Source organism: Delphinus delphis, chromosome 12 (genome assembly GCF_949987515.2).
Source record: "Delphinus delphis chromosome 12, mDelDel1.2, whole genome shotgun sequence".
NCBI classification, from domain to species: domain Eukaryota; kingdom Metazoa; phylum Chordata; class Mammalia; order Artiodactyla; family Delphinidae; genus Delphinus; species Delphinus delphis.
In genome coordinates this window covers 64,779,426-64,840,451 of record NC_082694.2, presented here as the reverse complement: position 1 = coordinate 64,840,451, position 61,026 = coordinate 64,779,426, and the positions used below count along the sequence as shown (strand labels likewise).

Below are 61,026 nucleotides of genomic sequence, written 5' to 3'. Positions count from 1 at the left end.
AATAAATGAATTTGGTACAGATTAAAATGAAAAACCTCACCATGATGAAAAAGTTGTGAGAAAGCATTTACCATTAGAACTATTGGATAGTGCTGCAGTGAACATTGGGGTGATATATGTATACGTATAACTGATTTACCTTGCCGTACAGCAGAAACCAACACGACATTGCAAATCAGTTACACTCCAATAAAAATTTTTTAAAAATAAAGTGTTTGGAATAGTAAAAAACAAAAACAAACAAACAAAAAACCTATTGGATAGTTTGGGCTTATATTCTTAGTCATCTAGGATCACATTCTTGCAAGAGTTAAACAGCAGCCCAGACCTTGAACATGGTACCTTTTATTTAATGTTCCTTAAGCAAATCAATATCCCCCAAATTTGTATATTATTTCAGATTTTCCTGAGGTTTTAGGACAATGTATGTGTTTTATCTCACATAAGTCCCAAATTATTTAGAACTGAGTACTAATAGCAAAACCTTTCAAAGTGTGTGGCAATGTACCAGGAAACAGGAAATTCCCAGAAGCCATCTTTCAAACCCAGGATCTAGCCTCCCATGATGTCAGGGGACCAATATTTTAAAACAATCACTCTCTGTGAAAGTCCTAGCTTATCTGTGGTTCTGCCATTTAACACGGGCCACCATGTTTATAACTGAATTCTCAGAACCACAGAAAAATATTTGATGGGCATTCCATATATCAATATAACTGATCAGAGAAAGGCATGAATTGATTTTCTGCTCACTATCACCCGTATTTGGAAACACACTCTACAATCACGCAGATTTGATTTCTAGTATACTTACTTGTTCTGAATAAAAGCTTTCCAGCTTTCTATATCTCAATAGACAATATTAGTTCCAAATGGAGAAGTCAAAGATGACTCCAATACTGTCCTCTTCTTTCTGTAAAACGGCTACTCATTCTGTAAAACTAACAAAACAGAAACAATCAAGACAGCAACCATTGTCACTTTTGTATTTTTTTTCCACACCAAAAAGGACGCACTATACATAATGTTTGACATGTTTTTTTTTCATTTAGTATATTTTGAGACATTTCTATATCAGTTAAGTAGTAAACTGCCTCATTTTAAAAATCAATTTCATTGACGTAAAATTTACATGCAATAAAATACAAGGAGCTTTGACAAATGTACACACCCAAGTCAGTAATACCCCAGTCAAGATTTAGAATATGCCCATCACTGCAGAAAGTTCCCTTGTGCCCCTTTATAATTCATTCCTCCTAGTCTCCATCAAAGCAACCACTGATCGGATTTCTTTAACTATAAATTACTTTTGCCTGTTCTAGAAATTCATGTAAATGGACAAATGTAGGGGGTACTCTTGTGTCTGGCTCCTTTCACTTAGTATCATGCTATTGAGATTCTCCTTGCTGTTTTCAGGAATTGGTAGTTCAGTCGTTTTTAATGGCTAAGCAGTATTCCATTGTAGGAACAGATCAATTTACCTATTAATTCTGTTGATGGACCTTTGGTTTGTGTCCAGTTTTTGGCTATCATGAATGAAGCTTCTATCAACATTCCTTTGTGGACATACGTTTTCATTTCTATTGGGTGAGAATCTAGAAGTGGAATTTCTAGGTCATATGGTGAGTGTATGTTAATTTTATAGATGGTGCCAAACTGTTTTTTAAAGTGGTCATACCATTTTACATGCTTACCAGCAGATAAAATCAACAGTTCCAGTGGTTCCAAATCCTCAGCAGCACTTGGCATTATCCGTCTTTTTAATTTTAGCCATTCTAATGAATGGGTAGTGTTATCTCATTTTGTAATATTAATTTTCATTTCTTGATGACTAATGATGTTGAGCATCTTTTCATGTACTTTATTGTTCATTCATAAACTTTTTGTGAAGTATCTGTACAAATCTTTTGCCCATTTTACAAATTGGGTTGTCTTTTTATTATTGACTTTCAAGAGTTCTTCATAGATTCTGAATACAATTTTTTTGTCAAATACATGTATTATAAATATTTTTTACTCATCTGTGGTTGTTTTGATTGTGCCTAGGATTTAATTTACAGAGATAACTGAGTGACAAAATGAAGACGTCAATGCCAATGAAAAATGTTTTATTACTTATGATTCGCAAGAGAAGGAGGGCCTGCTGTGCCACACAGGACCACATGGGGCCTCATGGGGAAGCACCAGAGTTGATCAGGAGGCAGAAGGAGCAAAGGAGAAAGCTTAGCCCAGAGCCTCTATAACAGTTTTCACAGGAAGAAACAGGTGATGCAGGGTAGGCAAGTTCAGCAAGTTTAGGATTGGATAGTTTGAATAATTTCAGTAGACTCTGGACTATAAGGGTGGCCTGGGAGTGATTTAGGGCAGGGGAAATATTGGCTTGATGTGTGAGAGTTTGATAAAGTTGGTGGTTGAAGATACGGTCTTTGGATTCATTTGTTTGCATATGAAAGGCACACTCACAGGCAAGTTTTTTGCTATCCCTAGGAATTAGCTAGCCCTGGTATGGGCAGCCTCTTTTGGCCAGCAAAGCCCCCAAGATATCAAAGCATCATAAAATATAGAAAATAAAAAACATGATTAATACAATGGTTTGCCTTTTGTTCTTTGTGTCTTTTGAAAAGCAAAACATTTTTATTTTTATGAAGCTCAACTTATTAATTTTTTCTTCTTTATGCTATTTGATTCATGCTATTTGTTCATGCTATTTGTGTCCTCTTGACAAAATCATTGTTACCCTGAGCCACAAAGATTTTCATCTAAGTTTTCTTTTAGAGGTTTTATAATTTTAGCTTTTACATTTAGGTCATTGATCCATTTTGAGATAATTTTTTGTTTATGATATGAGATAAGGAGTTGAGGTTCACTCTTTTTCCACAGGGATGTACAGTTTTTCCATCATGATTGGTTGAAAATATCTTTTACCCACTGAACTTGTGAGCATATTTCTGGACTCTATTCTGTTCCACTGATTTATGCCTGTCCTTATGCCAATATCACACTGTCTTGATTACCGTATCCTTATAATAAGCCTTGAAATCGGGTAGTGTAAATCCTTCAGTTTTGTTCTTTTTGAGAATTGTTTGCATTCCTATATAAATTTTATTTTATTTTTATTTAACTTAATTTAATTTTATTTATTTTTGGCCACACCACACAGCTTGTGGGATTTCAGTTCCCTGACCAGGGATTGAACCCAGGCCCTCAGCAGTGAAAGCACAGAGTTCTAACCACTGGACCGCCAGGACATTCCCTTTATTTAATTTTATTTATTTATTTTTTAGCATGACGTATTAGGGCAGTTTATTACACAGCAAAAGCAACCAGGACAATGAGCAACAGGAAGTGGTGGCAAACATTAATATTGATGCAGCTTCTAAATCACAGAAACCCTAGAATTGAACCTCCTGCTTTCTGAGGTATGAATGCCACGGAGTGTCACAGTTCAACCCTTCTGCCTACATTTAGAGTTCTCTCTCCTCAGAGCCTGGTGTGTTTCAATTCTCTGCTAGGTTTCCTGTCTAACTTCTAGATCAAGAAAGTTTGAATGAACTTTAGATAAACACTTAAAATTATTTCCTGGAAGTTCACCAGACCGAACATGTGAATCCTCCCCAGTCTGCACAATTGAAAACACGTTATATAATTTCTGCTTCTCAGGGCAGTAGGGCTGTGCAAGACGCAGAACACTGGGACTGCTGCCTGTCCTCTGGAATCACATTTTATTTATTTTTTAAATATTTTAATTTTATTGGAGTATAGTTGATTTACAATGTTGTATTAGTTTCAGGTGTACAGCTAAGTGATTTAGTTATACATGTACATATGTTCATTCTTTTTTAGATTCTTTTCTCTTATAGCTTATCACAGAATACTAAGTAGAGCTCCCTGTGCTGCTATACAGTGGGTCCTTGTTGGTTATCTGTCTTATACATAGTAGTGTGTGTGTGTACATCCCGTGCTCCTGGTTTATCCTTCTCCTACAATGTTTCCCCTTTGGTAACCATAAGTTTGTTTCTGATATCTGTAAGTCAGTTTCTGTTTTGTAAATAAGTTCATCTGTATCTTTTTTTTAAAAATTAGAGAACGGACATGTGGACACGGCAGGGAAAGGGGAGGGTGGGACGAATTGGGAGATTAGGATTGACATATATACACTACCATGTGTAAAATAGATAGCTAGCAGGAACATTCTATAAAGCACAGGAAGCTCAACTCGGTGCTCTGTGACTTCCTAGATGGGTGTGATGGGGGTGGGGAGGGAGGTCCACGAGGGAGGGGATATAGGTATACATATAGCTGATTCACTTCATTGTACAGCAGAAACTAACACAACATTGTAAAGCAATTATACTCCAATAAAAAAAATTAGATTCCATATATGAGTGATATCATACGATGTTTGTCTTTCTCTGTCTGACTTACTTCATTTACTATGATAATCTCTAGATCCATCCATGTTGCTGTAAATGGCATTATTTCATTCTTTTTTATGGTAGGGTAATATTCCATTGTATATAAGTACCACATCTTCTTTATCCATTCCTCTGTCGATGGACATTTACATATAAATTTTAAAATTAGTTTATTAAATTCTGTTTTTAAAAGAAGATTTTTTGACTTCTGCTTTCTGGCTGGGCACGTAAGGAAGTCATTACTCCATCCTAATGTCAAGTTAAAAGCTGAATAAACTGAACATGAACAACTCTTCTTAGAGCTATCAGAGAATTGAGGTCACAGAGCAAACTGCTACTGCAAAATTGAAGACGCAGTCAGGCAGACACAGAATTGCAAACTTACTGGAGCAGAAACCCAGGAGGAGCAGACACTCATGAGCAGAAACCTCAGAGGATCTCATAACCAGGTAGGAAACCCTAAACTGTAATTGATGAATTTCTAGAGGATCAGTGTGGACAAGTCTGTGAGTTAAAAACTCCAAGAGCGTCCAGTTTAGCAAAGTCCCCATGCTTTTGTGAGTTTTACCTCCAGGAGCCCTACCAGGTTCTCATAGTGTAGATCAGAGAAAAATCTCTTGCTTCCAGTAAAGGGAGGGGAAAAGTAGCCATTTTGAATTATGCCCAGAGCATTCTATTCTTTTTTTTTTTTTAATTTTTATTTATTTATTTATGGCTGTGTTGGGCCTTCCCTGCTGCATGCGGGCTTTCTCTAGCTGTGGCGAGCAGAAGCTACTGTTCATTGCCAGGGCATGTGGGATCTTCCCAGGCCAGGGCTTAGAACCTGTGTCCCCTGCATTGGCAGGCAGACTCCCAACCACCATGCCACCAGGGAAGCCCCCAGAGCATTCTATTCTTCCTAAAAAATCCTGCCCTCAACATCAATTATTTTACCAGAGCCTCATCTACTGAGATATTAACAGAGCTTAGCTGACCTGGGGGAAGGGAAATACCCAGCTCCAGCCTCCTCTAGGAGGAGGAATATTTTATTTATTTATTTTACTACAGAGACTTTTAAGAGCCATTACAATCAATACCAAAGAAACAAGAGCATGGACACTATTTCAAGTTCTGGAACATAATGTGAAATAGAATATTTATGAATTTCTGCTAAACCTAGCATCATGTTTAAGGCTTTCAATAAGTCTTTTTTTCTGTTGCTTCATGTGAAAAAAACTTTTTTTAACATCTTTATTGGAGTATAATTGCTTTACAATGGTGTGTTAGTTTCTGCTTTATAACAAAGTGAATCAGTTATACATATACATATGTTCCCATATCTCTTCCCTCTTGCGTCTCCCTCCCTCCCACCCTCCCTATCCCACCCATCCAGGTGGTCACAAACCACCTAGCTGATCTCCCTGTGCTATGCAGTTGCTTCCCACTAGTTATCTATTTTACGTTTGGTAGTGTATATATATGTCCATGCCACTCTCACTTTGTCACAGCTTACCCTTCCCCCTCCCCATATCCTCAAGTCCATTCTCTAGTAGGTCTGTGTCTCTATTCCCGTCTTACCCCTAGATTCTTCATGACCTTTTTTTTTTCTTAGATTCCATATATATGTGTTAGCATAAGGTATTTGTTTTTCTCTTTCTGACTTACTTCACTCTGTATGACAGACTCTAGGTCCATCCACCTCGCTACAAATAACTCAATTTCATTTCTTTTTATGGCTGAATAGTATTCCATTCAACCTAAGTGAAAAAAAAGTGAAAAAAACTTTTTGAAATTAAAATTTTTAAGAAGTGTTCTTCATTTAACTATGATCAAAGATATATTAACAATTCTGGCAAGACTCCATTGAACACAAATACACAAAATGATCAATTTGCTAAAGTCATTGACAAAGGTACAGAAGGTAAGGCTTGAGAAGGGATTTTATTATTCATTACTATCCTGGACTGATATGTCGATATAGGTTTTTCCTTTTTTTGTACCTCAATATTTACTCTAGTTTGTATGTTTGTATGTTTTTACTGCCATGATTACATACACAAAATTCAATAAAAGAAAATTGTCACTACTAAAACAACAACAGGATTAAAAAATGGGCAAAGAACTTGAATAGACATTTCTCCAAAGAAGATATACAAATGGCCAAAAAGCATATGAAAAGATGCTCAACATCACTAATCACTAGGGAAATGCAAATCAAAACCACAATGAGATATCACTTGAACCTATTAGAATGGCTACTGTTAAAAACAAAAACAGAAAATAACAAGTGTTGGTAAGGATATGGAGAAATTGGAAACCTTGTGCACTTTGGTAGAAAGTAAAATGGTGCAGCTGTTATGGAAAACAGTATGGTGGTTCTTCAGAAAATTAAAAATAGAATCACTGTATGATCCAGCAATTCCACTGGGTATATATCCAAAATCATGAAAGCAAGGTCTCATTGTAAGTTGTACACCCATATTCACAGCAATATTATATTATGATAGCCAAGAGACAGAAGCAACCCATGTGTTAATTGATGGATGGATGGATAAACAAAATGTGGTATAAACACAAAATGGAATATTACTGAGCCTTAAAAAGGAAGGAAATCCTCCAGCAATCCCACTCCTGAGCATATATCCAGAGAAAACGCTAATTTGAAAAGATACATGCACCCCAGTGTTCATAGCAGCACTATTTACAATAGCCAAGACATGGAAGTGAACTAAACATCCATTGACAGATGAATGGATAAAGAAGATGTGGTACATATATAAAATGGAATATTACTCAGACATAAAAAAGAATGAAATAATGCCATTTGCAGCAACATGGATGGACCTAAAGATTATCCTGTTGCAAGGAAAGGAAGGCAATCCTGTCACAAGCGGCAGTATGAATGAAACTTGAGGACATGATGCTAAGTGAAATAAACTAGTCATAAAAAGATGAAAACTGTATGCTTTAACTTAAATGAAATATCTAGAGTAGCCAAATTCATAGAAACAGAAAGTAGAATGGTAGTTGCCAAGGGCTGTGGGGAGGGGAAAATGGGTAATTGTTGCTTAACAGATACAGTTTCAATTTTGCAATACACAAAAGTTCTGGAGATTGTACAACAGTGTGAATATACATAACCGCTACTGAACTGTACACTTAAAAATGATTAAGATGGGGGAGTTTCCTGGTGGTCCAGTGGTTAAGACTCCACGCTTCCACAGCAGAGGGCACGTGTTTAGGGAACTAAGATCCTGCAAGCCATGTGGCAGAGCCAAAAAAATAAACAAATAAGTAAAATAAAATCCAATGTCTAATTTTAAAAAAATGGTTAAGATGGTAAATTTCATGTTACATGTGTTTTACCACATTAAATTAATTGTCACTGTCTGAGTTTCCTTTTTTGCCATTACTATCATTAATCTTATTGTGTGACTATTATTGAAAATTAGTTTATATGGAGGAGGGAGGTGTACAAAATGATTTGTTTAAATGTCAAATATGCTAGGTACACCCAGCTGAGATACAAATAGTCATGTTCTTAGGGCCAAACTTTTCATCACTGGACAAATAAATGAGATTAAAATGGAACTTAGATGGCTAATGGATGGGGCACCAAAGAACTGGGCCCCATTGTCTCTGTGTGAGGAGCCAGAGGATCTGAGGCTTTCAGAGATGAGAGAAGCAAGAAAAGCTGTCAAAGGAAGAAAGAGTTTCTTTGAGGGCAGTTTTTCAAACTAGTGAGCTCATTAGCAGGTCATGATATCAACTGAAGTGTGTTACAATTAGAATAATTTTAAAAATGAAATAGAATTAAAACTATCAGAATGTACTGTATTTTTTCAGGAAAGTTTCGTTACAGTTACTTGTATATCCTGGCACTGGGTAGTGATGTCTTACTTCTTATTGTGAGTTGAAGTCAGTAAAAGTTTGAAGTTCAGTGTTGTAGGAGGAATCCCATGGAGGGATTTAATTCTGCCTGTAAGAGGTGACTTTTGAATTGTTCTTAAAGGAAACCAAAGTTCACCAGGCAGTAAAGGGGAAAGGCTATTTCTTGGCAGAGGAAGCAGCATAGGAAAGGAGCCATGGGGGAAAGAGCCTGAAAACACAGATTGAGACAACTCATGAGTGTGAGCAAGGGCCTATTTTCACTCCAGGACTGAGTTCAAATTCCAGCTCTAGCCCTGACAGCCTGGGAGTCCTCAATCAAGGGATAGTGACCGGCACACAGAAAGGATAGCAGCTACTACAGTTTCTTCCCTCCCTTCCTAGACACCTCCCAGAAAAAAGGGTGGGTCTGGGAGGAATCAGTCCTCCACTGACTAGGTTAGAGTTTAAGTGAGAACAGAAAAAAGAGGAAGAAGATAGAGGAAGGGGCCAAGAAGCTTTTTATATTCACATGTAAAGAGAATAAACTAGTCCCAGAGTTAGCCATCCAGTCACTTCGTCCACTAAAATGATTAACTAAAACTTTACGTGGATCATCAGGCAGCAATCTCAGCTGATTCTGAAGATGCTAAAAATTCATATTCAGTTTGGATACTGAATAGTCTTCCTACCCACAGAGAAGTCTGTGACTAGATCAGGAAACCTACTCAGAGATAGTCAACTAGTTATTTGTTGATCTCAAGAAGAAAATCTGCCTGTAGTATGAAGCTCGGGTCATCTATTGTTACCCACTGACATAAAGAATAAGGCTCTGACCAGTTTGCTCCTCTGGACCCTGGCTATTGCTCTGAACACCCCCCAGGTCCCACCCTTAAGCAAGATGTCTAGAGAATAACTGAATTACATGGAAGAAGTCCTTTTCCTATATTTGTGCTTTGGGAAATAATATTTAGAACTAATTCTAAAAATGGATATTTTCTTCAAAATGGTTACATGAGCTCCTTAGAGAACTGAATTTACTCAGGACCCATAAACCCATGTCTATGGAGCCATTCCTACAACTTATGGATGAAATGAGAGAAAAGTTATATATAATGGGAGCAGAGAGGCAGCACACAGAAGTGGAAAATGTGTGTGAGCTTTGGCATTGCAGTCCTGAATTCAAATCCTCACTGTGCAGCTTATTAGATGGGTACCTTTACCTATCTGAGTCTTGATTTCTTTATCTGAAACACTGACATGGATAATATCCACCTCCTAGGACTGTTATGAAGATTAAACAGGAGAGCAGTTGGGACAGCGATGGTCAGTGGGCGTTATCTGTCTCCCTTTCTAGTAAAAAGGCTCTAGTCTAGAATGCTCTTAGATCTCCAATAGACTCCAGCAATCTCACATATTATTGTTACTGTTAATGTTATTGGCTGAATTGTGTTCCCCCCAAAGTCCATATTTTGAAGCCCTAACCCCCAATAGCTCAGAATGTGACTGTACCTAAAGATGGGGGCCTTTAAAGATATAATTAAGTTACATGAGGCCTTTAGGATGGGCCCTAATCCAATCTGCTTGGTGTCCTTATAAGAAGAGTAGATTTGGACACACGGAGAGAGACCCCAGAGATGCACGCCCTGAGGAGAGATCATGGGAGGACACAGTGGGCAGGCGGCCGTCTTCAAGCTAAGGAGAGCGGCCTCAGGAGAAGCCAAACCTGCCAACACTCTGACCTTGGACTTCTGGCCTCCAGAACTGTGAGGAAATAACTTTCTGTTGTTTAAGCCAACCGGTCTGTGGTATTTTGTTATGGCAGCCCGAGCAGACTAACACAATTAGTATTATAGAAGGGCGCTGAACTGTTAAGAGAACAGTGACAGGAGACGAGGTTCTATCCTAATTCTGTAGACAATTAGCTGCGTGACCTACAGCAAGTCACTTGACTTCTCTCTATATTTTCCACCTCTCTCCTCCAGGGTTGTAAGGATTAACTGAGATAAAGTCTGTAAAGACCCTATCAATAATAGGTGTCCTGTAAGCAGCGGGTCCCTTCACTGCTCTGTCCAGATATCAGGTTTCTTGTAATTCAGGGGAGTGCATGGACTGAGCAGTGCCCCTAGGGCTTTTCAGCTCTGACCTCCTGCAACTCTAATAGCAGTCTCACTAACAACAGTAGGTTTCATTTCTGTAAAGCCAAAAAGTATTTTCAAAGTCCTTTCCCTCACAGTAAACACAAATGCATCCCTCTGACTTAACATGCATTTAAACATCAATTCTGAAGAACCCCATGAAACTCCAGCAGACCAGACTCACTACCCCTAAAAGTCTCCCTGCAGGCAAGTCCAGCCAGCCAAGCAAAACTGCATTCTTCAGTGTTAAGGCTTTCATACCCACCAGACACAAACTTTAAATGAATGTAAATCCAAATTTCAACATTAGGTTCCAAAACCCACTTAAAACCCCATTCTCTCTCCCCACTGTACCTGGATGAACAATCCGGTTGCCCTCTTCTTGGTGGATCAAAAGACACTTTTAAAATAAGTTTCTTTTCATTTGCTTTCTGTTTCACAGCAAAGCCTGGTGTTCCTGTAGATCTGAAGTCTCATTCTGTGGCAGGGGATTGTAAGAAAACGGCAAACACTGACAAGTTCCTCTTTTCTTTTTTTTTTTTCAAAGCATCGTAAGAATGGTTTGGACACAGCTCAAACTGTGTTCAAAAGGGATCAAAAAGGGAAGATGAGTGTAAGTACAAGTAGCTGGAGAAAGAAGTGAAATGAGCTTAAAGATGCAAAAGCTGGAAATTCACAACAAGAAAGGAATTACTCATTTGTTCCCTGTTTATTCACAACATATGAATCCTACTGCTGTTAGTTTATTATTCTATAGCTTAAAATGAAAACAAAGTGTTTTGAACACTTAGTGTGCGTTAATTTTTGTCATTAACTGAGAGAGAAAGAGAAAGAAATGAAATAAACTGGTTTGGTTAGTTAAAGTTTATTGCAAAGCAGCCAAAGTCATGCTTATCATCTGTACCTCGGGTCCCAGGAGACTTCTAGCAAATGCATACTCTTAGTCACCAGGGTCCTCAGCAAGGTGAGCACAGAGCAAATGGACCACCACTATCAGCCCACCCAACTGATAGTGCTCAGGGCATCCTCCAACTATGAAGAGCCACAGGCTCCCACATGCACACACACATTCAGAGCTTGTGGTCACAAACTCCAGGAAGCTAGTTCACACTCAGCTCCCAGAATGGAGAAATCTCCCAGGACTTCTCTTGAGAATGACATTCTTGCATACATTTTCCCCATCTTTGCACAATCTATCATGAGATTTTTATGTTACAAAACTTCTTATTTCAAAAAGAGCATTCCGACATTAACTTACCTGACATAGAAGGATACCTAAGTTTTACCCTAAATAAATTTCTACATTCTGGGTTTTCTATGGGAGTAACAACAGTGTTTCCCAACTTGTGAGGTGGGCGTCTCTGAAGTGAGATTAAGGGCTGTGCCATCAGCTGGATTTCTGAAATTTTAGTGAAACTTATATGTAAATGTGTGTTCACAGAGAAAAAACTGTAAAGACAGGCACCAACAATATAAATACTACTTATCTTTGGGGAGTAATTTCAAATTTTTTTCTTTTGTTTATCCATATATTCTGATTTTCTATAACGAACACCTATTACTTTTGTAGTAACAAATGATGTAAAACAGGATAGAAAGGGGAAGTGTAGAAATGTGGTTGTAGTTTCCACCCAAATATATCAAGTCTTAATCCCTGGAACCTGTAAATGTTGTATCTTTATAGACTTGATTGAACTAAGGGTCTTGAGATGAGGAGATAATCCTGGATTATCTGGGTAAGCACTAAATGCAGTCAAAAGTGTCCACATAAAAGAGAGGCAGAAGGAGATTTGAAAGAGATAGAAAAGGAGAAGACAATGTGACCATGGAGGCAGATATTGGAGTGGCTGTGAGTCAAGGAACAGGGGCAGCCACCTGAAGCTAGAAGAGGCAAAGGATGGATTCTCCTCTTGAGCCTCCAGAGGGAGCATGGTCCTGCTTACAACTTGATTTCAGCCCAGTGATGCTGATTTTGGACATCTGGTCTCCAGAGTGTGAGAGAATAAATTTCTGTTGTTTTAAGCCATCCAGTGTGTGGTATTTTGTTACAGCACCCGCAGGAGACTAATGCTGTAGAATATCATGGTAAAAGGAGCAAAATTATATCCACATTCATTCATGCACATCCTCCATGTGGCCCCATCACTTTCCTTTGCAAATGGATTTGCAGTCAGTTGTTTTCAATGAATTTAGAATGGATAACGTACTAAAAATCTTGGCATCTTGAAGAAGTTCCAAGAGCTATGTCCCTTGCCTTTTGCTTTTCCTCCTAGTCTCTTCCCACCCTTTACTCTCCTGGGAGTGTGGCAAAGTGGAAATGCCTAGGGCTCTGGAGCCAAAAGACCTGAGTTCAAGTGTGGGTTTCAAGTGTGGGTTTCATCTTGTTTCTAAAACAAGTCACTTAAGCTTCTTAGCAGGAAAGTGGTGGCTTAAGCCTATTAGCAGTAAAACAATCCCCAGCTTGCTCCAGGATTGTTTGAACATCATCTGAGCTATTGTATCTGAAAGTACCACCTGAGTGCTATTTGGTGACTTTAAACATTTATAGATGCTCATGCTTTTCACTCTCAATTTAATGGGGAGGGAGGGGAAAAGTGACAATACTTTGCTCCCTGGGGGCCTGTAACTCCTAACTCTAATAATTGTTCTAGAATTTTGCTAGTCTTCTGCCCAAAAAGTCAGTGGCAGGGGAAGCTATTGGGCCAATTCATTTTTGGCAACTTCCTAGTATGCCTTAATAAAGGAGGGCCAAACCTTCTTGAGTAACTAACTCCTTTAGGAAGTAGGGGTATATCATGTCTATTATTCTCAGCTTTATATATATATATATAAAAAATATATATTTTTTAAAACTCTATATAATTCCCCATCCTCACTCCTTACAATTGGCCTGTCTAATAATTCAGATACACTAATATAAGAGAGGCTTTAGTAAGAGAAACTGAATGTGGGAGGACAGATTGTTGATTTTCAAGGTGACTGAAATCCTATCCTAAAATTAACATTTGAAATAGCTGGAGATATTTGTCAAGAAGAAAAAAAAACTTTAAGGAGTTTCGATAGCTGTGTTCAGATGTCTGCAGGGGCGTGGCATAGGGAAGAAGGAGCAGGTTTCAGATGCTTATGACAAATAAATGTTATTTACAAGGAATCAATATTTCATTCAAAATGCCAAAGACTGCCAAAGATAAAATGCACTGCTTTAGGGTAACTGGTCATGCTTTTTGCTCTCCTTGAATTTTAAAACACCCTTCCAATAATTGGGGTTTCCCAAATTATGAAACCCACATTCCCAAAGCAAAAGCCAAAAACCCTTTTTCACAGCGTCCCTTGAAGTTAGTGCGTACTTGCCCCCAGGGTTCTGCCAATTGGAAACCAATATGAGACTGCACTTGGAGCCAACATGGTGCCAATGTGAAAGCCATCCTGGTGAAATAGCGAAGAGATATCCAGCTTGTGGAAGCAGTAGCACAGTTGCTCCAGCTCTGGTGTCCTGCAGAGCCTGTGTCCAATGGCAGAGACAGTAGGGTTGCCAAGTGAGCAATCCAGCCCTGAAATCACCTGCTCTTGCTTGCACAACCTTCCAATCCTGGTTCTCTGGACCCTCCTGAAGATTCTGTGAGTTACCTGACATCCTCGATAAAGTTCTTTTCTGCTTAAACCCACTGAAATGGGCTCTGTTGTACTTTTTCACATTGACTATTGTCTTAGCAGCTAATTGGCATGAATTCTTTAGGAGGTTAGTATTTGCTTTATGTGGGAAGTTGAATTAGTTCTGATCTCTATCAAATTTAAGATTCTCTGAATAAGAGTGGTAAGGGGATGACAAGTAGGAATCTGGGTAAGTAAATTTGATTAGTGTCCTATAAAAAATTTGTGATTACTTCTCCACCACAGGTGATTTAAAAATTTGAGCAAGAGTATACAGAAGACAGTTAGGCCAAGGCTTAACTAATATTCCACCATTAGTCATATAATAATTCCTTTAGGTAAAGCACAAACCAATCAGTCCATTTTTACAATGGAAATATTTTGGAATGAGTCTATGATGATTCTACTGCCTTTGATTTAGTGTATGAATTTCAAACTCAGGTGTGAAAAGATGCAAACTTTATTTCTCTATAAATCAAGCTGCTGTCTGATACAATCTCCATTTAAGTTGATGGGAGAATTCTAATCTACTCATTTTGAGGTCAGTTTCTCCAGTTCAGTGAGCCCTCAGTCTATCCAGATCTATAGTTTAGTCATATTCCAACTTAAAACTCCTGTTGACTTTTTCTTTTCCCTCTCTCCTTCCTAGGATGTAGTCTAAGTTCTGCCTCTAACAGCAATAAGGGGGATCAGAATCCTCTCCTCAGCTCAGTTCCTATGATGGAACTTGTCGCTGGTATACTCATCCTGAGTGTTACACTTGGCTTGGATGGTGTGTAATTTCTGTTTCCCAGTGTGGATCCCATCTGGTTGCCCGCTGCCAGGAGACTGCTAAGATATGGCTCCTTCCTCCTCTTGCTCCAAGTCAGCAGTTTACATCTCAGCCTTTGAATGCATGTTTTCCACCCCTGCCTTACACACTGTCTGTCTCTCTGCTTCTCCCATCTCCTCACAGAAGACTGGGAATTTCAGACTTCCTGAATGCTACAGGAAAGCCTCCGGAAACTAGGGAGTAGGGTCATCCCCGTCCCAACCACGGATGCTCTAGATATCTGGGTCAATGGACTCAGGACTATTGACTGAGAAAGGTCTTGAGAGAAAAAATGATCAGGCTTGCTGGTTAGTATCTAAAATAATTCATCCGCCACATTTTATTGAGGATGGACCTGGATTAAGCTATTTATGTTTGAAAAGTGAACATACCATTTTCTAGTTTTTAAAAAGCTGATTCTGGGGCTTCCCTGGTGGCGCAGTGGTTGAGAGTCCGCCTGTCGATGCAGGGGACACAGGTTCGTGCCCTGGTCCGGGAAGATCCCATATGCCGCGGAGCGGCTGGGCCCGTGAGCCATGGCAGCTGAGCCTGCGCGTCCGGAGCCTGTGCTCCGCAGCGGGAGAGGCCACAACAGTGAGAGGCCCGCGTACCGCAAAAAAAAAAAAAAAAAAAAAAAAGCTGATTCTGCAAAAGCATTTTTGTATGTAATTAATGAGATAATTACCTCTTGGCTCAATGAAGAAAATACAGCAAGCGCTGAATGGGATATATTTCTATACCATTTGAAACTAATTAAACTGCTTTTATCTTTATAAAATATTTTTAATTAAAAAAGTAATACATATTAATTTCAGAAAATTTGGAAAACATAGAAAAGCTTAATATAGAAAAGCACAGAAGCCACCAACGATAATAATCACTTGTGACACTTTGAGATGTTATACTTTCAGTTATATTTTTTATATTTCTGTATCTATATAATATTGGGAGCATATGCAAATTGAGATCACGAGCAGATCAAAGTGAAAGTGAAAAAACAGATTTTTTTCACTTCATAAAGAATTTTGAGATTGTTTTCCCCCATATCATGAAATAACTCTAAAAGATGATTCTCAGTGTATCATTTCATTAAATGGCTATCCCAAAATTTATTTACTCATTCTCATGGACATTTAAATTGTATCCAGTTTTGGACTTCCCTGGTGGCGCAGTGGTTAAGAATCCGCCTGCCAATGCAGGTTCGAGCCCTGGTCCAGGAAGATCCCACATGCTGCAGAGCAACTAAGCCTGTGCGCCACAGCTACTGAGCCTGCACTCTAGAGCCCGCGAGCCACAACTACTGAAGCGCAGGCGCCTAGAGCCCGTGCTCTGCAACAAGGGAAGCCACCCCAATGAGAAGCCTGCACACCGCAACAAAGAGTAGCCCCCACTTGCCGCAACTAGAGAAAGCCCGCGCGCAGCAACGAAGACCCAACGCAGCCAAAAATAAATAAATTTATGTAAAAAAAAAATACCAGTCTCTGCTTCCCAAACCAAAACATCCACTACTGTGGACAGTTTAAGTAATTATTGTAACAAGAATATCTGATATGTCACTCCTTTGCTCTAATTCCTTTAATGGTTTCCCCCAACACTTCCATAAAAATATTTTTTAATCCTTCGAATAGCATGCAAGATTGTTCATGATTTCTTCTTTACCTATTCATGCAGTCTCATCTGTAGCCATTCTCTCCCACGTAAACTAAGGTCCAAGCAAACTAAATGACTTCCAGTTTCCCAAGTCCATTAAATGATCTTTGGAATGTTATGACCCAGGCTGTCAGCCCCCCACACCTCTTTGGCTGAAATTTTTTACTCATCTTTTAAGTACCAAGTTAATTGTTACCTCCTGTGAGAATTTTTTCAATATTCCCTTTTACACATTAATGGCCATGACTTTCCATTGCTCTACCGCTGATCTATCATTTATTTCCCCAAGGCTGTCCTCATAATATACCCTCAAACTCTCCCTCTCCAAATTGGAAGTCACAATAATGTAGCTTGGATATTAAAATTAAGTATATCTATTTTAAAACTTCAAAAATTAGATGGATTTGTAAGTTTATCAGCAGACAGGACCTTGTAGTGAAAACAGCATTGGGGACTTCCCTGGTGACGCAGTGGTTAAGAATCCTCCTGCCAATGCAGGGGACACGGGTTCGAACCCTGGTCCAGGAAGATCCCACATGCCGCGGAGAAACGAAGCCCGTGAGCCACAACTACTGAGCCCATGTGCCGCAACTACTGAGCCTGCGTGCCTAGAGCCCGTGCTCCGCAACAAGAGAAGCCACCCAATGAGAAGTCCCCGCACCACAACGAAGAGCAGTCCTGTCTCGCTGCAACTAGAGAAAGCCCGCACTCAGCAACGAAGACCAAACACAGACAAAAATAAATAAATAAATAAGTTTATAAAAAGAAAGAAAGAAAGAAAAGGGCATTGGACTAGAATTCAGAAGATTTAGGTACTTCTGTTCCTTCTTCACCTTTTCTGGCCTCAATTACCTCCCTCATAAAGGAATGTGGCTTGACTACAGCCCTAGTCTTTGGGTGGCAATTTACAGTTTATCTTCTTTTTTATTAGTCCAATCCAGCCCCCTTCATTTCCCAGATGAGGAAACTGAGTCTCAGAGATGATATATAATTTAAGTTAAGGTACTATACAATTAATTAATGACTAAGGTAAACGGAATCTTGGGATCTTGGACCGGTGCGGACCAATGCTGACCTCTAAAAACACTCTCTGTTCTAAAATTCTTTAACCCGCCCAGTTAACAAAAGCAGAGGAAATAAAGAAAGGCCACAAGAGAATAGACTTAACGGAAACAAAAATCAGCGGGAAGCTCGAGCTTTCCACGAATTACAGGTGAACTTCCTGTCCTGGGTAAACTTCCGGAATCAACAACAGGGAGAGCCAATCAGAACCTTCCTCCGGGAGCCAATGGGCGAGTACATTACAAAGAGCCAATCGCAGCGACGCTGTCACTGTTATGGTCCTGTCAGGGCGCCGGCGTTGTGGTTTCTGGGCGGCAGCCACCGAGAGGACTTTGGTGGGGGACCGTCAGGGGCAGCCCCCCGGCCAGCTGCGCTCGTCTCCGGCCTCGTTCCCAGCCTACATATCTCGGCTCGCGGGTCGCGCCGTCGGGCGCGCGTGCTGGTCGGTGCCGCGGCCGCCTTGGGGCCTGGGCCCAGCCACAGCCTCCTCCTCCGCCGCGGGCTCGGTGGGGCCGCGAGATGCAGCCGCCGGGCCCTCCCCCTGCGTATTCCCCCACTAACGGGGACTTCACCTTTGTCTCCTCAGCAGACGCGGAAGGTGAGACTGAGACCCGTGAGTCGCCCTGGGGGACGCCGGGCGGACGCGGCAGTGTCTTTCTGGGGCCGAGGCGGTTGTGGCCCGGTGGGGACGGGCAAGAAGCTGACCCATGGGGGACTCGAGCCCTCTGCTCCCGCCGGGCCTTCCCAGAGGCCCGAGTGGCCGAGGGTGGGGTGTGGGGAACTTTCCAAGTGACTCGGTCAGCTTCTGGTTTTCGCTACACCGTCTGGTGGCAGGTTTTTCTGGCGAACTTACCCACCTCGAGGGCACCCACGGGACCCCAAGATTTTATTTCTAAAGTGACTTGGCATTGCTCAGAAAGGGATGGTTAGATTGGCCGGGCTAGGTGTCAAAGAATGAGAACGAGGAACGAGAGCTTGTTGCTTTGTTATTTATCAGCACATAACTTTTTGCTGAGATTAAATTAGGCGCTGCTAATACTAACTTCCCTCGAGGAGTTTGTGGGTTTTATGGAACCTGGTATCTTGCCAACGTTACCGTTTTCCTCCTATTTTATGGTGTTTGACCTCAATATTCAGAGAAGTAGACCCAGATATATTTGGGAACACCCAGCTGGATTACAAGAAGTTTCAGTTGCTTTCCAGATTTCCTTATGTACTGTTTTGAGGAAGCATTTGTGCTGGAGAGATTTTTCTACAGCATGGGAGAATTTGTTTTCCTCTGTACTTTACCAGACTCTTTGTAACTGAAATCTTTCTCTGCTACTTTTGTTAGACTTTGTATACCAGTATACCAGTAATTTTCCAGTGACCAGACTTAAGTGCTGGATATGGAAAAATAAGTTATACTTAACTATAGAAATTTCATTCTAGAGAAGGACCTAGTGTGTTTCCTGAGAAATCGAGTTTTGTAATGCATCAGTTAATATAGCTTGCTTTCCCTTTTTCTGTTTTGCTTTCCTCGTATTGGTTTTTGAATGGCGTTGTTTAAAAACAAAAATAGTACTGTAGTTTTGGTTATATTAAAATGCAAAATACAATTTTTATCATAGAGAACATAGCTGATACATTTAAATGTAATATGGAAATTTGGTGAAATATAGCAACCCAAAATATTTTAGTTTGTTTCATCTACATTTGGTAGCCTAGTGCTTGGGGAGGAATAACCAACCATAGTTTTCCAGACTTTAAGGAAAAATTGTCTGTATACACAAAAAATTGAGTATCACAACCTGATGTTTGTTCAGACTTATATATCTGTGTTTGTAGTTCTAATACCCCCACTTCCTCCAGGAATTACCTTTCTTAAATATGCCTAAGAAATCTGACAATAATATAACAAGCTAATCCATTGACTCCATATATTAAACCAAGAAACCTGGAATAAGTAAAATCCGTAAGATTTATTCAGACTTCTCCGTATAGCCTCCAAGATTGTATAGACTCCCTGTATATCCAGGGATATACAGACAAGGATAGATATTTGTATAATAATACCCTCAAGTTTATAACATTATACAGTTTAAATTTACAGTATTTTAAGCAAACAGCTTGTTTGATCTTTCTAAGAATCCTGCTGAGCTTTTTTATTCCTGTTTTTTTTTTTAACATCTTTATTGGGGTATAATTGCTTTACAATGGTGTGTTAGTTTCTGCTTTATAACAAAGTGAATCAGTTATACATACACATATGTTCCCATATCTCTTCCCTCTTGCGTCTCCCTCCCTCCCACCCTCCTTATCCCACCCCTCCAGGCGGTCACAAAGCACGGAGCTTATATCCCTGTGCTATGCGGCTGCTTCCCACTAGCTATCTACCTTACGTTTGGTAGTGTATATATGTCCATGCCTCTCTCTCGCTTTGTCACAGCTCACCCTTCCCCCTCCCCATATCCTCAAGTCCGTTCTCCAGTAGGTCTGTGTCTCTATTCCTGTCTTACCCCTAGGTTCTTCATGACATTTTTTTTCCTTAAATTCCATATATATGTGTTATCATACGGTATTTGTCTTTCTCTTTCTGACTTACTTCACTCTGTATGACAGACTCTAGGTCTAGTGAACCTGAGGCTTAGAGAAGTTCAGTAACCTCCACATGAAGGATCTGGAATTAAGAGCTAGCGTTCTGTTTCCTAAGATTTCTTTATACTAAACCATGATGAGTCTGACATATATTTTTGTAAACTGAAAAGTGTATCTGAAGTATAGAGTCCTGGATTTGCATCCTGTTTTTACCAATTACTATCTTTGTGATGTTGGGCAGGTTACTTAATCTCTCTTAACCTCAGTTTTCGTCTACATAAAATGAGAATAATAATACCCAAGTGCTCAAACATTTTGCAAATGCAAAGCACTTAGTACACCTAGAAGAGTTAAGTGCTCAGTATTTGTTAGCAGTGTTGCTGCTGCTTTGGATTTCATTATTAATTGGTGCCGCGGTTATTTTTTTACTGTTCTCTAACATAAACATTTGACTCTGCAACACCAAGTTTCTTCTCTAGTTTCTAAGCGTGTCACGTAAATTCTTGCTTTTCCCCTCTTACGGTGTTTATCTAACCATGGATGTTTTTAGCTTGTAGAGGTTTTATTGTATACCTTGCTTCTAGATTCTGTCCAAGTCTCTTTCTCAGTGATACTTATCATTACTAATTTGTACATGTCCTTTGTTTTAAAATGTGCCTTGGTGTTTGTCTCCAAACCTATGTGTATCAAGGTCCTCATGCTTAGAATGCTTTTCTCCTTCTTACCCCAAGATGAAACTTTTTTTTTTTTTTTTTTTTTTTTTGCGGTATGCGGGCCTCTCACTGTTGTGGCCCTCTCCCGTTGCGGAGCACAGGCTCTGGACGCGCAGGCTCAGCAGCCATGGCTCACGGGCCCAGCCGCTCTGCGGCATGTGGGATCCTCCCGGACCGGGGAACGAACCCGTGTCCCCTGCATTGGCAGGCGGACTCTCAACCACTGTGCCACCAGGGAAACCCCCAAGATGAAACTTAAGGCTGAATTCAAATACTCCTTTCTTGCTGAAACTTTGCTTAACTGTTCCTCAGAAACAGAAATGTCCCTAATTTTTTCTATATCCCAGCACTTAGCACAGAACCCAGAATATTAACATCACAAAGTAATTGTTTGTTGAAGGAATAAATGATTTCTGCTTTCTTTTATCTCCTATGACATTGATACTTGGGACTATAAAACCTAGCACATTTTGGATGGTATAACTAAAAAGTTACTGGTTTAGAGCCAGAAGACTTCAGTTAAAGTTCTGACTCTTACAGAAGCTATGTGATATTGGCCAAATTACATAGCTTCTATAAACTCACATTTTCATCCATAAAACGAAAATCACACTTATAAGAATATTGTGAAAATTACTTAAGGTAACGTGTATAAAAGCAAGGTCCATAAGTACAAGTTCAAAGAACGTAGACTAAAAAAAAAAAAAAGAACGTAGACTATGTGAATAAGCTAGTAAATGAATAAATAAATGAATAATGAAATACAGACTTTATATTCAGTTCTGTGGTGTAAAACTACATCCAAAAGCAGTAATGAAATGCATGTGTATAAATGCAAGAATGTACCACCGCAATGAGAAGCCCGCGCACCACAACGAAGAGTAGTCCCTACTCACCACAACTAGAGAAAGCCCGCACATAGAAATGAAGACCAAACGCAGCCAAAAAAAAAAAAAAAGTAATGATACCATTAAGTATAATATAGACGTCTTTAAGACAGTCCTTTGACTTTATTTTGTGTCACACAAATAAGTAGTTCTTTGCCTGCTTTATTTCCACAGACCAGCAGCATTGGCATTACTGGGCTCTAGTAATGCAGAATCTGCCTTAATCATAATTTACATTTTGACAAGATCATCCTTAAGTGATTCATAAGCACATTAAAGCTTGAGAGGCACTGATTTAGAATATTATGAAAGATCAACAAAAAGAGGAAATTTTTTATAGCTAGAAGATGAGGGACAATTTAATATTGGTCATATTTTGCCAAAATTTGAAAGATAGGTAATGTTTTGTATATGTAGGATGGAGTATGTCCATATGCAAGGGACTGTATATGAGGAAGTCCCTAACCAAGAAATGGCTTAATAAGAATGGGATTTTAAAGAATTCATCATACATAATAAATGCTATAAAAAGGAGGTTCAGGAACTTCCCCAGTGGCTCAGTGGTTAAGAATCCGCCTGCCAACGCAGGGGACATGGGTTTGAGCCCTGGTCCGGGAAGATCCCACAAGCTGTGGAGCAACTAAGCTCGTGTGCCACAACTACTGAGCCTGCTCTCTAGAGCCCATGAGCCACAACTGCTGAGCCCACGTGCCACAACTACTGAAGCCCACGCACCTAGAGCCCGTGCTCTGCAACAAGAGAAGCCACTGCAATGAGAGGCCCGTGCACCACAGTGAAGAGTAGCCCCCACTCGCCACAACTGGAGAAAGCCCGCGCACAGCAACGAAGACCCGGTGCAGCCAAAAATAAATAAATAAATTAATTAATTGAAAAAAAAAGAGCTTCAAAGGTGGAAGTGGTTAACTGCAGGAAGGGATCAAGGAAGTCTTCAGAGACAGATGAGGTACATTTTGAAGGAAAAGGAGTTCTTCAGGTTGAAAAAAGGGAAGAGCATTCACTTATAAATTATGCAAATGCAATAATTGGTCGAAGCAGTCCCTGTATTTTATACTTCTCAATCTTCACAGACCTAAAACAATGCTGATTTAGACCATGAGCCCCTTGGGGTTAGAAGCTGTGTTTTACTGTCTACCAGTATCATACCCACTGCCTAGCACAGAGCCTGGTATATAGCAGGAACTTAATAAATGTTCGATGACTACATGATACTTTTTGATTAAGATAAAGGTGTTGTGCTGCTAGAACTGAAGCCAACACTAATTCAACAGAAGTCCAACAAGTGGTTGGAAAGGGCGTGAACAGAGACAACTAACCAAGAAAGATGATCTAAGCCACCCAATAGCCATTTTCCCGTCCTCATATTTTTCTCCCTCTAATGATCATTTTATGTATATCAAAACATTCATCTTTCCTCCAAATCTTAAAGGAAACCTTTCTTCCTTTCCAAGGATAAGTCTCTACTAGTGCTTTTATTCGCATATCTTCTTGCCTCTTTTGGAACCTTTCTTTGTTTTTCTCTCTAGCATTTTTTATTTCTCCTCTGTTTCTTCCATCACGATCATCACTCACAGGTCCCCTCCTAATTGACAGAATTTTTAATTAAATCTACTACTTCCCTTTTTCCTTACTTTCACAGCTAAACTATCTCTTATTTCCTGTTTCCTCAGCATCCAGCAATTCCTACCATTCTGCTGGAACTTGACTTGCTTCCTATCATCTACAGAAGGACCTTCAGGAGTGTTTCCCAAAGGGGAAAGGTTGCATGACAAAAATTGGGTAAATAATGTGTTAAGCTAAGTTAAACCAGTTTCCTTAATGCAGAATTCCCAGAGCCTTTAATATGACAATATTAGTTCTGAAACTCCAAATGGAGGTTGTAGTATGCAGGGTTTTCCAAACTTAGTGAATATCAAAAGCTTTTTGTAGAGGGCATCTCATAGGATCCAGATTCCACAGAACATGCATAAAGAAACACTTACCTATAAAGACAAGTTTAAAAATATTAGGGTTTTTTTGCCTGATATTTATTCTCTTAACACTTTGTCCCCAACCTATCTTATACAACTTTTGAACTCTGTGCCTTTTATAAGCCTTGGGCTTCCATGCCTTTGTCCCTGCCCTTTCTTTTCCTTGGAATGATTTCTTTATTATTTTTAAAAATTTTATTTCTTTTTTATTGAAGAATAGTTGATTTATAATGTTGTGCTAGTCTCTGCTGTACAGCAGAGTGACTCAGTTATACACATGTAGACATTCTTTTTAATATTCTTTTCCATTATGGTTTATTACAGGTTATTGAATACAGTTCCCTGTGCTAGTAGGATATTGTTGTTTATCCATACTATATATAATAGTTTACATCTGCTAATCCCAAACTCCCAGTCCTTTTCTCCCTCACCCCTCTCCCCCTTGGCAACCAGTCTGTTCTCTGTGTCTGAGAGTCTGTTTCTGTTTTGTAGATAGGTTCATTTGTGCCATATTTTAGATTCCACATATAAGTGATATCATATGGTATTTGTCTTTCTCTTTCTGACTTACTTCACTTAGTATGATAATCTCTAGTTGTATCCATGTTGCTACAAATGGCATGATTTCATTCTTTTTTATGGCTGAGTAGTATTCCATTGTATATATGTACCTCATCTTCTTTATCCATTCATCTATCCATGGACATTTAGGTTGTTTCCATGTTTTGGCTGTTGTGAATAGTGCTGCTATGAACATAGGGGTGCATGTATCTTTTTTTTTTTTTTAAGATTTTTTAATGTGGACTATTTTTAAAGTCTTTATTGAATTTGTTACAATATTGTTTCGGTTTTATGTTTTGTTTTTTTGGCCCCAAGGCATGTGGGATCTTAGCTCCTTGACCAGGGATCGAACCTGCACCCTCTGCATTGCAAGGCGAAGTCTTAACCACTGGACTGCCAGGGAAGTCCCAGAATGTATCTTTTTGAATTACAGTTTTGTGCGGATATATACCCAGGAGTGGGATTGCTGGATCATATGGTAATTCTATTTTTAGTTTTCTGAGGAACCTCCACACTGTTCCATAGTGGCTGCACCAACTTACATACCCACCAGCAGTGTAGGAGGGTTCCCTTTTCTCCACACTCTCTCCAGCATTTGTTATTTGTAGACTTTTTAATGATGGCCATTCTGACTGGTGTGAGGTGGTACCTCACTGTAGTTTTGATTTGCATTTCTCTAATAATTAGTGATGTTGAGCATCTTTTCATGTGCTTACTGGCCATCTGTGTGTCTTCTTTGGAAAAGTGTCTATTAAGGTCTTCTGCCCATTTTTCAGTTGGGTTGTTGTTTTTTTGATAGTGAGCCTCATGAGCTGTTTGTATATTTTGGAGATTAAGGCCTTGTTAGTCGCATCATTTGCAGATATTTTCTCCCATCTTTGGAATGATTTCTTATTCCTTCTCTGCTCATCCACTTATCTCTCATGGCCAGATTCCAGTTCTACTTCCACATAGCCTTCCTGACCACCTCTTTGATAGCTTAGGTCTCTTTACTCCTATGGCACCTATGATCTGTTGGCAATAGGCATTGTCATTTACCTACACAAGAGTGTGTTTTACAGTACTAGTAGGGTTTTGTATCATATTCAGCACTCCAAAAAGAAACCCTGTACCCATTTTCAGTCACTCTCTATTCCCTCCCTGCCTTCCAGTCCCTGGCAACCGCTAATCTACTTTCTGTATCTGTCGACTTGCTTATTCTGGATATTTCATGTAAATGGGGTAATACAATATGTGACCTTCTGTGACTGGTTTCTTTCACTCAGCATAATGCTTTCAAGGTTCATTCATGTTACAGCATGAATCAGTAACTCATTCCTTTTCTGGCTGAATAAAATTCCATTGCTTGGATATACTGTCAGTTGGATTTTGAACTCCTTGAAGTATCTCACTTCTTTATATCACTCTCAGGGCATTATAGAAATAAGTAATCCTTAAATATTTATTGGTGGATTAATTAACCAATGTTGAAAGTGAGAAAGGTACTAAAGTGAAAATGACTTATTGTTTGTGATATAGTTCCTTTTGCCAAAGGCCAGAAACTTGTCTCTAGTCTCTCTCTCACTTTCTCATATTCAGTTGGTCATCAAATTATTTCAGAATAGTTCCAGAATAGCTATGTAATTAATCTGTCCTTCCCTTTCTACTGACATTGCCTTAGTTCAAGTCCTTTCCATTTCTCATCTATACTTTTTGCTGACCATACTCCCTCCTCAAATCTCTCCCCCACTTAAATCAGCCCTCCACAGTGCAGCTAAGATTATGTTTACACAATGCAAATCTGATTTTGTATATTTACTTTATTAAAAACCTCTGATGTCTCTTCTTGATATAAGCTCTGTGGAGCTATTTGCCCTTATATTAATTAATTCATCCAACCAGCACACATTTATTGGTTGCCTACTATGGGCCAGGCACTGTTATAGGTACTGGAGATACGTGTTCAAAACAAAACTACAACAAACACACCTTAGTTCCTCCCATCAGCGAACTTACAGACATTATCCAAATAATCATACAAATACATTATTATAAACAGTGATAAATGTTATGAAGGAAAAGTCCAGGGGACTATGAAAGGAACCTAATCTAGTCAGGGAGATCATGGAAAATTTCTTTAAATAGGTATATCTAGGGGACTTCCCTGGTGGTGCAGTGGTTGAGAGTCCGCCTGCCAATGCAAGGGGCACGGGTTCGAGCCCTTGTCCAGGAAGATCCCCCATGCCGCAGAGCAGCTAAGCCTGTGCACCACAACTACTGAGCCCGCATGCCACAACTACTGAAGCCTGCTTGCCTAGAGCCCGTGCTCAGCAACAAGAGAAGCCACCGCAGTGAGAAGCCCTTGCACCACAAGGAAGAGTAGCCCCTGCTCGCCATAACCAGAGAAAGCCCACACGCAGCAACGAAGACCCAGTGCAGCCAAAAATAATAAATAAAATAAATAAATTTATATATTAAAAACAAAGTATATCTAGGAACTGAAGAATGGGTGGCATTTAATTATCTGAAGTTAGGGGAGACAGCCTGGTACAAAGTCCCTGAGGTACAAGGGATCCTGGTTCATTCAAAGAACTGAGAGGCTTAATATGGCTAGAACATAGGGTCACGGTGGGTAGGGAGGCAGAAAATTGTTCTGGAGAAGTAGATAGGGCATGTAGAGATTGTTAGATTTGAGCTGAAAAAGTAGTGGGAGGCCACTGAAGGATTTTAAACGGGAGAGTGAAAGATTTGCATTTTAAAAATATTCTTCTGCCTATAGGTGAGAATGGATTGGAAAGAGAATGACTAGGGAGAGGAGTTAGTAGACCATTATAGTCATACAGACAGGAGATGTTAGTTTGCACGAGCATGGTGCAGGTGGTAGAAATGGAGAAAAGTGGGCAGGTTCAAAATATATTTAGAGGTAAAAGCGATAGAATTTAGTTGTGGTTGAATGGTGTGGGGAGCATGTGAATGAAGGAAATTGTCAAGGATAATTAAACTTCTGGTTTACAGTGCTGGATGGGATTAGTGGTACTATTCACTGAAATAAGAAACTGGAGGAAGACCTTAACTATCAAGAATTCAGTTTTGGAATATTGAGTTTTAAATGCTTTTGAAATAACTACAATGTTAAACTGACACTTGATTGTATAAGTCTACAGAAGAGGACTGGGCTCAATATATTGCTTTTTGAGCTCAGCCTTCCTCAGTGTTTTTACCTCTTTTTATGGTCTGAATGTTTGTGTCCCCCAAAATTCATATGTTGAAATCCTAATGCCCAGTGGGGAAGTGGAGCCTTTGGGAGGTACTTAGGTCATGAGGATGGGGCCCTCATAAATGGGATTAGTGCTCTTATAAAAAAGATTTCACAGATCTCCCTACCCGTTTCTGCCGTGTGAGGGCACAAGGAGAAGTCAGCTAGCCAGAAGAGAGCCCTTTCCTGACCATGCTGACACTCTGACTTTAGACTTCCAACCTCCAGAACTGTGAGAAACAAATTTCTATTGTTTATAAGCCACCCAGTCTATGGTATTTTGTTATATAGAAGCCTAAACAGACTAAGACACTCCTATATAAAAATGATAGTATATACAACTCATAATACTTTATTGTGATCAGTAATTTATAGAGATAATAATGCAATAATTTTTGTGTTAATAGGCTTTTTTGAGTAAACAATAATTTTCTGTTACTCTGTTAAGGTGTCCATTTAGCCTACTTTGTGTGACATTCTCCCTCCCCAGGAAAGATGTCACTTCTAATATAATTTAGTAGTGTTGATAGAGGAATCTTTAGTTTTTCCTCTTTAAAAGTTTCCTACTTGATTTTTAAAAAATTATATCCAGATAGATATTATCACAAGTATCTTCTATACAATGTGCTCAAGAAGTACAATATATGATATATAATGGGTGCGAGAATAGCTTTTCTTCTGTGTTTGAAAATTGAAAATGACTTTTTAGTCAACCTTTCTTGGGAAGAAAACAAGGTAGTTAAGCAAGATTTATCTTTTAAAAAAATTAATCTATTTCTTTTCATAAATTTTAAACTTGTAAGGCATTACACAAATCCATAAATGTGGTAAAATTGCATAGAACTATACACACATACACACAAATAAGTGCACTTAAAACTGGTAAAATCTGAATAAGGTCTATCAACTGTATCAGTGTCAGTGTCCTGGTTTTGATAGTACGTATGATGGTATGGTACCATTGGGGGAAACAGGGTGAAGGGTGCATATAACCTCTCTGCAACTTCCTGTGAATCTATAATTATTTCAAAATAAAACTTAAAAGACTCATAAGGCAAATAAAAGAAATTTCTGTTAGATAACTGATTTATGCCAAAATGGGATTTGATTTTTCTAAAGGTAGGCTCAGGAGATGTAATTGATTTTAATTAATATTATGTGCAATATGAAAATTAACTGGCAATATTGAATAGTAAAGCTACTGAAATCGTAAACCAAAATGATATGAATAAAAATATAACCTAGGGGCTTCCCTGGTGGTGCAGTGGTTAAGAATCCGCCTGCCAATGCCTGGGACACAGGTTCGAGCCCTGATCTGGGAAGATCCCACATGCCGCGGAGCAACTAAGCCCGTGAGCCACAACTGCTGAGCCCGTGTGCCTAGAGCCCGTGCCCTGCAACAAGAGAAGCCACCGCAGTGAGAAGCCTGTGCACCGCAACTAGAGAAGGCGCTTCCGCGCGCAGCAATGAAGACCCAACACCGCCAAAAATAAATAAAAAATTAAAAAGTATATGTGTGTGTATATATATATATATGTATATATATATATATATAAAACCTAGGACACAATTTTATACAAGGCTTTAAAAGTTTTTCTCATGGAGTAACATAATCAACTCCAATATAGGTCTAGCAATTATAAAATCATTATATACTTGTGTTGGTTTCTTGAGCTCTTTCATTGGCCTATATACGCATTAAAATGTTTTTATAACTAAAATGGAACAGTGGAATTTGTCCCTTTAGTATGAAACATGTGCTTGTTTTATTTTGTTGCACAATAGTCAATTCTGGTTTAGATTTAAGCACACATGGATTTCATTTCATTTTCATTCAGATAAAATGGAATTATTTTTGTCCTTGCTCTTGGTTGCTTGTTAAGTAAGAAAACGCTTATTCATGTTATGTAAGAAGTTGGCAAGTACCAACAAAATGTTCATGTTCATTGCAGATTACTCTTCTTTCATAGAAATCTAGAACTTTTGTAGGGGCAGATCAGTAAATCTCACCCTGAGTATACTCTCATACTACACTGACTGAATTCTTCAAAGTGAAGTTCTCAGGCTGAGGAGAAGATTCAGAGAAAAGATCCCTCACCCAGTAATACACTTGAGTTGAAAGGGAGGGAAGATTACTGTTAAGTTTTGTTCTGCAGTTTTTCCAGGTGGCTTTTAATAAAACTTGAAACTTACTGATATTCTTTCCTCTCTCTGAACCCAAACAGTAGTGGAAACATTTTTAAGATTTTTCAAAGATTATTTCCTCTTAAAACCATTTACATTTATTATTATCTTTATGTTATTTTTTACTTAGAAAATGACAAGAATATTATAGTGTAGTAAGAAAGGATTAATTTAAGATCAGTGTTTTATAATTCTGGACACCTGTCCTAGAGTTGACGATCAAGCAAGCTGGTTCTTACCGTGGTTTAAGGTAAGACAGCTGTGCTCCTGGAGAGACACCCCCCCGCCTTTATTTTTTTTTTAATATTTCTCATTGTTTTCCGACATTATTTTTTACCTGTTAGCTTGATCACATGTTAGGCTAACTACTGAGTTTTTTTACTTTTCTGTTGCTTTTTTTTTTGGCTGTACGCGGGCCTCTCACTGTTGTGGCCTCTCCCGTTGTGGAGCACAAGCTCCGGACGCGCAGGCTCAGCGGCCATGGCTCACCAGGGAAGCCCTTCTGTTGCTTTATTTATTTTATTTTTTTTGCGGTACACGGGCCTCTCACTGCTGCGGCCTCTCGCTTTGCGGAGCACAGGCTCCGGACGCACAGGCCCAGCGGCCATGGCTCACGGGCGCAGCCGTTCCGCAGCACGTGGGATCCTCCCGGACCGGGGCACGAACCCGCGTCCCCTGCATGGGCAGGCGGACTCTCAACCACTGTGCCACCAGGGAAGCCCAGCTGCTTTATTTTTAACACATGTAATTGTGTCTTGGGGGAACTGGATGGTTTGTCAGACTGCTGTTTCTAGCATTCTCCTACCATATGTCCATGATATTTTCCTTCTTTGCATAGAATGGAAAACACTACAAAATTATAAGCTAAAGGTGTCTTTTTGAGGTTCTGCATCCCTGCTATGAAAAACTCCTAAACATATACAATTCTTTCTCACAGCACTCCTTAGCACTATAATTTATATATCCTTTTTTGGTTTAGATTAAGGACTTTAACTGCAGTCTTTTCTAGAGGCCAGGAAACAGTTGTTAAGGTCCTTTCCTGCCTTATAATTCCAAAACCTTTAATGTCACTGCTCTACTAATGACTTCCTGATCTAAGTTTTCCTCTTGTTAAATCAAGAAAGGCACTCTTTGTACCTGTTGGAAGTAGAATTTTAGTTAAGTTTCAACTCCTTCATTTTCAACTTAGAGTATGACAAAGAAGCAGAAAGTAATTTTGAGAGAATATTTTAATCACAAGATTCTATGGCAATTAGCATCTATAGGGACTATTTTTAAGCTTTAAGTAGGGAAGGACAGTGAATTCAAAAGTACTTGCATTTTATCTCTAGATGAATTAACTAAACTATAAAAGCTTTTTAGAATCATGTAATGTTAAACCTGGAAAGAACTTTGAATAGGAAACTGGAGACCAGAAGGCATTAATGATTTGCTGTATTAATTAGTAGCTTAGCTAGGACTTAGCTTCAGAATGCAAACTTTATTATAATTAATTGCAGGAGTTCTCAGAACCAGATCGTTATGTGACTCATAATTGATCCACTCACTGATTGAAGTTTAAGCCAGAATTTTTTAATGGCAGTTCTCAAAAGCTAACCTAGAATTTAGGGTAATGTGCAAATTAAGCTCTTCGTTCTACTGTATAGGATCTCCAGGAAAGGAGAGTCTGTGTTGAGTGTTCTGGTTTGCTGTTGCCGAAATTGTTTTCTAAAGTATCACTCCAGTCTTTTGACTTCTAGTTAACAACATTGATGGTTGTTTACTAGTGCATGTTGTCTGGTCCTACAAATGTGTTTTTTTATTAATTCCTGTATGACCTCAAGCAAGTCCTTTACTAGTCCCAATTTTTTTTTGACCAGAAATTTTGACATATGTACTACTGTGATTATCTGTAACCTCTAAGGCACTGGTACAGACTGTGAGTGGAATTTATTTTGTAACGTGGATAATAGAGTCTCTTCACTGCTTTTTTTTTTATCTATGTAAATTTATTTATTTATTTATTTATTTTTGGCTGCGTTGGGTCTTCGTTGCTGCACGCGGGCTTTCTCTAGTTGCGGCAAGCGGGGGCTACTCTTTGTTGTGGTGTGCAGGCTTCTTATTGTGGTGCCTTCTCTTGTTGCAGAGCATGGGCTCTAGGCATGCGGGCTTCAGTAGTTGTGGCATGCGGGCTCAGTAGTTGTGGTGCACGGGCTCTAGAGCTCAGGCTCAGTAGTTGTGGCGCACGGGCTTAGTTGCTCCACAGCATGTGGGATCTTCCTGGACCAGGACTCGAACCCGTGTCCCCTGCATTGGCAGGCAGATTCTTAACCACTGCACCACCAGGGAAGCCCTTCACTGCTTTTTAGAATTGACCTAAAAAAACCCAACAACCTTTATTTTGCCAAAACTAAAGATAAATGATGTAATTATATAAAGAAAAAAGTTAGCTGAAATAATAGGAAACTCTTACTAGTCAGATTTATCCAAAACTAAGCATTAATATATGAGGCACTTAGCATAGATATTTAGTTTTAAAAGAAATAATGTATGAATAAATATATGAAAAAGTAAGGGAAGTTATCTGCAGTTTTCCTTTAGCAAATAATTATGTCTAATGGTTTGTATATATAAATATGTAATGCCTTTAAAGAGAGTTTATACATCACTTTGTTCTGAAGCACATAATGTACATAATAATGAAGGGACTCCGAGATGATATCCTGTTGGGAGTTCCTGGGGGTCCAGTGGTTAGGACTCCGTGCTTTTGCTGCCGGGCCTGGGTTCAGTCCCTGGTCGGGGAACTAAGATCCCGCAAGCCTCGCAGTGCAGCCAAAACCAAACCAAACCCAACCAAACAAACAAAAAAAACAAAGTGATATCCTGTAATATATTTTGTATATATCTTCCATTTAAATTTTAAAGTTACAGTTTTAAGTCTAGGTTCTGGTACAAGGCTAGCTAGTTAGATGTGAAACCTTTCATGTGAATTCACCTCTCTTGTTTTCGTTTTCTTGTTGTAAAAGTAAAAAGTGGTTTTTAGATATCATTACTGAAAAAAAATTCAACTGAGTAACTTTTAAAGATTTTATTGGCTTATTCAGTGATACATGAAATGGGCAGCATTCCAATTTGCAGGTAGAAAGGAGCTCTGAGGAGCTGTACAAAACGAAAGACTTTAGGCAGAAGGAAGTGGGACAAGGAAGTTATACTAGCTAAAAGTGGATTAGTTATGGCAAGGTCACTTTCCTTTAGGAGATTGCAGGGGTCTTTCAGGCACATTACTTCACTAGTGCTGACCAGGTGATTCCTGATTCACTAGTTTAAGGTTCTGTTTCTGGGAGAGGCCAAAACTGTAATTAAGTCTTGGTTTGGTGACATGATACTTAGCATAAGTGACTCCATTTTGGGCCTGCTGTCTTGTTTTTATCACTGTCAACTATAAAATACAAAGATTATATACAGTAGCAGATGTTCATATGTAGAGATCTTCAAGTGATAATTATTTAATTGGATATATGCTCGTGTTGGTTAGGATTCACACATTTTACCTTGGTTTATAGTTTTGTCCTCTTTTCTCCTTAGATCTCAGTGGTTCAATAGCATCCCCAGATGTCAAGTTAAACCTTGGTGGAGATTTTATCAAAGAGTCTACAGCTACTACATTTCTGAGACAAAGAGGATATGGCTGGCTTTTGGAAGTTGAAGATGATGACCCTGAAGATAACAAGCCACTCTTGTATGTAAAAATAACATGTATTTTTTGGTTTTTTAGAGCTAGTCTGTGGGATGATTGTATTTTTTCGTATTGTTTAAGATAGGTATAGAAAATCTTAACCTTTTTGGTCAAAAGTTTTAGCTATTTTCAGTTTTACTGTTATAGTTGACCCTTGAACAACACAGGTTTGAACTGTGTAGGTCTACTTGTACATAGATTATTTTTAATACATACATTGGGAATTTTTTTGAGTTTGCAACAATGTGAAAAAACTCGCAGACGAACCATGCAGCCTAGAAGTATCGAAAAAATTAAGAAAAAGGTATGTCATGAATGCAGAAAGTATATGTAGATGTACATGTAACATATAAAATATATGTTAATCAACTGTTTATGTGATTGGGAAGGCTTCTGGTCAACAGTAGGCTTTTAGTTAAGTTTTGGGGGAGTCAAAATTATATGTGGATCTTTGAGGGTGGTACCCATAACCCCAACGTTGTTCCAGGTCAACTGTAACTAGTAAAACTGAAATAATGAGAGAATATTTTTAACCTACTGAATGGCAAAAGTTAAAAGAATCATAATCCTATATCACACACAAATATACTCCAAACTGTTAGGACTTACCTGGGTCTATAGATATCTGAAGTGAACATACAATGTAAGTAAAAAAGCAAGGTGCTTGGGTGCGTGCTGTGGAAGTTCAGTTTAAGATTTCCAAAAAGATTACCCCTCCAAACTCTCTCCTATATAGAAATTCTAGAGCTACCACTGGGAGGACTATAGGGATACTTTCACTTTCTTCATAGTACTTGAAAATTTTTAAGTGATTATGTATCACTTGGGGAAAAAAGGTGAAGAATTTAACAATTTTGGAAAGAAGAACCTATAGCTTTGTAAAATCAAGGTATTACCAAGTTATTCTCTGTAGTAATTATTGGTAGATCAAGTGCTAAAACATCCTGTTTCTTAACTGTTAATATACCGAACTTCATCAAATCTAAGATGGTATGGATTATAAGATGCAGTTATTTCACGTTTATTGATAAAACAGAAAAAGTACCTAAGACAGCATAAAGCTAGGACATCAAAGGGCTATCTTATCTCCTTAGTGTAAGGATAAATGAGAAATAACCTACCATACAAAGAGAGACAGCAAGGAAGTTTGCTTGTCTGTTTGGCACTGGGTGGGGTGTTGGAAGAAAAAGTGTCTGTGAGAATATAGGATTGCAGTCTGATTTATCAGTACGGTCCCAAAAAGTCTCAAGCAGAGAATTTTATTTAAAGTCCCAAGTTGATAGTGCCTCCGGGAGACTGGCAAAAGGAAAGGCAGATCTTGGAAGCACTTGGCTTCACTCCAGACTGACAGCAGTTGTAAGACACCAGCTATTGTGAGATGCATCCCAACTTTAGAGATGTTGAAATGATAAAAATGTTCATCATGGAACCAGTGAAATGTGGTACTTCAAATGCAAATGTTTTGTTGATCTGTGGTGACTGTAATGTTATATTTAAACTTTTCTTAAATTCTGCTGCAACTGTCTCAGTATTCAGAAGTGTGTGCTTTTTAAGAATTCTTATTTTAAAATTATAGGGAAGAATTGGATATCGACCTAAAGGATATTTACTACAAAATTCGATGTGTTTTGATGCCAATGCCATCACTTGGTTTTAATAGGCAAGTGGTGAGAGACAATCCTGACTTTTGGGGTCCTCTGGCTGTTGTTCTTTTCTTTTCCATGATATCATTATATGGACAGTTTAGGGTAAGTATATCTTACTTTTCACAAATTCTAAATAGTTTAAGAGTTTTAAAATTGAAAATAGCCAAATATTAACTGTAGTACTTCATGTTTGAGAAATGCTTTAGCTTTACCCATTATTTCTCACTTGTTTATCCCTACAAGCTGTTCTTAATTAAATAAGTGGGGAGTGCCTTGGATTAATGATTTCCAAACTCTTCTACATCATCATTCTCATAAAAAGTATTAGTATTTGTATGGCAAGTGGGTAAAATGGTTGGGACTGCTCCCAGCTGCCCATACCCTTTCTGATTTCTCCCAAGGATAAAGAGTTTGAAACACAATACTCATGTTCTTATCTTTTATTCATTTTTAGTTCTGTTTTTTAAAGTAAGCTTCTTAATAAATGATGACAAGAATTCCATCCGTTTTTGTTTTTATATAATACTTTGTCCTATTCTCAGAGGCTTTATCTCTATCATCAAAATATGGCACATGCATATCATTCCCTCATCCCTAGTTTAAGGCTTTAGGGGAGTAAAATATAACTCTTTACCACAGAGTGATTTGGAAATGAATTAGTTTCCTTTTGTACTATAACATATTTCCACAAGTTTAGTGGCTTAAAACAATGCAGATTTATTCTTTGACAGTTCTGAAAGTCAGAAACCCAAATTGAGTCTTAAAGGGCTAAAATCAAAATGTCAGCAGGGCTGGTTCTTCTGGAGGCTCCAGGACAGTCTGTTGCTTGCCTCTTCCCATGTCTGGAGGCTGCCAACATTCCTTGACTTCTGGCTGCATCACTGCAGTCTGTTTCCATTTGTCACATTGCCTTCTCTACTGTAGTCAAATATCCCTCTGCCTCCTTTTTTAAAGGACAGTTGTGATTACATTTAGTGCTCACCAGATAATCCAGAGTGTTCTCTCCATAGCAAGACCCTTAATGTTATATAATACTGGTCCTATTAGTATTTACCTTGGATCAGTAGTTCATATCAAGTATTCTGTTGCAAGTATAAGGACCATTGAAGAAGTTGAATGGGGGTCTGGTCTCCTACCCACCACCAACCCTTCATGTAGAACATCTCTATATGAATTTTATCTATTTTATATAATCTTTCATTTGAACAAAGTGTTCTAAGGCTAAAAACAGAAGATTCTTATCTCCATAGAATGCTTCTTTGTCATTACTTAATCATTCATTTATTTTTGTCAGTATGGACTCATGGATATTTATTTTATTTTCTGGACTATAATACAATACTGTCATTTATTTTATTGCTCAGATTGTTGCAGTTTTAGCCATTGGGAGCGCCTTCAGGTTAGCTTCTGTATCCTTTTGCCATATCCCCATCTTTTTTGAGTACTTCCTTTCTTTCTGACTCCACAGAGTGTTCTGGGCTCACCTTGTATTGTCCCTGTCCCAGCCCAGAATCAGTCATTTTTCTAGGGAGTCCTAGTGCCTTTTGGGGAATATTTAGAAACCAGGATCTGGGCAATAAGTGTGCTTATGTTGCTACTGGGTGTCATTATTTCTAGACCCCCCCAAGCAGACAGAACTTGGAAATATATGCATATATCATTACTATGTCAAGTCTCAGGAGTTAAAATTGTGTGAAGTATCGTCCACATTCTATTACTTGGATAAATGTGTAATTAATGTAAATTTTAGAGACCTCTTGAGAAGACTGGTAACTTGTTTCACAGATGAATTTACCTTCCAAAATGCTATAAAGCAGGGGTTGGGAGTCAACAGTTTGGTCTTTCTTTGCAGTTCTTTTATTATATATCATAAAATACTAAGGTTTCCTTAGGCAATTGATCATTGCTAAATTTTCAGTTTGGATGTAAAATTACATTACACATTTATATTCTTATTAAGTTTTACCTGGGAACCCAAACTCTCTATGACCTGAAGTTGGGTATACCAAAATCTATGGTAGAGGATTGAGTTCGTGGGAAATTATCAGCTTATTTGGTACACAGATAATAACTGCATGAATTTTTTTTCTCTTAAGGTGGTCTCATGGATTATAACCATTTGGATATTTGGTTCATTAACAATTTTCTTACTGGCCAGAGTTCTTGGTGGAGAAGTAAGTGGTTAATTTTGAAAATAGCCTTTGTTTTTTATGGTAAGCTTTATTTTTGATACTGCAGGTAGTATCAGTAGCTATGTTCATTGTAACTGCTTTTTGTCCCAGAATTGCTTTTAAGTTATGCTACTTCTTTTAAGGTGATGTAAATATTAGTATAAATGTTATGAGAAATAAAGAGGAAAGAAAATCCAATTTCACTCATAAATAATGTATAGCTTTTTAGGGAAGCATGCAATTTATTCTCTGTTACAGCAGTTCTCAAACTTTTTGATCTCAGGTCCCCAAAGAGATTTCTTTCTGTAGGTTGTATTTATTGATGTTTACCGTGTTAGAAATTAAAATAAAAATTTTAAATATATATTTATTCATTTAAAACTAAAAGTAAACCAAATACATTTTGACATAAAAAATACATTTTAATGAAAACTATTTTTCAAAACAAAGTGAGAAAAAGGTATTGTTTTACATATTTGCAAGTAGCTTTAATGTCTGGGTTAGTGGAAATTGTATTCTAATATCTGCTTTCTGCATTCAATTGTTACGCTATATTTTGGTTAAAGTAAAAAATAAGGCCTCACACAGGTATATAATTTTAAAAGGAAGAGTATTTTAATACATGTTTTGGATGATTATGATTATTCTACTCTGATACTACATCAACACTCAACAAGTAATATTTTCTTAAAGGTTCATTGTAGTGAGGAATCTCAAACCATATCAGTGAACTTTTTATACACTGTATCATTGAAATTCACTTTGGATGGATCTTTTTACCCATGCACGATCTACTAAGAAAACATTAGTTCCCTGAGCTTTGTAGATCTTCCAAATGTTGACTCGTTTTATTGTACAATGTCAGAAAATCACATTCATTAATATCACCACCTATTTCATCAGAAAAATCTGTATTGGAAAACTATCAAGATAAGAGTGTTGGATACAAGTTTTCCAAAATTCTACTTTTTGCTTGAGAGAAATTTTGTAATTTGGAAGAAATACTGTCAGTTTTCCTTGAAATAAGAGGCTCACTTCATTCATTTTCATTCATGTTGCCTGTCAGTACCTAACTCTGAATAATCATAGTTTGTCTTTCAGTTGTTCTTTCAAGTAAAAGTGGTATTCTATGGATAAAGCATCTAATTCAACTCTTCACTCACACAGTTGTACAAATGCTCTTCCTTGGGATAACCATTGAATCAAGATACAGAAGAAATGCTTTCTGTGTACTTCTCATTTTGTTACACAGAATATTAAAAAGACATATTCAAAGGTTGAGGCTTAATAAAATTAATCATTTTAACTGCTTCATTAAGGACATTCTTAAGTGAAACTGGCTTTTTTTCTTCTTTTCCTGTGAGTGTGGGGTAGTAAAGAACACAGTAACTACTAGTATGTTTCATGCCACCTTATTTGTGCTAAAGCAGCATGTTTTACCCATTGCTTTTGTTCTATTAGTACCAATATCAACCCAATTAAAAAGGCAAATAATATTTTATTACTATTATAAAAAATAGTTTTGTGGGTTTTTTTTTTTTTTTTTTTTTTTGAGGAACGCGGGCCTCTCACTGTTGTGGCCTCTCCCGTTGCGGAGCACAGGCTCCGGACGCGCAGGCTCAGCGGCCATGGCTCACGGGCCCAGCCGCTACACGGCATGTGGCATCTTCTGAGGCCGGGGCACGAACCCATGTCCCCTGCATTGGCAGGCGGACTCTCAACCACTGCACCACCAGGGAAGCCCTGGGTTTTTTTTTTTAAGTTTTATTTATTTTATTTTTTTTCCGTGCCTTGTGGCATGTGGGATCTTAGTTCCCCGACCAGGGATTGAACCTGTGCCCCATGCAGTGGAAGCGTGGAGTCTTAACCACTGGACCGCCAGGGAAGTCCCCTATTACAAAAAATAGTTTTGACGTTCCAGTCTTTAAGAAGAGTCTCTGGGACCCCCAGAGGTCCATGGGTCACACCTTGAGAATCACTGCTCCATTAAATTAGACTTTATGAATTACTATAAACCTAGGAATTCCAGCACTCTGGAATTCAACTCTCTGTGAAGAGGGTAAAGCACAAGGGATGCCAGGCAGAGTTACTATATCATGTGGGTGCTGACTCATATCAGGCTTGCTCTATGAACACTGAATGCTAAATGCAGAACTCTTGAGCCTTTTTCTCATACTTGGTGGAAAGGTCTCCACCAAGCTCTTGTTCTTCTGCTTTCCAGTTTCCAAAATTAAGTTGCTCTTGTCCTGTCTTCTAATCTCCTGTTTATGCTTCTTATAAAAAGGAGTTTCCTTTTTTCCTTCCCTTTTAATGGAGTTTCAGGAAGGAATGGTATTAGATATATGCACTCAATCCATCATCTTAACTTAAAACTCTTGAATAAATGTAGAATAACATTTATCTATGTAATTTTATCACTCTGCTTATGAAAATTTAAAATAATTCTAACAGCGACATTTGTTTGCATATTATTTCTTACATTCTAGACAAAACCTCATATAATTTTTAGGTGAAAAAAGGTGTCACTAAATGTTTTGGTAATTTAGGACTGTTGATAGAGAAGTTAAAAGACCTAGATCTTAATTTGAACTCTTACCAGCTAGCTTTGCTTTCCTGAACAAAGCTCTTTGTCTCTCTGGAATCACTTTCTTCATAATGGGGACAGTAATACCACATAGGGTTGTTAGTGCCTTTGATCTTCACAATATGTGAAGCTCTATCACGGAGTGTGGCACACAGTAGCCACTAAAAAATATTTCTCTCTTCAGTCCTCCTACCTTCTCTCCCTTCCCTTCTAGTCTGCATTTGTCACATCTAGCTTCTCTAGACTTGAATTTTTCATCAAAATAAGATGGTTGTGGTTCCTTTAAATAATCCTTCTACAACAAGGGAAATAGTGACTAAGAGATATACTCAAGGTAATTGGATATATAAGTCTGAAGCTCAAAAGAGAGAGGGCAGGAAATGTAGATTTGGGTATTATCAGAATTGATAATTGAAATCACGGTGGGTTGTTGACCTTGTCCACGAATATGAGACTATATGATAATTTGAAATATAATGGGTATGATACTTTTTTCTTAATTCTCACCTTTATGTAAGTACAACAAAGTATATATGATGTTTAATAGTGGTTAAAATAAGTATCTTGATTTCTGTGATATTTATTTAACATTTTGAAAATTCACAGGTTGCATATGGCCAAGTTCTTGGAGTTATAGGATATTCATTACTTCCTCTCATTGTAATAGCCCCTATACTTTTGGTGGTTGGATCATTTGAAGTGGTGTCTACACTTATAAAAGTAAGTAGTGTGTTATAAAAAGTAGTTTACTGTTTCCCAGTAAAAAAAAAAAAGTATACAGTTGTCCCTCCGTATCCATGGGAGATTCGTTCTAGGACCCCCCCGCAGACAAGAAAATCTGCAGATGCTTAAGTTCCCTGTACAAAATGGTGTAGTATTTACATGTAATCTGTGCATATCCTTCCATCTACTTTAAATCATCTCTAGATTACTTACAATACCTAATACAATGTAAATGCTATATAAATAGTTGTCTGTAGTGCAGCAAATTCAAGTTTGGCTTTCTGGAACTTTCTGGTATTTTTTCTTCCCCCCAAATATTTTCGATCCACAGTTGGTTGAATCCGTGGATGCAGAACCCACAGGTAATAAGAGCTGACTGTACTAGTTCTCTGGCTAAGAATCTTGTAATCTATAACTGTTTATCAAACAGTTCGTAGTGTTTTGGAACAGGGACCTTACTCACTAATTATACCAGTTGTATTTCTTTTATTTTCCCCTTTTAATTGCCATAAATTATAATGTATGTCTATGGCAGAATAAAGAACAAAGAGCAAATCAGACCTTGGGGTATTACACTCAGAGAATTTTTTAATTTAATGTTAAAATTTTCTTCTAGTTCATCTGACTTAGATTTTGTGGGAGGTATTTATTTAAAATTCCACTGGCTCAAAAGGACACCTGTACCCCAATGTTCATTGCAGCACTATTTACAGTAGCCAGAACATGGAAACAACCTAAATGTCCAACGACAGATGAATGGATAAAGATGTGGTACATATGTACAATGGAATATTACTCAGCCATAAAAAAGGAACGAAATTGGGTCATTCGTAGAGATCTGGATGGACCTAGAGTCTGTCATACAGAGTGGAGTAAGCCAGAAAGAGGAAAAAAGTATCATATATTAACGCATATATGTGGAATCTAGTAAAATGGTACAGATGAACCTATTTGCAGGGCAGGAATAGAGACGTAGATGTAGAAAATGGACATGTGGATACAGGTGTGGAAGGGGATGGTGGGACAAATTGGGGGATTAGGATTGACATATGTACACTACCATGCGTAAAATAGATAGCGGGAATATTCTATAAAGCACAGGAAGCTCAGCTTGATGCTCTGTGATGACGTAGATGGGTGGGATTGGGAAGGGGGGTGGGAGGGAAGTCCAAGAGGGAGGGGATATAGGTATACATATAGCTGATTCACTTCATTGTACAGCAGAAACTAACACAACATTGTAAAGCAATTATACTCCAATAAAAAAAAAACCTCGCTAAAAATAAATAAAATAATATTCCACTGGGACTGGACATTTATTTAATAATTGTCACTCATATTTGAATAGTAAGTTCTTTACCAAATATGATATATATGGTTCTAATAAATTGGCTTTTCTGTGTTGCAGAGATCAGGACTTCTTTGTGCTGTGTTAAGCTTATATTAACATATGTACCCACTTTAAACATTTACTGATAATATTAAATATTAATGAGTAGTGATTGAACTTAAATTTTGGCATTTATTAATTTTGAACAACTTTTGGAAATAAATGACCACTCTAACACATGTATGTATATAACATAGTGAATATAATTTTTTTTCTTTATGGAAAATAGAACTTCGACTTAAATTTTTAAGTAGAGTAACTTTTATGAGTTTTGGTTTTACTTAAAGTTTATTACTAATTCCAATATAAAATTATTCCTTTTAGAATTGAGTAACTACAGGCTAACACTGACATTATATAAGCCTTGGGTATTGAGAAGAGTTGGATTTTGGAACCAGTCAGTTCTGAATTCAGATTCTGGTTCTGCCACTTGCTGTTTGCCTTGGGGAGATATCTTTTAGTACCCTCCTGTGCAAATTGGGAGTCTTAACTACTTTTTAGGGTTTGTTATGGATTTTAAAGTATAAATAATGTCTAGTATAGTGCTTAACAGAGTAGGCAAAGTGGTAGCTGTTATTATTATAAATGTTAATCGAATATTTTGAGAACATCTCTGTATGTTTGAACTGTTTGAACACTTTAGAGACCAAGGAGAAGAGCTTTCTTTCCTCTAATCCTAAATATTTTTTTAATTGTCATTATTAGCACTTAGTTTAAAAGTCTTACAGTACAAGAGCTAGCCCCATGCTGGCATTTAATTATCTAGCCTTAGTGAACATACAACTTTACTGAATCATTCAGGATCACTGCTTGTGTGTTGTTTTACTTGGGTTAAAGCATGTTTGAATGCTTCTGAGACTACTGCCCAAATTGCTAAAACTGTCCTCTGGTTATTTTTAGTCATTGAGTTCAACTGAAAATTGGTCTTAATGTTCTTTATGCAATATGTGAATGTTTTATTATAAAGCGGAAGAATCTTTTTTATATCATTAAAAGTTTAGGATACAATTCTTTTTAAACTTTAGATTTTCTTCCCCACATTTCTTTCCCTAATCACTTAATCTTCTGTGTGTAGCAATCTGTTTTACATGTTTCTTGTTTTAGTCCAAAGTTTGCTGAGAAATAATGTTGCAAAACTCTCATCACTTAACTCTAGCATTAGAATACAGTTTAATCTACAAGCACTCATTTTTTAACATTAAATCTCTGTAACTCTTACCAATCTTTAACCATTTATTTACAAAAAAATTTAATCATGCCATACAAATGCAATTTGATTATAATTTTACTTCATTTATTTCCCTATACTTTTTTGTAGGTTTAAAATATCTTGCAGGTTTTTTTGTATGTTTTTAGTTTAAAAAGCACAATGTAAAATCGGACCATCTCAAATACATTTTCAGTCAGTCTGCCAGTATTTATTTTTTACCTCTGTACCAGTGGTTCTCAACTGATGGCGATTTTGCCCCCCTAGGACATTTGGCAATGTCTGGAGACATTTTTGGGTATCACAAATGGGGAGGGCTGGGATGGCACTAGTATATAGTGACTAGAAGCCAGGGATACTGCTAAACATCCTACAGTGCACAGGACAACTTCCCACAACTATTTTGATTAGTGCATGGTTGAGAAACCCTGGTCTGTGCCAGGTCTGTTTCTGTCATAGTTTCCCTGATTTCTACCGTTATAGTTCTTCCTTTCATTTTATTCTGTAAAATGCCTTCAGTGACTATATTGATAAGTATTATATAAATTTCTAGTTGAAATAATTTAAAATTAAGCACATGCATAATCAGAAAACTCTCTTCCATTATGGTTTACCATGGGATATTGAATATAGTTCCCTGTGCTATACATTAGGACATCAACTATACTTCAATTTTTAAAAAAAGCAAAAAAAATTTTTTTACTATGAAAAATTTTCAAACAATAAAAAAAAAAGAAAACTCAACCAAAATGTTATGGTTTTCCTCCTTTCCATGTAACACTATACTTCTACCTTGTCCTGGGAAAATGATTTGATACTTAATAAATGTTGTGTAAAATTTTCACTTAATATGTTTTTCTACTTCTTGGGGGAAAAAAAGGAAAAATTTCTATTTTGTGAAGATCAATTAGTTTTCTTTCAGGAAACAAATATCTTTCAGCTGCCTATCCCTATAATAGTTTTTCGGAAAGTTGCCGTATCTTAAGTCACCAGGGACACTTGTTAAAAAGTCTGATAATTAGACCCTTCTTCCCTTTAAAGATTCTGATTCAGGAGAACTAGAATGAATCCCAGGATTCTGTTTTTTAATAGGCACCCAAGGTGATTCCTATGATTAGACAAGTTTGATAACAAAAGACTTCATTTGCAGAAGTCAGGGAGCAGAGCAAGGATGAATATTCCTAACAAGTTTTAAACATTCTCAATAAGTGTTACTGCTTCTACAATTGGTTGTTAGGGTTGTTTTAAAAAAATACTGTAAATGTTATTTTTATGATACCCAAAATGTTAATTAACTTGCTAATATGCTGCCTTTTGTCTTTTTTGTTTGTTTTTTTAAAGCTCTTTGGTGTGTTTTGGGCTGCCTACAGTGCTGCTTCATTGTTAGTGGGTGAAGAATTCAAGACCAAAAAGCCTCTCCTGATTTATCCAATCTTTTTATTATACATTTATTTTTTGTCCTTATATACTGGGGTGTGATCTAAGTCATATATGAGTAGAAAAAGACAATGTTACCTTTCTGTGTAGGCTGGGAATTCTTGCTTGAGGGGATTGAAAAAAACGTATTGCTGGTAAAATTTTACATGTTCCAGATGTAAAGGCAGTCTAAGGTCTTTTTAAAACAATATTTTTTTTTGTATTTAATTAAGCAATTGCAGTTACCTGAATATTTTTGGTCAGAATTCTGAATTCTGTTTGATTCATCATATTCCAGTGAATAAAATATAAAAGCATTGTGTTTTTAAGATTGTGTCAATATTCTCCTAAAAACTTGTGCCAAAAGCACCTGGAATGGTAATTATATTTCACTTGAAGGGTAAATATGACAGCATCCTGATAATCCAAAAGTGCAATTTTTTTCTTTAAAGGGTTTTCTCCTGCATTGCAGATCCTATAGATATATATTTATATTTATATATATATTTATGAAGTAATTCTTATTATTCACAAAATGTATTTCTGAATAACCTAAAAATTAAGATATTTTAAATCTGATGCTTAAACTTTATTTAATTTGGCCATTAATCTTTTTATTTATAAATTTAATTTTGCTTTTAAATTATATATAATTAAAAAAATCTCATACATGCTTCAGTCAGTATGTCCTTGTTAAGAATTCTTAATAATAACAATTGAAACTAATAACAGTTGCTGATGTAGATTTGGTTGATTTGGGTGTGCTTTTAAAAACCACTTTTGAATGTCTAAACATTTGATTTAAAGTTTCTGTTTATCTTTCTGACCAAAAAAGCAAGAGATATGATGGATATGGCATTCATTAAAATTGTCAATATGTAGAAAAACAGTAATATTTATAGCATCAGTAAATATTTTTAAGTGGTACTCCGAAGTCATAAAAGTTGCTGGAAAGAGACCATTAGAGTCTTGTGGTCCTGAACAATGTTATATGAAGTAGAAGAAAATAAAATGCTTCCCAGCTGTGTGTTTTGTTTTTATAACACCTTGTCCTGTATTACTTGATATTTTAACAAGTATCAGGTACTCTTTAACAAGAATACAATAATATTTACAAAGGGAAGTATTAAATTTTAACTAGAGAAATTTTTTTGGCAAATAATTTCATAGACTGTAGATGTACGTTTAATCTTAGTTTGTACAGTAGATAAAATAATTTATATCGATAAAATAGCAAATGCCTAATAACCATTAGCATATTATTATATTATCCTTTCTGGTCTCAGCTGGAAGAGTTAACTGCTGTCTTCAATATGGTAATGTGGCCACCTCTTGGTATGTATTCCTTTAGCAACCTAATCTGTCAGGAAATATCCAGCAACTCTGAAGTAAGCCTACAGATTAGCAAAATATCAAGCCCATCTCTCTTCCATTTCCCCTCTCCCCTCCCCCACCTGAAAAAGAAAAAAAAAAGCTTATTTTAAGGAAAACTATGGAGCTACCTTTGGGCCAGAATAATGTGGAAAAATTACATAATGCTGGTTATTTAAATAAGTTTAGGAAAGCAGATTAGAAGCAACAGGATAGAACCTCTAGAACCTAAAATAATATGGAATAGTGAGGAAGGATCTACAGCTACAGAAGCAGCAACTGTAAAATGAACATTTGTCATACTTCAGGAGTTTCTGAGATCAGTACTTTATTATAGTAGATTATAATATTTGATGGTCATAGTGTTGACCCTGAAATCTTCCTCAGAAAGCTTAGGGGTCCACACCCGGCAGTAGAATTTTACTAAGCAATAAGTCAAGGCATTTTAGGACCAACTCCATCAAAAAGATGGTTTAAAAATTTTTTAAGCTATCATTTCTTTAAGATGTGAATAAAAAGTTCACTTATATGAATCACGTTTATTCCTGATGATGTAAGATAAAAGGAGATATTTGTGTTCTAAAAATAACAGCATTTAATCTTGGGACCTGTCCAATTTAGGATATATATAAATACAATTTATAATGTTTCAAGCTCAGCCAATGTCTTCATGTGCTAATGAGCAAAGCAGTTAAAACAGATTGTTAGTTTGAAAACATGACTTGTAAATGTGTGCAAGATACAGTACTGCTACAGCTAATAATGGTAAGCTGACTACAATGTCCTCTCCTTGAATTTATATATAATAATATTTTATGTCATATTGATTGTAAATCATGATTTCCAGCCTAATTATTAGTTCATTAGTGTTTTTAAAACAATTACCCAGATAGCCTCTTCTAGGTGTCTGTGTGTGCGTATACATGTTTTAAGTGTTTTCAGTTGTAGTAATCCTGATGAATGTTAATCCTCAAAAAAAAAAGAAAAGAATTATGAGACATTTACTTCTGTTTTAAATTGATTATAAAATAACTGAAATTTTGAATATAAATCAAAGTCTATATATAATTTTCTTTGTATTAAAATACAGTTTAGGGAGATTTGTAAAGTTTTATGAACCATTACTAAACCTGCTAATTTCTAAGGTCTGTAAGACAGTTTTATATATATCTATTTCCAAAAATTCCCCCAATATTAATATATTAATATTCTAAATTAGTGAAAATTTGCATTGACTTAAAATGTGAGGTAGATATTTTTGTTTAAATATTGTTTAAAATTTAGTTCATTTAAAAAATTCTGATGTAATAAAACATTGAATAAAAGAATGCTTCTACAAACAATAAAAACAATATTTTTCATATTCAACAGAACAGTATTTTAAAATGATTGTTATTTATTTATCTTTTACATTTTCAGTACATATTTTAGCTAGTGTTAGGCTCAGGAAATTGTGACATGTTTGTTAAGTTTTGTTAAAATGTCTTACTTCCATACAGTTTTTTTTGGTAATTGAACAAATTGGTTTTCTTGTTTTGTTCTTTGCAGCAGAGGAGAACAACACACATCTTGGGGAACCAACCATAGGGTGTCTCAGAGTGTTTAAAAGGCCCTATTACAGGATTTAGGCTTGTGTTAATACAATTCATGGCAGTCTGAAATAAGTCTTAATAGAGCCAAAAATCACCCTCAGGTATTCTCTTCTCTGAAATTTTAGTCACATAAACAATATAAGTGTTTTATTATCTTTCATAAAAGGTTTCTTTAACTGAACCCTGTACCTAGTAGTACATTTTAATTTCCCTTTAGAAACTGAATTACAAGTACTCTATTCCTCATTTGTTTAATCTCCTGACAGTACTTTGTGTGTTTGAGAATCTGTTGTCACTTTTCAAATAAATTCCAAAATATGATTTTTGACATTAGTAAAGACTAGACATTCTTATATCTTTGCACTAGAAATCATTATATTTTCTGAAGAAAGTCTGCTTGTGAATACATTTTCTTTATAACAAACTTTCTTCCTGTACATTTTCTTTATAACAATTTTAGGCCCTACTGTGTCTTATGGGGTATAGTGGTCTGAAGAGAAATGGTTAAGAGAATACTTATTCCCTGGTGCAAAGCATATATTATTGCAGCTTAGGGTTAGGTTGCTCATTTGAAATTCTTTTGATATGCTGAGGTTGCAGTTTGGAGATTAATTTAAGGAAAGAATGTCAGGATGATTAAGATGGCATTAGTAAAATAATTTCCTATTTTACATTTTGTATTAGTAGTAACCATGGTTTCAACTTTTCTAATTTTCAGCAAGATATCCACAGGTTTTTACTTTGAAGATACTTAATTTGAAATTTGCAAGTGCTTGGAAAAAATTCCTGAAACATCCCTTCTGAACAGTTCGATGATATACTAATGCTGTCACTGAGATTTAAGTTAGATATTAATATGAAAAAAATTTTAATGAAATATTTTGAATTTACTTGTAATTAGAGTATATGAAGGTTATTAATGCCTATGGGGTGGGGAAAGTAAGCTTTCCTACCTGTAATAATTTTGTTAAATTAACACTTGGAATATAAGTAAATTAGATTTATCAGGAGTAGAAACCTTAGTTTTTCTATAATAGTTGCCACTGAGCTGTTTTTATTAAAAATCAAGCAAGCAAAAATATCTTACCAAAGTACTTATACAGGATCAAATGAAATTACACAGAATGACTGGTTATGGGAGAAATTTGTCATCTGGTAATAAAGAGAAAAAGCTAATATAAAAGTAGATTGGTGCTATTCACAAATAAGTGCTCACTGATGAAGATAAATGATTGAAATTCTACATTTTTCTTGGTTTTATAGTGATTCTTTTGTGGAATTAATCAGTTGCTATTTAAATATCACTTAAATTGTGTGCACCATTTGATAATGAAACAACCCATATGTTTTGTAATCCTTATGCTGAATTACACTCTGATAATTTAGTGTCTCCATAGAAAACAGTGAAAATATTCTTGTTGATGATGATGGGCCTAGGTACTAAGTCCCTCATACTCCATCTTCTGTGCTAAATTGGACTTAGGAAACTCTTTAGCCTAATACAAATTTATTTTCCAAGGATGGTACTGGTGATGGCCCCAAGAATGAAACGTTCAGAAGAAACAGCATTCGAATTGGGTAACTTGAATGTGAAGAGATAGTAGATATTCATCAGCTATTAATTGACCCCTTTCTATGTGCCAGGTACTACACTAGGTGCAGGAATACAATGATGTGCAACAAAGACCACACATGCACCCTAATGAGCCAGTATTTTTTGAAAGATAGACAATTAGTTTAACGAAGTGTAAAACAGTTGCAACAAATGGAGAAAGGCCTGTGGTGGCAAGAGAGTGTATAACAGAGGAATTAGACAAGAAAAGCCTTGCTGAGGCAATGATGCTTAAGCTGAAATCCTTAGGGATAAGTAAAAGCTAACTAAGCAGAGAAGGGAGGGAAGACTGTTAACAGACAGAGGGAATAGCAGGTGAGTAGAAGGAAACGAAAACTCGTTTGGCTGAAGTTTAGTTGTTTGTGAAATTGAGCGGGTATATTGGTACCACACCATACCTGACATTCTAAGCTATGTTTTCTTTGTCAGAGCTTTTAATTAGAAATACGGTATCTGAAACATGTGCTTTTAAAACTAAGGCCAAGGTCTGCAATTCTACTCTTGATATATCCCAACAGAAATGCATGTACATATACCACAAAAGACATGTGCAGAGTAACATGAAAAATTGGACATAGCATATCCATCAACATAAAATGGTACAATTATATGGTGGAATCTTATGCAATGAAAATGAATAGAGTCTTGTGCAAGAAAGTGACCACCAAAAGTCTTAATGCTTATCCCTAATGGGGAGGGAGAAGAGTTGTATTTGGAAAGACTCTTGAGGGACTTTAATGGGTGGTTTTTAATGATGTATTAAGCTGTATGTTTCATGTACTTTTCTGTATGTGTGTTACAGTGCATCCTTACATTGTTATAATTGTTTTAACGTAGTTAAATTGCCACTTTGCATTTTACTCTTTTTCATGTATTATTATGCCATAGCCATCTTCATGTCATACAAACTTCATAACCATTTCTTCAGAGAAATCTTCCCTGAATCTTGTAACTGTCCAACCATGTGCCCCAATTTATCTCTATCACATCATGGCTTATTTCCTTTGTAGTACTACTACTCTTGGTGTCTAGGTTTTGTTTTTATTTTTTTCATTCGTCCACTGTAATGTAAGCTCCATTGGGGCAGGGACATTTTCTGACACGTTCATCAGTGTATCCTCAGTACTTTTGTTGAATGAATACATGAACCTGGTCATTGAATCCCGAAATCATATTCGGATCCAGTGAATTTCAAAACCAATAGCTTAATTATAGTCTTTCATAGATTGTTAGAGTTAGGCAAAACTCTAGAGATCACTAATGAGTGTAATCATACGTCACTATACACATGAGGAAAGTAAAGCCTAAGGAAGGCTTGTCTAAAGTAACACTGTTGACCGGCAGAGTTGGAATAAGAGCTTATGTCTTCAAACCCTAAGTCTAGTGCTCTTTCCATTACAATGTGGAACAACAGTGTTGCCAGTTAAGAGAGCAACATAGATAGTTGCCTTCAGCTCTAATCCATCATATAGATTATTGAAACACCCTTTCTTTCTCTTTACTTTTTGATCTTTTCCATTCCACTTTTAAAAATCCACTATTGGGCTTCCCTGGTGGCGCAGTGGTTGAGAGTCCGCCTGCCGATGCAGGGGACACGGGTTCGTGCCCCGGTCCGGGAAGATCCCACATGCCGCGGAGCGGCTGGGCCCGTGAGCCGTGGCCGCTGATCCTGCGCGTCTGGAGCCTGTGCTCTGCAACGGGAGAGGCCACAACAGTGAGAGGCCCACGTACCACACACACACACACACACACACAAATCCACTATTAGCTCTAGGCTTACAAGTGCTACACATTAATATTAAATAATTAAGGTTCAAAGGGCTGTTGTGAGGTTTAAGCGATCTAGTTAATATAAAGCATATAGAATCAGCCTAGTATTTAGTAAATAGTAGCTATTAAGCTGAAGTCATTTACATCAATGAAACGAGGGTTTCCAGAAACATACTCAATTATATATAGGAAGTTAGTATGTTAGAAGTTAGAGGTAGCGTGCCAAATTGGTATAAAAAGATGGATTATTAAATAAGTGAGATATTGCATCAATAAGAATGTATTTGTTTGCAAGAAACAACCCTATGATCAATGGCTTCAGTAAATAGGAGCTTATTTTTCTCATAAGTAATCCAAGAGTGTATAATACAGGACTAATATGGCAGCTTAATGTCATCAAGGACTCAGGCTCCTTTTATCTTTTTACTCTGCCATTTTTGGTGAGCGGCTTTCATCCTTGTCTCAAGATAGCTGCTTCACCTCTAAGCAGGAAGAAAGGTGAAGGTCAAATGGAGCATGTCAGTCAAAATTGCCTTTATTTAAAAATCTGTCTGGAAGCCACATTCAGTGACTTCCCCTTATAGCTCAGGACAGATCTGAATCACTTGGCCACCCCTTGCTGCAAGAGAGTCTGGGAAAGTATTTTAAGCTGGGCACAGTTGCTGCCCTAAACAAAGTCACATTGTGTTAGTAAGGAAGAATGGATGCCAGGTAGGTAACTAGCAGTGTCTAACAAAAATATTATAGGCCACTTAGAAAAATACAAGGCTAGATCTGTACTTCTTATGCCAAAGTAAATTACAGATATATCAAATATTTTAAAAACAAAGTCAGAAAAAAAGAATTTTTCATATACTCTGAGAAGGTAAGGCTCTCAAAGCATGACATAAAATACAAAAGCCAAAAAAGAGATTAAGAAACTTGATTACATATCATTTAAAACAATTCTATAGGAAAAAGATGAACTACAAATTGGAGGGAAATATTTGTAAGACATGTAGACAAAAGGCTAATTTCCTTAATATAAAAAGAACATTTGCAAATTAGTAATTTTAAATGGGCAAAGGATATACATGGGCAATCATACAGTATATAATATATAATAGTAAAAGTATAAATTGATAAAATGGACAAGGAATATAAATGAGCACCTCAAGAGAGGAGAAATGATAAAGACCAACATATATATGTACAGGTGCACAAATTCATGGTTAAATACAGTTTAGACAACAACATTGGCCCTCCGTTTGCCAAAACTTTAAAAGATTGATAATATGCAGTGTTAATTGGTTGGGATTATGAGCAGATCTGATATTTAGCTGATAGACACCAGCATAGCTGTCTCAGTTAAAGTACTGAAATTTGTACCAGTGGTAAATAGTATTACTGTAACTGTCATAGCACTAAAATAAATAGATTGTGTAAATTCTAAGATAAGTTCATTAGTTCTTCTGTGACAGCCATTGATAACAGACCTTTTGTTGTAATGACATCTGAGAAACATTTGCAACATCTGTTAGCTTGGCCTGTGTAAATTATAGTAAATAATAGTAAATAATGTCACTGCCTTGTGCGTTACCTACGAATCATTCCATGTTCTAACAGTTGTTACTGCTCCTAAATAGTTTAATTTTTTATTTGGTTTTACTGTTTTAGCGCATTGTAATTCTTAGGTGAAAAGTAAATACAGTGGTTTAATATTTTAAAATAGAAGAATTTATAACAAAATAATAATGAACACCCCAAAACTATTTGACAGTATCTGCTGTCAGTGTTGAACATATGCATAGCTTTTGACCCAGCAGTTTCATATGTTCACCAACACGTGAATTCACTGTGCAATGGAACTTGCTGCAGTGATGCGAGTGCTCTATTCTGTGCTGTCCATACAGTAGCTACTAGCCACATAACTATTGAGCACTTGAAATGTGGTTAGTGCAACTGAGGAAGTGATTTTCAGTTTAATTTTATTCAAACTTAAAGAGCTACATTTGGCTAGTAGCTATTGTATTGGTCAGAGCAGTGAGTGTTCATAGCAGTGCCATTAGTAATATCCAAACCTGGGAACAACCCAAATGGACAAATTATGGTGTTGTCGCACAATAGACTACAATAAGATTGAAAGATGTATAACTACGTGTAAGATTACGGATGATCTCAAAAACCTAATGTTGAGCAACAGAAACCATACACAAAAAAATACGTACTTTATGATTCTATTTATGTAATGTACAAAAACAGGCTGTTGGTTACTCTTGAGTGGGAAGGAAATAACAGAGAAGGTATGGGTATTGGGGCTTCTGGGATGTTGGTATGTTCTATTTCTTTATCTGGGTGCTAATCATATGGGTGTGTTCAATTTATGAAAATTTATCAAGCTGTTGTTACATGTACACCATGTAACATGTACACCTTTACATGTACACCTTTCTGTAAAGGTATTGTGTTTGAGTTAAAAGTTGTAAATTGGAGAGAGAAAAAAACACCCAGAATGAGTGTTAGCAAAGTGTTGTTAAGCTTCTTAACATTCCTTTTAAATGCTTTAAATATTCATATTCTAAAACTGTGGAAGAACATGATAATGAACTATAGCTTGGAACATTTCTTAAAACGTCCTGAAATGTCTTTTGATATTGTGTTAGAATTAATATAAAATAAAACAAATGATTTTCATTTCTGAAATGAAAACATGACATTGCAAGTGACGTGAATGTCGAATGCAGACACTCTTCAAAATTGTAGTGTTGAAAGTGCTAAACTAATATTTCATCCAAAAAGCCATCATGTTCACTTAAAGCTCATGGTTCAAACAAAGATTTGCAATCATCAGTGAGAAAAGAAAAGGATAATCATAAATCATTTTCAACAATAAAGAATTTGAAATAATGACTTCTGAGAATTTCACCTAAGAGTTTCAACTGATCAAACAAAAAATATTTTTAAATACCATTCAAATTGTTAACACCATCTACTATGTTGTTAATGTTAAGTATAATCAAAAGACTTTTAGGCATGAAACGTTTAACAAAACATTAATACAGACTTATTGCAATTTAGATTTATGGTCTTATAAAACGTATCTGACAAAAACAGGAAAGAAAAACTTCAGTCGTTATTGCACAGTTTCAATTGTTACACATAAAAGTGTCTTAATTTACTTAAAAGGCAAAATAAGATTTAGATGCTGTGGAGCTAAAAGTAACATCTGGGGGAAGATATCAAAATTTATTACAGGCATTCAAGTGAAATGATTCCAATAAAAACTGTATAGAAATTTTACTGGGTTTTGAACAGCCAGTACTATGGAATGCTAGGGGAAAAATCTGGAAATTTAGCCAAAGTTTTAGAAAGATTTCCAGATGTTTTAACTTGGCCCAAAGACACTAAATTCAAATATCTCCAAATGATGTAATAAAGATGTAAATAAATGAATCACTTTTAAGTATTTTCCCAGTAAACTATATATTTACTATCGTAAATTTGTGATAGCAAATAAAGGTAAAATTTTTCTGAGAAAGTTAAATAATATATGAAGAGCTTAGAATTGTGATAATGATAATTGGAATTATATTTTGGTTTCAGTGGCAGCCTGTAGTGCTAGAACTACAAAGGTAATTTGGAAATCTTATCAAGCCTTGTATATTTTCTTCATTAGAGATTTTGAAATCAGAGCAAACATTTAGAATATGAAAATATTTTTAGAAATTTGTCCTTACTAAAAGGTTTTATTTTTATTTAGGTTTTCCAGAATAGAATGTTTTATTAATTAAGATTTATAAATTAATTTGACAGGAACTAAAAGTGATTGAAACTAAAAACGTGAAAAAGAAGCAATGGAAATACATGTGATATTGTGTGGTAATTATAACTCAATAAAAATTTTAAAAATAAAATATGGAAATATAATATGCCATTTGAGATAAAATATAAGGCCAATTCAAGTGAAACTATTATTATCTAATAAATTGATAACATTTTTATGTATTCCATTTTGTGGTGGTTAATATTACATGTAAACTTGACTGGGCCACGTGGAGCCCAGATATTAACATTCTGTGAGAATGTTTTTTGGATGAGATTAATGTTTAAATATAGACAGAGTAAAATAGATTGCCCTCCTAAGGTGGGTGGACCTCAGTCAATTAGTTGAAAGCCTGAATAGGACAAAAAGGCCTACTCTCCTCTCCCTGCCCCCAGTAAGAGAGAATTCCTCCTGGCTGACTGCCTCCAGCTGGGACATCTGTTTTTTCCCCGGCCTCGGACTCAACTCTTTCTGGGTTGAGCCTTCTGGCCTTTGGACTGGAGCTGCACCTTTGACTCTTCTGGGTCTTCAGCTTACCTGCTTACCCTGCATGTCTTGGGACTTGTCAGCCTTTATGATCTTGTGAGCTACTTCCTTATTATAATCTCTTTGCATCTCTATATATGTCTAAATGTATGTGTCAGTGAGAGTTTAGGCCTCACATTTTAAAAGAAACAAAAATATTTGTAGAGGGATTTTATTATTGCTACTGTTAAGTAGAACTTACAATATAATTTAGCCCTTTCTTAGAGGTCACTGAGATGTATTCAGCTTTTTGCTGTTATAGTAAATATCCCTAGACTTCTGGGCTTCTTGGGATCATAGATACGCTTTTTAAAGTGTTTGTCTCTGGCAGCTATTGTTTCTTTATGTTCAGACTTCGCATTGTATCCTCACATGGCAGATGGGACTAGGAACCTCTCTGGGATCTTTTTTATAAGAGCAAAATATTATACACACACACATACACACACACACACACTTCCTATTGGTTCTGTTTCTCTGGAGAACACTAATACACTTTCTTTTGTTCCTTATACATACTCTTAAAACATGGACATTCTATATAAGTAACTTCTTTGTAATCTTTTCTAAGTATACTTTAGTGCTCACTGATTTTCAGGAACCTATATAAGATAAAATAGAGTTATACTTACCTTTTTAAAGCATAGGGAATACAAGGTTTTCTGTAGGTGGGTTGGCATACATGTAAACAGCTTGACATAGAATATGGTTATCTGAAAGCTCAATTTCACTCACTTCTGAGTACTTTTTGGCTGTTCCTCAAATCTGGCTGTGGCCTAACTGGCATCCAGTGGGATTTTTCTCCCTCCGGTGGTCTGACCATTTAAGTCTGTCAGTGCAGTCTGCTGTGGGGTTTATTTTCTTGGAAGCTGCGTCACACTGATAACCCAGCTTATAGGTTCAGCTAATACTTCTTATACACTTATTTGAGAACCTAAGTTTCCTTGTTTTACCTTTGGTCTGGCCCATTGGTTTGGAGGTTATTTTTTTCCCTTGAGAAGATGGGAAAAAGAGACTCCTAGCTCTGTTTGCTTCCAATTATCTGCTAACAATGTACTCTCTTCTTTGGATTTGGACCTGTTCCTAATAGTCTCTAGCCTTTGCTTATTCTGCTTTCTCACATTAATGTGTAATCATTCAGGTACAAGAAACATCACGTTTCTCTGTTTTTCTAAAGTAAATTAAATCTAACCTGAGCTTCCTCAGGGCTGGCTAAAGTACTTCCAATATGGGTGGGAAATGGGATTTCCTAACCCCTTCATTGGCTCCTAAAAGAACCCTTGGCCTTACCTGATGCCAAGGATGAGGTGTGGTTCATTGTTTCCATTGCATTGCTCCTTCTAGAGAATGCTATTGCTGGGGATGACACTCTATCTAGTAGACCGTTGCTCTGTGAGGATCACCAAGATTCCCTCACTGCCATCTCCCCACTGACCAGGCTGGCACAGCACAGGGACTTATGCTCTGCTCTCAAGGCCCCTGCAATTACACCAGCCTTGACCACCCTGGACATGGCCACATAAGAGAGACTTGTCTAAACATCTTAAGAAGATCCCCCAAACCCAATCACCTTCCCAGTCCCCAGGACCCCTCCTTTTTCCTCTAATCAGACTACTTTTTCCATCCCAGTACCAGTATCTCCCACATCCCTATTCCATTCTCAGCACCAGATTAATTCCTTTCCAACAAAGGCCTAGAAGAAATTATTTTCCCTGAGCCACTGAAATACGAAGGAGCCACAACAGACCCTCCCCTCTTCCTACACACACACACCAATGGAGAAGAGCCCAAATTCTAGAACATAAAGGCTTGATTGGAAAAGGGGTACTACCTCTCTATCATGATGAGGAACTATGTTCGTATCATGATGAGCCTACAGTCAGGAAAATAAGACCAAGGTTATTTATCTTTTAAATATACTATGAAACATTTCAGACTCATAAAAAGTATGCAGATTAATGTAACCAGCACCTGTGTTAAAAAAAATAAAGAACTTAAGAAATAAAGCGTTACTAATAGTTTGTACTCCATAATCACTTTTTCCTTCCTTTGTATCCCCCCAACCCCAACAAAAATGCCAACTCCTAAATTTGGTGATTTTCGTTTCCATATATTTTATTATAATTTACATTTGTGTGTGTGTGTGTGTGTGCGCACGCATGTGCAAGCATGCACGCATATGTTTGTGTCAAGCAATATATATAGGATTTCTTTGTTTAAAAATTTTATGTCAGTGGAATCTTTATGTATTCTTTTGCATTCTGCTTCATCTGTGGGGATACATCTAGCTGTAAATTTATACATTTCCACCACTGTAGAGAATTTACTTGACTGAATATACCGCATGTTATTTACCCACTCTCCAGTGGATAGGGGATTTAGGTTGTTGCCAGATATTTGGTATTACATACAATGTAGCTATGAACATTCTTTCTCTTAGTGCCTTGTGCACACAAGTAACGTTTCTCTAAAGGAAATTTTACCTAGGAGTAGAATTAGGAGGTCCTAGGGCATGTGCATCTTCTACCTCAATATAAACTTCCAAATTGCTCTCCAAAGTGGATACAGCAACATACTCTTTTACCAGAACTTCCCTTTTGCTTCACATCTTCCCCAGTGTTTAACATTCTCAGAATTCTTAACTTGCCAATCTAATTGTACCCCATTATGGTTTTCATCACTGATTACCAATGAAGTGGAGCATCTTTTCATATATTTGTTGGCTCTTCAACTTTCGTTTTCTGTAAAGGACTCTTGTGAATGTTAATACCCTATGTCATCATCATCATTAGTAGTAGTAGTAGTAGTATTTTACGGTATTGAGTTGTCTTTCTTGTATTGATTTGTAGGAGTTCTTTACTCAAGAAACTAATTCCTTGTCATTCATTTGCATTTGCAAATATAGTGTTCCAATCTGCAGCTTGTTTTTTCACTTTGTTTATGGAAGTTTTGAATGTACAGAATTTTTAATCTTTAACATAATCAAATGTCATTTTCTTGCACGTATGCTTTAATTTTGTTTAAAAAAAACAACAACCTTTTCTATCGTACAGTCATAAGGATATTCTCCCTATCCTCAGCATTCCCTTGTTTAAAATTTTTGTTTTTCATATTTAGGGCTTTAATCTTCCTGTTTATTATTTTTATTCATGGTGTGAAATAGGAACGGATTGTATTATTGTTTATGTTATTTTGTTTATGGTGTGAAATAGGAACGGATTGTATTATTTTCCATATAGATAATCAATTGTCCAAGCAACAGTTAGTAAATAATTCAACATATCCCCACTAACCTGCAGTGCATCAAGTTTCCACGTACGTATAAGTCTATACAGAGGTAATTTGTGGTGTGGCTACCCTACCACACTATCCTTAGAGTTCTTATGTTTTCTATTCATCCGTGATCTTTTGGGTTTGTCTGTGTTCATCTGAGAGCTCCATTCATGGCACTTTGGGTGCTTTGAACACCTCCCCTTCTTACTCAGTGGAATCACTGGCGCTTATATTGTTAGAATATCATTTAGGTTCCCTGTCCCTTTGTATTTCCTTCAAGAATCACTGGCCTTGGTGTCACATGATGAATTTTAAAAATTTTCATGATACCACTCACAAAATTAGACAAAGTGTATGTCTAATTTATATTCAACCTTCTTCTTTTTGCTCTTACAAAATCTTCCAGGGATAAATTCACACTGGTGTCATGGCAAAGTCTGCCCTCCTGGTCAGAATTAAATTTGGCTTACAAGTCATTGTTAAAATTTTTGCTTCCTTCAGAGCAACAGAGTCATGAGCTAGGCAAGAAGAGCTCTCTGGATAGGTATTAAAAACTTTCCAATATCCCACCATGAGGTATTTCTTGATTACTTTTAAAGTAATAAATATCCTTTGACCTTATCAAAAAATCCACAGTCCTATTCATCCTCCACTTTAAAAAACACACTAATTTTCTTGTTTTGCATGCATACTTTGAAGTGTGAATAAGTAGCAGGAAATGGAGCCTCAGCTTAGCCTGAGGTGAAGTCTGATCACATACACTGGATAGATGGGCAGGCTCACCAGAAGCCTATTTCCACCACGGCCTGAAGATCCTCAAAGGGCAAGACTCAGCCTTAGGAAAGAGAGAACGAGGCATAGCAAGTTTGGTGCAGTTGCAGACCTTTAGTTTTCTGAGTGAAGAAGGAATTGTGTGTCGTCTCGCTTGGATTTGATTCCCAGGTGAGCAGTACATTCCCTACCTCTTCCCCAAGTAGAAAACGGGATATGACATTAAAGTCAAAGAACTCAATAAAAAATTTTAGATCATATTGGATAAACTTCCTTCTCAACCCTGGAAATACTTTTATCTTTAAATAGTCATGCTAAGGACAGGAATAAAGACGCAGACGTAGAGAATGGACTTGAGGACACGGGGAGGGGGAAGGGTAAGCTGGGACGAAGTGAGAGAGTGGCATGGACATATATACACTACCAAATGTAAAATAGATAGCTAGTGGGAAGCAGCGCATAGCCCGGGGAGATCAGCTCTGTGCTTTGTGACCATCTAGAAGGGTGGGATAGGAAGGCTGGGAGGCAGACGCAAGAGGGAGGAGATGTGGGGATATATGTATATGTATAGCTGATTCACTTTGTTATAAAGCAGAAACTAATACAGCATTGTAAAGTAATTATATTCCAATAAAGTTGTTAAAAAAAAATAGTCATGCTAATAGGGTAAGCCTGCAGCCAGACTGCCCAGGTTCCGATCTCAGCCTTATCATTTGGCTGGGAGACCTTTAGCAAGTTATTTAACGTCTTCTGTGCCTCAGTTTCTTCAATTGTAAAATGAAAATAATAGTAAAAGTGGTAGATATTTCATAGGATTGTAATGATGAGTAAATGTTAATACAGAAATACCTTGGAGATAACTGCGGGTTCGGTTCCGGACCACCACAATAAAGGAAATATTGCAATAATGAGAGTCACGCAAATTTTTTGGTTTCCCAGTGCATATAAAAGTTATGTTTACACTATACTGTAGTGTATTAAGTGTGCAATAGCATTATGTCTAAAAAACAATATACATAGTTTACTGCTGGGACTTCCCTGGTGGTCCAGTGGTTAAGACTCCACGCTTCCACTGCAGCGGGCATGGGTTCAATCCCTGGTGGGGATCCCGCATGCCACACAACACGGCCAAACAAAAAAAAACTTTATTGCTAAAAAATGTTAACAATCATTTGAGTCTTCAGCGAATCGTAGTCTTTTTGCAATTGTAACATCAAAGAACACCATAACAAATATAATAATAATGAAAAAGTTTGAAATATTGCGAGAATTACCAAAATGTGACACAGAGACATGAACAAATACTGTTGGAAAAATGCTGCGGTGATAGACTTGCTTGATGCAGGGTTGCCACAGACTTTCAGTTTGTAAAAAATGCAGTGTCTGTGAAGCGCAGTAAGATGATGTATTCCTTTATATGTATATGTATGCATGTATGTATATACACACAAATATGTAGGTATAAATGCCTATAAATACATCTATTTCCCATTTGTCTGTTCATTGAGGCTAGTAGCAGCAAGCACACAGCATCCAGCTGCTGGCTTTGAAATCCCATTCTCCATTAAAAAGAACCAAGACTTCTTGAAGAAATGCTTGATTCCAGGACTGGGACAGAGAAAATACAAGATGAGCCTCGAACATCTTTTTGAGCTATGTCAATTACAGAAGCCTGTTCGAAGGAGCTCTATTGACCAAATCTGTAACAATTTGAACATCAGATAAAAAATGAAAGCAAAG

The 61,026-nt window shown here is 37.1% G+C and overlaps 1 protein-coding gene across 1 annotated transcript; it reads left to right on the top strand.

The window, feature by feature from the left end:
* Positions 1-17,857: 17,857 nt before the first annotated feature.
* On the top strand, positions 17,858-44,899 carry YIPF4 (Yip1 domain family member 4). The gene is made up of 6 exons (XM_060026864.1): positions 17,858-18,171; positions 33,283-33,436; positions 35,010-35,181; positions 37,176-37,253; positions 40,441-40,554; positions 44,496-44,899. The coding sequence occupies exons 1-6, from the start codon at positions 18,093-18,095 to the stop codon at positions 44,631-44,633; spliced, it is 735 nt and encodes a 244-aa protein (XP_059882847.1). The 5' UTR covers positions 17,858-18,092; the 3' UTR covers positions 44,634-44,899.
* Positions 44,900-61,026: the final 16,127 nt, after the last annotated feature.

Coding starts and splice junctions, on each gene's coding strand:
- YIPF4 (XM_060026864.1), top strand. CDS start 18,093: ATGCAGCCGCCGGGCCCTCCCCCTGCGTATTCCCCCACTAACGGGGAC. Junction 33,437..35,009: donor GAAGATAACAAGCCACTCTT/GTATGTAAAAAT, acceptor TTAAAATTATAG/GGAAGAATTGGATATCGACC. Junction 40,555..44,495: donor TGGTGTCTACACTTATAAAA/GTAAGTAGTGTG, acceptor GTTTTTTTAAAG/CTCTTTGGTGTGTTTTGGGC.